The sequence below is a fragment of the Cervus canadensis genome, chromosome 7 (assembly GCF_019320065.1).
Source record: "Cervus canadensis isolate Bull #8, Minnesota chromosome 7, ASM1932006v1, whole genome shotgun sequence".
Taxonomy (NCBI): domain Eukaryota; kingdom Metazoa; phylum Chordata; class Mammalia; order Artiodactyla; family Cervidae; genus Cervus; species Cervus canadensis.
This window is the reverse complement of record NC_057392.1, coordinates 56,287,730-56,340,914: the sequence shown is the minus strand read 5'-3', so window position 1 is coordinate 56,340,914 and position 53,185 is coordinate 56,287,730. Positions and strand designations below refer to the sequence as shown.

General features: G+C 41.4%; 2 protein-coding genes, 1 long non-coding RNA gene and 4 other non-coding genes across 11 annotated transcripts; 5 read left to right on the top strand and 2 right to left on the bottom strand.

The window, feature by feature from the left end:
• Positions 1-9,225: 9,225 nt before the first annotated feature.
• On the bottom strand, positions 9,226-11,517 carry LOC122444819. The gene is made up of 2 exons (XR_006270357.1): positions 11,486-11,517; positions 9,226-9,430 (listed from the first exon to the last, which is right to left on the bottom strand). It is a non-coding gene; the product is annotated as an uncharacterized LOC122444819 (long non-coding RNA).
• Positions 11,518-19,287: 7,770 nt separating this feature from the next.
• EIF4A2 (eukaryotic translation initiation factor 4A2) lies at positions 19,288-25,722 on the top strand. Of its 5 annotated transcripts, none has more exons than XR_006270356.1 (12): positions 19,288-19,476; positions 20,271-20,319; positions 20,409-20,541; positions 20,835-20,974; positions 21,745-21,913; positions 22,006-22,115; positions 22,338-22,481; positions 22,781-22,918; positions 23,167-23,256; positions 23,601-23,680; positions 24,119-24,225; positions 24,942-25,080. XR_006270356.1 is itself a non-coding variant. In XM_043473466.1 (11 exons), exons 1-11 carry the CDS (start codon positions 19,448-19,450, stop codon positions 25,084-25,086), a joined length of 1,227 nt encoding a protein of 408 aa, XP_043329401.1. In that variant the 5' UTR covers positions 19,288-19,447; the 3' UTR covers positions 25,087-25,722. The 5 variants fall into 5 exon arrangements, 3 of the variants coding, with proteins under 3 accessions (XP_043329401.1, XP_043329404.1, XP_043329403.1); XR_006270355.1 differs by having other exon boundaries at positions 24,119-24,229; positions 24,942-25,079; XM_043473466.1 differs by lacking the exon at positions 24,119-24,225 and having other exon boundaries at positions 24,942-25,722.
• Positions 20,664-20,732, top strand: LOC122445695. The gene has a single exon (XR_006270649.1). It is a non-coding gene; the product is annotated as a small nucleolar RNA SNORD2 (small nucleolar RNA).
• LOC122445692 lies at positions 22,516-22,691 on the top strand. The gene has a single exon (XR_006270646.1). It is a non-coding gene; the product is annotated as a small nucleolar RNA SNORA81 (small nucleolar RNA).
• On the top strand, positions 22,970-23,101 carry LOC122445654. Its single transcript, XR_006270613.1, has one exon. It is a non-coding gene; the product is annotated as a small nucleolar RNA SNORA63 (small nucleolar RNA).
• Positions 23,283-23,421, top strand: LOC122445669. Its single transcript, XR_006270625.1, has one exon. It is a non-coding gene; the product is annotated as a small nucleolar RNA SNORA4 (small nucleolar RNA).
• On the bottom strand, positions 25,717-39,231 carry RFC4 (replication factor C subunit 4). The gene is made up of 11 exons (XM_043473471.1): positions 38,958-39,231; positions 37,686-37,838; positions 35,612-35,690; positions 31,863-31,942; positions 29,885-30,004; positions 27,901-28,044; positions 27,599-27,719; positions 26,991-27,116; positions 26,151-26,231; positions 25,961-26,077; positions 25,717-25,873 (listed from the first exon to the last, which is right to left on the bottom strand). Exons 2-11 carry the CDS (start codon positions 37,814-37,816, stop codon positions 25,778-25,780), a joined length of 1,095 nt encoding a protein of 364 aa, XP_043329406.1. The 5' UTR covers positions 37,817-37,838; positions 38,958-39,231; the 3' UTR covers positions 25,717-25,777.
• Positions 39,232-53,185: the final 13,954 nt, after the last annotated feature.

Below are 53,185 nucleotides of genomic sequence, written 5' to 3'. Positions count from 1 at the left end.
CATAGGCATACAATTGGATTGAGTTTTTATTTGAGTGACTGGTATCATTAGAAACTGGTCTCAAAAAGCTTAGACAGTACTGTAATTTATTGTGGAGTTCCTCCACTACTTTTATGTATAACCTGATAACTTATGATAGCTCTCTGATAAAAATTTAAAATCAGCATTGGACTTTAATGCCCACTTAATATATTTGTCTAAAATTGTAAATTGTCTTTGGAAACTTAAACTAATAGTTTATTGAAATACTTAAGAATCAATATCTCCCTGGGAACATTAAAAAATATGAAAATTCAGAGAACCAAGAACTGTGAAGAATCTAAGATTTTACTCTAATTTCAGCCAACAAGCTAGTCTTCCCCAGTTTCATGGATGTTGGGAGGAAATATAAGATGCCTGGGTCAGAGTCAGTATTCTTCCCAGCAACCCAGCACTTCATCAGTCCCCTATGTGCCAGTGTCCACAGAGTGACACTAAGAGGGTCAGGATGTACCTGCATTGCCCATATAGTGGCCTGCATTGACAAGAGAGGAAACCTGAGTTTAAAGAACACAAATATTTCACAATGAGCAGTAAGACCATCTAACCTTTATACCGGAGGGGGACATTATCATGATGGGCAATAAATAAAACACACCCTTTGCTCTGGAGGGAGAAACAATTTCTATTTCCTCGTTGTTCACTGTACAGACATCTTTGAAAGATAGTCCAGAACAAAGGAAGTCATTGCTTCTGCTCTTAGGATGTGGAGAATCCTGAGAAACCCATGGAGAATGGTCTCCCAACACAGAGATAAATAAACAATGAAATGCATAGTTCCTACATAATACCTATGCATGGTTTTATACATGTATTCTCATTTATGCATGAACACTTTTTTCTTCAGAATACTCAAGATAAAAAAGCATGTGCATGCTTGTTACTCAGTCATGTCCAACTCTCTGAAACTCCATGGACTGTAGCCCATCAGGCCCCTCTGTCCCTGGGATTTCCCAGGCAAGAATACTGGAGTGGATTGCCATTTCTTTCTCCAGGTGATCTTTCCAACCCAGGGATCGAACCTGCATCTCCTCTCCTGCATTGCAGGCAGATTCTTTACCTGATGAGCCATTATATACATAAACATCAAATGATGATATGCTTGATAAAGTTGTTTTAAGACTTGGAGTTTTAAAGCTTAAAGTATTGTTGTTTTAAACTTCGATGACTGTATCGTTGTGTGAGCGCATATGTGCATATCCAAGTTATATTGAGGTTAATAATTTTAAAATATATATATAACAGAGGAGACTTGTTTAGGAAAGGAAAATTGGTGTCTGGGTATATCATTTATTGTCAACATGAAGCAGGTGGAAGTTCTTTTCCTAAATTAAATTCTGACATGGGAGCAAAAATTGTCACACCTCTGTGTGTGCCCTCTCTCCTTTCCCAAGTGTGTCAATATTTATACTGATCCTTGGGGTGCTTTTGAGTACTTCATGATTGTACCCAGGTTCCTCACTGCTATAAACAATTGTATTTTCCACTGTTACCTCTCTATGGCTGTTATATCCATTTTTAATTTTCAGTCACTTTTGCCATTATTTTTATCAACTGTCCAGGCTCTTTGGGCCACCTTCTCATATATCATTTCTACAACTTAACCCCACATTCAGAAGATTTGGGCACTCACAGGATATCATTTTCACCCTGACCATCTTTGTTGCTCCCCAGAGTAACCAAGATTGACTCCCTTATCTCGCCCAGGTCAGCACTTGCCAAGAAAGGGAGTCCAGGAGTGAATGGGCCTGATTTATATGCTGTAGTTTTTTTCCAGAATTGCTCCAGAGTCTTGTAAAAGCTGCCCTTTTTTTGGTCAGCACTTCAATGTTGAAAACGATAGTAAGAGGCAGCATTCCTCCCCTCCTTGGGAACTCAGTGAAGAGTTGTTAATATGAGCGTGCTCTCATGATTGTGAGCCTCTCTTTAGGATGCATGGAAACAGCACACACAGAAAGGTGACACAATGATTATTTGAAAAAAGACTTCTAAAAAGTAGTTTATTTCCAGGTTTGGAACATTCTGCCTGTTAATAATAGCTAGATACACTTCACTGGATAGATTGTAAAAAAAGTTTTGTTTTAAGCCTCCACATACATATAGTAATGCCTTCACTGATTCTGCCATCTTAGATTAGTCAAGGGTGATGTTAAAATATAAATTTCAAAGAAGAAAAAGGAGAAGAGGAGGAGAAAGAGAAAAGGAGAAGGCAGGAAGGAAGGACCAACCCATCGGTTAAAGATTGTGAAAAACCTGGGTTAAAGTGGCCAGAAATACTACCCATACCCAAGAAGCAAGTAGCAGAGGTTACCTCTGGGGAGAGAATGTGAATTACCATCTACTTTTGTTCTTTTGCATTTTGTACCATGTGTATAACTGCCTATCAAAAAATTCATATAATAATGCTCTTCCAGATTATAAGGTCACATACATGATCCTTGAATTACACTTAATACAGATATAACTGCACATGTGCAAATAATGATGGGGCAAAGCTGTTCACGGCAGCATTGTGTGTAATAGCAAATGATGGGAAGTATCTAAATGTCCACCAAGGGGATCAGTGAGATAAACTGCTTACATTCATATAATGAGATACAATGCAGATCCCAGAAAGGATCAAGAAGGCTGTTATGCACAGATATGGACTCCGTATTTCCAAAGTGTGTTAAAAAAATAAAAGATTCGGAAAAGTAAATGAAGCTATCATTTTCCATAAAATAGACATGCATTTTCTTGCTAATGTACTAACAAATATATCTAAAGGATACAGAAGAAGAATAATATTGGTTGAATCTGGGGAGAAAATTAGCTAGCAGTAAGACAAGAGTGCTGAGCGCCGAAAAATTGATGCTTTTGAACTATGGTGTTGGAGAAGACTCTTGAGAGTCCCTTGGACTGCAAGGAGATCCAACCAGTCCATCCTGAAGGAGATAAGTCCTGGGTGTTCATTGGAAGAACTGATGCTGAAGCTGAAACTCCAATACTTTGGCCACCTCATGCAAAGAGTTGACTCATTGGAAAAGACCTTGATGCCGGGAGGGATTGGGGGCAGGAGGAGAAGGGGACGACAGAGGATGAGATGGTTGGTTGGCATAACCGACTCAATGGGCTTGAGTTTGAGTAAACTCCGGGAGTTTGTGATGGACAGGGAGGCCTGGCGTGCGGCGATTCATGGGGTCGCAAAGAGTCGGACACGACTGAGCGACTGAACTGAACTGAAGACAAGAGTAAGAGGATGGCTCGTCACTGTATACACTTTCATACCTTATAAACTTTAAATCTTGTAAATATGTTACCTATTCAAAATTATAAAAATAAAAACTTATAGAAGAGGGTAAGAGTGAAATGTTACCAATTTCAAAAAACCTCTTCCATAGACATTTTATATACCTCCACCAAATTTCAATTGCTATCCAAATAAAATCCATTTAGACTATCTCTGAAATTATCCCAAGACTGAGAAATAGAACATGGCAACTGAACTATTCTGCAGAGACAAAGGAGGAAACCCAAGTAATTTCCCACAGATGAAAACTCTTTTTGATGTATAAGTATACATATACCAGAGTGCTCTTCCTATGCATTTCTTTAAACTTTTAAAATTGTGACATAATTTTAGGCTTACAGAAGAATTATAAAATAACACAGATAGTTCTTGACACCACTGTTCACCCAGCTTCCCCTAATGTTAACATCTTGCATAATCATATCACAATTATCACAGATAAGAAATTAGCATTAGTACAGTACTACACCAGAGACTTCATTCTGACTTCTGTGAGCATTCAAACTATGTTTCAAAACTTACTTGATTCAAAAATCAAGCCATTAAGAACATAAACATTTCTTTCTGTTACACAGCAAAATAAATTGTGGTTTTTGTCTTTAGATTTTAACTTTCATCACAAATATTTTTGCAAATGTTCAGAATAACTAGATAGTATTCTGAAGATTTTTAAATTTAAAGTTAAAGATTTTTAAATATTTGTTTTTGTGTACTACAAGGTGGCCCTAGTGGTAAAGAACCACCTGCCAACGAAGGAGACATAGGAGATGTGGGTTCAGTCCCTAGGTGGGAAGATTCCCTGAGAAAGGGTATGGCAACCCACTCCAGTATTCTTGCCTGGAGAATCCTAAGGACAGAGGAGCCTGGTGGGCTACAGTCTATGGGGTGTCACAGTGTCGGACATGACTGAAGCGGCTGAGCACGCATGCATGTGTACAATAAGACAAACTGAATTCATATTGAAAAAAGTGGCATCTGCAGAATTGTGGATTTGGCTTAAGAGACTTAAATTATGGCCTGAAAGGGTTGCTCATGTTTTATTAATTGATCGTAAGGTTTTACCAGTCAAAAAGTTTGTGAATTATCCACTTAATTGAAGAGGTTTTCATTCCATTCTTGAGTCTATCATGAAAACGGTGGTTCTCAAAGTGCGGTTCTCAGACCATCAGCATTAACTGGGAGCTTGTGAGAACATGCAAATTTCCAGCAATCTGTGTTTTACCAAGCCCTGGGTAATTCTGAAGGTTAAACTTTAAAAATCTCTGATTAAAAGTGTTTTAATGACTAAAAGGAGGGAGGAGAAGGGAGGAACTAATAGAGAACAGAAAATTCTCAGTGGAACATTCAACTGGCCTGCTTGTTAACGGGAAGGTTTGGTTCAAACTTGTCTCCAAGTACTTCTTTTAAATATATTCTTACCTTTGCTATGCATCAGCATTTCACCTTTGATTTGAGTAAGTTGGTTCCAAAGACTATAAAACGAGTAACGCAGAACCTCTAGATTGATAATATTTTCTGCCAGAAATATATTTGATCACTTTCTCACTAGGAAATAACTACAGGTGATCCTCATTTTGCACAGTTCTGATATCCACAGATTTCAGTCACAGTGGTCTAAATTAAGACCTGCCCCCCAACAGCACCACGAAAACTTCAGTTACCAAAGGACATTATCTGCAATGACATAGTACAAACTTCACCGACCTCAAAGCACTAGGGAAATAAAAGATGTGCATCAAGATCTGTAGCCAATCACATCCATTCTTTCAAAGTCTGTAGAAGACTAGTCACCATGAATCTGTTAATTCAGTATGCAGTTGCTGTTTTGTCTTCCAGTGATAAAATCCACCTGACTTATTACAAAAGTGAATGGCGGAAAGAGAGAATTGTTTAAGAAAGATGAAAGTGCAGCCAAAAAAATGAAAGGTGAAATTGGAAATGATTAAGGTGTTTATACCACTGCATCTAGACATGCAGCCAGGGTAATTTTGTGAAGGTGAACTTAATGACATAAATGAGGAAAGTGGTTGTTACACCAAGGATAAAGACGTGCCAGTGAAAGTGATATCTGCAAAAATCTTTACACTGAAAAACCCTCAAAGAGATTTTGCAACATTGAAATCACTAAAGATAAAATCTTATGAGCAAAAATAAGTTGTCAGATTGTACTCCCCTGAGAGCAGAGGACAAGTGGATTGGTGAACCTTTAGGCAGTTAGAAGCTGAAAAATTATGTAGTAAGTTGGAAATATTTTAGCTCAGAGATTATTTTATCTTGTACAAGTTACTTTTGTGGATGGACAATCTAGTCACAATCAAGCCAAGAAGAGGACTATATCCCAGGACACAAGTTTGCAGAAGCTCCAAGAACTGTTCCACTGGCCTAGAGTTAGAGATGTATTTTTATACAATCTTGAGACAAAGAATTTATGGAACCATTGACAGTTCAGCATTGTACATTAAGTTCATCAGAGATGTTTAGTTATACGTATACAGAGTGAGCCTTTGATCAATGTGACCCCCTTTGGGGATTAAAAAGAATATTAATCTTAAAATTACAATGCTGGTGTCTAAAGAAAGAGTCCATTTTTCTCAAAGGTTGATGACATTGTCCTGCTTTGAGGAGGTCTGGTTAATGTATCATGCAGGTGATGCACATTGGGAAATGCCCATCACAAATCAGGCCTTTTTTTTTTTTTTAAATGTTTTAATTCGATTGTCTTGCCATAGAAAAATTTATGATTTTTCCTCATAACATTCATCATCTAAAGTTTGCTTGCTTGATGCTTGTCATTTTAGTAAGTTACTGGACTGGTGATAAATAAATTAATTGTCTTTTTGTTTTCTAAAAGATATAAATACTTGTGAATTTGCTAAGTTAGAAAGGAATTTTGGCTCTTCTCCCACATTTGTGGTAAAGAAGGAAGGGGAGGAGCAAAAGGAGAGGACAAAGAAGCGGAGAGATGGGGAAGCTGGAGAAGAAGACAGGTGCTCTGTTTACCCACGCGCCCATAGTTCTCTACACTGACCACCCAATTTCAAGTACACCTTCAGGAGGGCCCTAAATCCAGAGACCTACTATTCTACCTTTTTTGAAGAGTAAACTTCTAGACTAGCCAGAGTAAAGGAGAAAAAGTTGCCTAACTACATGGAGTAGGGAAGGACTTATTTTTCTTTTTTTCTCATTTAACTTCACATTTATTCTCATTATCTTGAGCTGGGAAAGGAAAAAGTCATTGAGTGTATAGAACTGAAGTATTTTGTCATCTTTCAGATAGAACTGGGATCCAGTTTCTAATGTCCTTTTAAGTTCAGGATTTGAATCAGAGTCATAGGAGGTTGATTGTAGCTGGAGGCTGGGGGGATGTAAAAAAAAAAAAGCAGGGGACAGGAATGTACTTGACCTTGGAGGACTCCTGGTCCAGTGCTCCCATCCGGGTACCTGAGGATCCTCCATGTAGACCATATATGGGGGGTGGGCGGAGAGGGCACAGCAGCTCCCCAAAGGGAGTATGCTTGGCACAGACCTGGGACTGGTATTCAGGAGGTGAGAGGCTGGTCACATGTACACAGGGAGGACCCGAGGAGATACTGTCCAACCATCTGTATCCCAGGATCCTGCGAAGGGACCTCTTCATCAAGACAGGACTGGCTGGGGCTTGCTCCTTGACCTCATGGATACTGGAGCGTAAATCCTGTAAACTTACGAGCTTCTGGAGACACTGTTGCCACTCTTCTTTATGCCCCTGGGCTTGAGACCCTGAGAGATTGCTTTTGGTCACACCTGAGTCTTCCTCAGACCACTTTACTTTCTGGGAATTCCCATTTTTCTAGGAAACTTCAATTTAACAATCACTCTAAGGTTTAATTAACTGGTCTGCTGGCTTTTCTGATCCCTGGGTTTACTTTTCCTCCTTTACTTCTTGTGGGGTTGCCAGTGATTTCAGCCTAAAGTGTCACTTTCTCTGTTTTTATTCCTGAGTTTTCTCTGTAGCCACAGAGTTCTAATCCAGGGTCAGCAAAGAAAGAGCTGGTGTCAGGGGTCTTTTGAGCATGAGCCACTGCCTGTACTGCTTTCTTGGCCCTTGCAGTAAACCTTTCGCTGCTCCAAACCCTGAGTTTTCAGTTTGTTTGACCTCACACAGTGAGGCCAAACATGAACCTCCAGGTTCATGCACACAAACCTGGGTTTGGCCACATTGGCACTTATTCTGAGCTCCTGGAATTCTGCAGAGCCTGGAGGTGACTGAGGGTAGAAATGTGCTTGCTTCTCTCTGCTCTGGCACTTTCTAACTGTTTTTCAACAGACTTTCAACCAGTGTTCATGTTTTAATCTCACATCCCCGCAAGAATACGGCCCTACCAATTTCTTAGTCTTTTGATTGCTCTGCAATATAAATGAAGTTGCTTATCAACTTCAGAGTGGGGAACCACTCTGAATTTAGGACTAAGCTTTCTCCCATCTGCTAATTTGCTCATGATTTTCCCATTTGTTTTCCAATTTAAGTTTAGTGGGCTGTTGTCTCTTTTCCCATTTTCTTGAGTGTTTAAGTCTTTTCAACAAGATCTTTACCATTATTTTAATAAGCTTTCAAGAGATGGCAGAGGTTAACTATCAGCATTCTAACTTTAACCAAAAATCAAGACTTAAATAATATAGGGACAAAGGTCCCCATTTGAAGGAGGAGGGTGGGGTGGAGGAAATGTGGGGCCAACTGATACCCTTAGGAGTCTAACAATCTACCTAGATCCACAAACTATTTAGCAGTTGCCTGAACTGAAACCTCAGTTCCCACTAGTTAGCCTAAGGGATCGCCCAGGGGGACTTATCACTATTCCCTCAAGGAATGCATTCAAATGCAAGCATTTTGAAGTAAATTAGTTAATCTCTATAATCTCTGTACCTTTCAATTCCTCCACATTTTTTTTTGCCTGTAGGAATCAGGGTCAAAGAAGGAAGGCAACTCAAATTGGTGACTGCAGCCATGAAATTAAAAGATGCTTTCTCCTTGGAAGAAAAGTTATGACCAACCGAGATAGCATATTAAAAAGAGGAGATATTACTTTACCGACAAAAGTCTGTTTAGTCAAAGCTATGTTTTTTCCAGTACTCATGTATGGATGTGAGAGTTGGACCATAAAGAAAGCTGAGCATTGAAGAATTGATGTTTTTTAACTGTGGTGTTGGAGAAGACTCTTGAGAGTTCCTTGACTGCAAGGAGATCAAACCAGTCAATCCTGAAGGAAATCAGTCCTGAATATTCATTGGAAAGAGTCGGACAGGACTGAGCGACTGAACTGAACTGATTCATTAAAAGGACTGATGCTGAAGCTCTAATATTTTGGCCACCTGATGTGAAGAACTTATTCATTGGAAAAGACCTTGATTTAGGAAAGATTGAAGGCAGGAGGAGAAGGGGATGACAGAGGATAAGATGATTGGTTGGCATTACCAACTCAATGAACACGAGTTTGAGCAAGATCCAGGAGATGGTGAAGGACAGAAGCCTGGTGTGCTGCAGTCCATGGGGCTGCAAAGAGTTGGACATGACTGAGCAACTGAAGGACAGCAAGGAAAATGTAGTAATTACTCCTCAATCTCTACTTTGTTGAGAGTCTATCCCTCAGTGATTCCTACTGTCTACAAGTATCCCTCTATCTTATCAAATACCTTTGGGCAGATTAATCTAAACTTATATAAGAACGCACTCCCTGACTACTTTTTAACTTCAGCATCTCCTTTTTTAGTTCATTTGATAGATTTTCCTTTCAGTGAGTCTAACAGGTTGAACAGCTAATCCTGAATCAGAGCAAGAAAAACAGGAAGCATTCCACCGAAGGCCCCAGAGTTTCTGCTTTTCCCCTTCTTGGGCCGGACAGGAAGTTAAGTCCAAGCAGTTTTTTGTTGTTGTTTTTAATTTCTTTATTTTGGGCTGCGCTGGATCTTCGTTGCTGTGCGAGGGCTTTTCTCTCGTGGCGAATGGGGTTTACTCGCTAGCCATGGTGCACTGGCTTCTCATTGCCGTGGCAATTGTAGTGGAGCGCGGGCTCTAGGCAAGCAGGCTTCAGTAGTTGGGGCCCATGGGCTTAGTTGCTCCACAGCCTGTGGGATATTCCCAGACCAGGGATTAACTCATGTTCCTTGCATTTGTAGGTGGATTATTAACCACTGGACCACCAGGGAAGTCCCTAGAGCAGTTGTGAGGTGTATTTAGAGTTAAATCTATTAGAACCATTTTTTCCCCCCAAACTTGTACAGTGAACAGAAAGACAGCTAAACACAGGGTCTGGGTTTTTTCAACAACTGAACTGAAGAGACATCAGGTTATAGAGAAAGATAGGTCATATTAAATGAAGGCTATTAAAGTTCAACGACAATTTAAGTGAACAAATTCTATTTTCTATTGCAAACATATTCTGTAGATTAAAGAAACACTGCAAAGTGTTCACTTTGCAAAAGAAGGGTGTTTAAACGTGAATGATCAGCTCAGGAAAAACAAGTAGCAGTGGACATATCAGGACAATTTTGGGTATTTCTTATTGAATGTAACAAGAGACAGAGCCTTATAAATTACAATTAAGTAAGGCTTTTCCTCTGATGCTCTGGTCTGCTTATTCATGATATCACCAGATTGTACACACTTCTAGTTCTTGCCTTCTTAATGAAGAGGATGATGGTCAGCCTAATACTCTGAAAATTTCAAGTATTTAACATAATAGGTTTATTTACTGCACCCCCTCTTCCAAAGCTTATTCAATGACACTACAGCCTATATAATTTCTTTTCTTTGGATCAACTGTAAGTATAAAAATTTACTTTTCCAAAGGATTTTGAAGGAAAAGAAAAACAGAAGCTTCTAGCAAGCAAAGGCGGAGAAAGCAATGGCACCCCACTCCAGTACTCTTGCCTGCAGAATCCCACGGATGGTGGAGCCTGGTAGGCTGCTGTCTTTGGGGTCACACAGAGTTGGACACAACTAAAGTGACTTAGCAGCAGTAGTAGCAGCAGCAAGCAAAGGGCACAATGCCTTGACCACCTTCTCTTTTCAGACTCAAAGGCCTTCCCAAACAGTTAGTGTAACTAGGTCAGGGAACACCAGCTAGTTATGCATCACCTCAGCCTCTCTATGGGAGTCAGGAAGATGGGAGAGTGGTCCCCCCACTTTTTAAGTCTTATTAATATAATTTTAAAAAGCTTTCATCAGAAACAACTGATGATTAATATTTATCTGGCTAGTCACCGATTTTAGCTGGCCTTTCACTCAGAATTCAAAACTGGAAACCAAGATCTAATTTCCCTCTGCCATGGTCTGGCTAATGACTATAGATTTCATAGGTCTACAATCCATCTGAAACAGTGTATCCCAAACAGAAAAGTTCAGATGAACTATATTGATTCACAGTATTTATTTTTATATTTTAGGTAATTATTTTATTTAATATTCATTCATTTGGCCACATCAGGTCTTAGCTGCAGCATGTGGGATCTAGTTCCCTGACCAGGGATTGAACCTGGGGACCCCCTGCATTGGGAGTACAAAGTCTTAACCACTGGATCACCAGGCAAGTCCCCACAGGTAATTATTTTAATCAGTATTAGAAAATACAACAAATTAAACCTGTGATTTAACTCAAGAAAAGTAAATGTAAATTGACTTATAAAAAAATTAGGTAAATAATTCAGATGGTACTCAAGTATGGTAAAAATCATGAAGCCTGAACAGTTGAAGAATGGCTGGATTTATTCCAAGGAAATGAAGTCTTTAAACTGCCACTTCACTTCTATGTCTACTGCACCCCAGCTCCAGATGCACAGATCGGACCTAAGGAGCACCAGTATCCAGCCCGTGCTCTAGGCCCACTCTTAAATGTGGGCAAATTCACCATACAAAATTCACAAACAGCATCGGCAGAAGTAACAGCGCCAAAGCCGTGGTGATATTGGATGGAGCAGTGAACAGGAGGAAACCGCTGAGCTTTGATCTTTAATGTAGTAGGGTTAGGAGAAATTTTATTTTTAAAATGTCCTTTATTGTTTTAAAATTATTGTTGGTGCAACAAAAAAGTAAGATAAAAAATTGCAAGTAGAACTCAGTGTGTTTTACAGTCCAGATAGTTTAAAACAGCTTATTAAAAGCACTCTTATGTAATGACTTACCTGGTGGTCTGGTGGCTAAGACTCCATGCTTTCAATGCAGGGGGCCTGGGTTAGATCCCTGGTCAGGGAACTAGATCCCACAGGTGCAACTAAAGATCCTACGTATTGCAGCTTGCAGCAACTAAGACCTGGTGCAAAGAAATAAAAACAAATATTTTTTTTAAAAGCACCTTTATGTAAATCATCATCATTTTAGTAAATAAAGGCAGGCCTACAAATCCAGAGGACAGAAATGGTCATATAAGCTAAAGGGGACAGACATCAGGATGTATCCTTTTTGAATATGAATAGCAGGAGTAGTTTTAATCTTTAAAAGAAATTTTAAAGAGTAATTTAAACAGCATATCAACATTACAAATCACTACAGGAAATCGATAATATTCCTTGATCTTTGTAATTCTACTATTTATTCTTATTCACTCATTCATTCAAAAATACTTAAGTGCTTACTATATGTGTAAGAAATTACCGCCAGCAGCGAAAAACAAACAAACACTTTGTGTCATTGGTCATTGGTTTGTTTAACCTAAGAATAAAAGAAGCAAAAAAAAAAAAATCATTTTGCCACTTTTGGACTAAAATGCACAACTTCTTAGAAACTTTTCAACTTTATTCTAATAATGTCTTTACTGTCTCCTCTTGGTTCTTTATACACTATTCAAAAAAGCTGATTGGTCATTGTGGCAGGCAGAATAATGTTTCCCAAATATGTCTACATCCTAATCCCCCAAACCTGTGACTATGTTATCCTGCATAGCAAAAGGGACTGTTCAGGTGTGATTAAGTTAAAGGTCCCAGGTGGAGGGATTATTCTGGATTATCCAGGTGGACCCACTGGAACCACAAGTCCTTATATGAGGAAAGGAAGAAGGTCAGAGTTAGAGCAGATGTGACAATAATGGAAGCAAAGGGATGTGGCCAGGAGCCAAGGAATATGGGCAGCCTCTAGAAGGTGGGAAAGGAAAAAACAGATTTTTCCCTAAGACCTCCAGAAGGACCAGAGACAGCTCTGCTGACAATTTGATTTTAAGACTGCCAGGGAATTCTCACTGAGTTTATTTTTGAAGAGTCACCATAAGCAACAATGTACAAGGGTTTCAGTTTCTCCCAACCCTTGCCAGCACTTATTATTTTCTGTGCTGTTGCTGGTTTTCTAAATCATGGCTATTCTAATGGCTGTGAAGTGCCATCTCCTTGTGCTTTTGATTGCATTTCTCTAGTGACCAGCGATAATGAGCATTTTTTTCACATGGTTATTAGATCTTATTTAAATCTTTTGTTTTAGCTGGCTTTCTCTGACACTCTCTGGCACTACCTCTCTATTGCCAGGAGATGAAAGTCCGGTTCCCTACTAGCCTCAGGGGACAGCTGAGGGAGGTGCCCCTTGTTACTCCTGGGCGGGGCTGGGAATTCCAGCTCCCAGGTGCTCTCCACCAGCACAGTGACAAGTGACCTTGTTGCCACTGTGAGATGGCGAGCATGCTGATATTCTGAATTGCCACCACCTCAGTAAGGAGGAAACAGTGCCTTGGTTACTGCCTGCTGGGTATGGAAGTGCAGGCTTCCCTGAGGTCTCTGTGACACCACAGTAGTGGTGGTGGGAATACCAAGGTGCCCCATGATTCTTGTGGGGGTGGAATCATAGGCTTCCCCCTTGGCCTTTGCTGGTGTGGTTGTGAGTAGGACCACAGTTTAGTTTCTTCTTTGGTGTTTGGCTGGAATAGATTATTGTCTGAAGCTTTTCCGTCTCCCCAGAATGCCCCTTTTCTTCAGCTTCTGGATAGAAGGAGCAGACTTTTGCTGGACCTTGTTTTTGATCTGTTGCCTGTTAGCTTTTCTGGGTTGCTGACTTCTTCATTTCCAACTGGGGATACATGACACAAGAGGAAAACCCAGGGAACTTACCACCAAGTCCATCTCCAAGTTCCTAGTTTCTCTACCTCTCAGTGTTCTTGGGTTTGCTGTATATGTAACATGCAGGGGTTTGACTTGTATTAAGTGTAAGAAATAAGGAAAGCGTGTCTATTCTCTCTTCCCAGAAGAGACTAACTAATGTACATGGCATATAACTTATTAACCAATCTTATTTTGGCAGGCATTTAAGTTGTCTCAAAATAATGAGGAAAGGAATGTGCACTGAGGGGAGTGGGGGTGGGGAAGGAGATGACAGGTGGGCAAGAGGGACAGAGTTTTGGGTTCTTGTGCTATTACATGCCCAGTCTAAAACTCTTAACTGGAATTGTTGGGTCAAAGGACGTGTGCAATCTAATTCTTCATACTGCTAAAATAGCCTCAAAAATATTACACTAAACTCCCAACAACATAAGAGTATGTTTTCTCACCAAGTATTACAAAGTTTTGTAATCTTTAATCAACTGACTGAAAATTGTTCTCAAGTTGTTTGTATGTGCTCTTTCACTTTCTCAATTGGATCCAAAGCAAGAATTGTGCCCCCCTTTAATTTTCTTGGTGTCTGCAAGGACCCAGCACTATGTCATATACCATACTAGTTGTTTATTTGTTGTTAATGCTTTCAGCCGGGAGAAATATCAATAACCTCAGATATGCAGATGACACCACCCTTATGGCAGAAAGTGAAGAAGAAGTAAAGAGCCTCTTGATGAAAGTGAAAGAGGAGAGTGAAAAACTTGGTTTAAACTTAACATTCAGAAAACTAAGATCAGGGCATCCAGCCCCATCACTTCGTGGCAAATAGACTGGAAACAATGGAAACAGTGACAGACTTTATTTTCTTGGATTCCAAAATCAAGATGGTTATGGCAGCCATGAAATCAAAAGATGCTTGCTCCTTGGAAGAAAAGCTATGACCAACCTAGACAGCTTATGAAAGAGCAGAGACATTACTTTGCCAACAAAGGTCTGTCAAGTCAAAGCTATGGTTTTTCCAGTAGTCATATATGAATATGAGAGTTGGACCATAAAGAAAGCTGAGTGTCAAAGAATTGATGCTTTTGAAATGTGGTGTTGGAGAAGACTCTTGAGAGTCCCTTGGACTGCAAGGAGATTCAACCAGTCCATCCTAAAGGAGATCAGTCCTGAATATTCACTGGAAGGACTGATGCTGAAGCTGAAACTCCAATACTTTGGCCACCTGATGCGAAGAACTGACTCATTTGAAAAGACCCTGATGCTGGGAAAGATTGAAGGCAGGAAGAGAAGGGGGTGACAGAAGATGAGATGGTTGGAAGGCATCACTGACTCGATGGACATGGGTTTGAGTAAACTCCGGGAGTTGGTGATGGACAGGGAAGCCTGGCATGCTACAGACTATGGGGTCGCAGAGTCGGACACGACTGAGTGACTGAACTGAACTGAATTGAATGCTTTTAGCAGTTTAAATAAAGGATTTGAGCTGATAATACAGAACTCTGACCAAGTTTTATTTCTTCAAATAAAACATAAATTTTCAAGTTTTTTTTTTTTTTTTTTCCAAAGGCATCATCATTTATTCCATTCTTAGACACTGCCATGGTCTCTCACACCTTATAAAAGGTATGGTCCTAGACCAGAGACTTCAGTATCACTGCAAAGAATATATATATATATATACACATATATATACATATTTCTTTTAAAATAATGTTTTTAAAAGCAGGTTCCTGTCAAAGTGCTGTCTGTCATTGTTTAGTTGCTAAGTCGTGTCTGACTCTTGCAACGCCATGGACTGAGCCTGCCCGGCTCCTTTGTCCATGGGGTTTTTCCCGGGAAAGAATACTGGAGTAGGCTGCCATTTCCTCCCCCTCAGGGATCAAAACCACATCTCCTGCTTGGCAGGCAGATTCTTTACCACTGAGTCGCCTGGGAAACTGTTTTGTTTTTAGACTAACTTGAATCAAAATCGCACAGGGGTAATGGCTGATTCTAACACCTCCTAACCTGAAGGATTGGGGAAGATGCTTTGCCACCTACATGTAATATTCTTGCCAAAAATATTGAAGACAAATCTTTAATAAGGAAATGATCACAGAAATTAAAAGTGAGGGACATTCTAAAACTAAGAAACAAAACAAACTGGTCTGGAATCTTCAAAAATGTCAGTGTTATGACAGACATGAAAAACAGCCAAACCAGATTTATGAGGTCATAAGACACACAAGCACACACTACACACACACACAATGTATACACATGTATATGTAATAGAATTTCTGATGAGAAAATCCTAGATATTTGTTTTTAAGGTCACAAAGTAAATTACTGGGACATTTGAGAAATGTTGAATATAGATAGTTTTATAGTTATTATCACATCAACAGTAAATTTGGGAGTATAATGATACTTTTGTGCTTTTATGAAAAGAGTATCATTGTTTTTAGGATGCAGTGCTGAAGCATTAGGACTGAACAGTCTATGTCTGTGACTTTCAGAAGTTAAGAAAACGTCATGGATAAATATGAGAGAAAACAGATGTAGTGAACTGTTAACTGGTGTGACAAACATTTGGCATTTGTTGCATTCTCTTGTAACTTTTCTTTAGGTTTAGAATTTTCCAAAATAAAAAGCTGGCCCCACCTCAGATCAGATCTACTGGATCTGGGTTGGGAGGGTGGAGTCCATGTAATCTGCATTTCAGATAGCTCTTCCTATTGATTTTTACCCATACCATGGTTTAAGATGTATTGATTTGAAGTACAATAAATGTATCTTTATTTCAGTTTTTATAAGGGTAGAGCTAGAAAAACCTCCATATCTTGATTACACAATAGAATTTAATAACCTGGATTAGTGAGTATAAACTTGTCCTTGTTCAACACCCCATTCCATGGTCCTCCTCAATTTTTTCCATTTTTCAACTCTATTAATATCTTTACCTATCTTCACATAGATGGTTTTAAAAGTCATTGTGGAGGGTAATTCCCTGGTGGTCCTGTGGTTCAGTTCAGTTCAGTCACTCAATCGTGTCCGACTCTTTGCCACTCCATGAATCGCAGCACACCAGGCCTCCCTGTCCTTCATCAACTCCCGGTCCTGTGGTTAGGACTTAGTAATTTCAGTGCCAAAGGCCCAGGTTCAATCTATGATCAGGGAATTAAGATCCCACAAGCCGAGCAGCAAAGGAAAAAAAAGTTATTGTGAAGAATGCGGCAGTGAGTGCCACTGTCCAAACTGCTTCAGTGGACACTGTCGCCATTCAAGCAGAATCTAGCCTCTTAATTTCCTCCAGTAACCAAATAATAAAGACGCACTGTTCCTGTCCAGCTCAAGGCAATTCTTTCTAAACACTTAAATTATAGATAGATGTATTATCTTGTGTGTTTACTAAATAATACACAACATTAATAAGTAATAAATGAATTAAAGATCCAAAGTGAAAGTTATCCTGTTATGCCTGATTCTTTGTGACCCCTTGGATAGCCTGCCAGGCTCCTCTGTCCATGGACTTCTCCAGGCAAGAATAACGGAGTGGGTAGCCATTCCCTTCTCCAAGGGATCCTACTGACCCAGGGATCAAACCCGACTCCCCTGAGTTGTAGGCAGATGCTTTACCACTTGAGCCAGACAAGCCCAAAAGATCCAAACACACCTTAACAAACTTTTGTGTATCAATAGCTTACCAAGACATTCCTTTAAATGCATAGCTGTTACTTAAAAATCAACTGAGGCCTTTAATGTTAGATTGGCAAGAAGGCACACAATGTAGTTGTCGTTGAATCATGAGAATACTTGGTCCTTTCTACAGGGTGACATCACCCAACATAAAGCATACTCTTTAAATGTTTTGTTACTGTTTTTTCATGTCATACTGACACATCCATACTAATTCCATGATTCCTCTGCTGATCATTGACTTAAAATTGCTAGATGGATTTACAATTGTGGCTCACAAAGGGATAGAAGCCCAGTTTTAGTATATTTGCAGTATAAATAGCCTCCTACGTTCCAGCTTAGCAAAGAAGCAATTTGTAGTTAACTTAAAGACGGCCATCTAACTTTAGATCTCAGGTAAGTAAAAAAGTTTAACAGTATGCTCTGTGTTGATATGCAAAACTTTGTTCAAGTGTCTGTTTTGTTTGGGTCTTTATCTCATTTTTTACTTATTAATGTTATTGAGTAAGCACTTGAAAATGTAGTAAACACAGCATTTATTTGAAATACATTTTAGACTTGCAGGGTATGTGGGTCTGGATTTTTGCTGAATTTTAGATTAAGGAGCTTTCTTACCTTGAAACCCGTTGAGCAACTGTGACCTAAAACTAGAGTTTTAGTCCTTGATTATTTCCTGTTAAGATACTCTGGAAATCCTCCACAGCATGTAACAGTAGTGCTAAACCTAAGGAAATCACTCAACAATTCGGTGTTAATTGTTGATTGATTTCCCCCACGGTTGACTGATTCACCGTAAAGACTCAAGTGAGACTTAACTGTTGGCCATATTTCTAATTAAGTATTTTCTTCCGTTTCCTGGATCCCAGGAGACTTTTAGTAGGTTTTGGATGAGCCAACAAGGACCTCTGACCTCCATTCTCAGAAAATGCCTGGCATTATTTCAAATCTGGATTTGAACATTATAAAGGGATGGATTGGGAGCGAAATCCCTGGACGGAGGGCCAAGTACACTTTGTCATCTGGGTATAAGTTTTTGTCACAATTTCCAGCATGATAATTTTCTAAAACATAATTGTTTTAAGAAAAAAATGGCATTTAGAACCAACTAAGTTGAATATAATACACAAATATAGAAAGTTGAATCATTTTTTCTAGTTATCATACTTTAGGCTGTCCTTCTGAATTAATGAGAAAATATTTTCTTGCGTATTCCTGCTATCTTGCGGTATGAGTGGGACTGTATTTTAAAGTTAGATGACTTAATATACTATTCTCTTTGTTTTATTAACGAGTCTGGGTTAGGGCTACAGTTGGAAAACCTCTGGAGCTTTACGAATCATGGAGCTTATTTAAGCAGCAAGGATTATACTGCTCTCAGTTTCAATAAATCAACGTTCATTATATACAAGCAGTTACAATTCAAAAAACCTTTAGGGGGGAAAAAAAAGACCAGAACCAAAAGCTATGTAATTCCAAAGCCGCATGGAGCTGTACCTGCCACGGAAGTATCCATTTAAATTCTTGCGTTTCAAGGAATATTACCCCAATATTTGCAAAAGTTTACAATGATTTTATCTGCCATTTCTCACGCCTGTTAAAATATTATAAGCATTGTATTAAAGAGAGAATGAGAAAAGACCAGAGGCAACATGACAAGAATGGAGGTGGCTACCCCAGAGATATGTGCAGAGAACACTATTTCTTTTCGCCCTGCACGATACACGGTAAACGGGACCTTCCAGGACATGTTAGGTAGCCGACATTTTCCAAAGCAGGATTTCACATAGTCAAGGTCTGCAGGCTGTTAAAATGCTCCGGCGAAAGGCCAGGAGGCTCTTCATCTTCAAGTTAGGTAGCGGTGGGAACAGGCGGAACAACCCAAGTCCCCTCCAGTGCAGCGTATAGACTTGCCTGCCTCTCCGGCACGGAGCGCCGCTGGATTGGCGAGCTTGGCCCCACTAACCGGCGGGGAAGCCGGGGGAGCCCAGAGCCCCGGGCACCCCAGATTTCCGCCTCTCGGTCCTGTCCAGCGCCCCAGCTGCCTCTGCTTCGGGGATGCGGAAACCCCGTAGGAACAGGGCGGGCCGGGAGCGCGGTCGGCCTACCGCTTGCTGCAATATTCTTCCGCTGCAGAGCAAAGAGTTCCAACCTTCCCCAGGGTCCTGGGATTCTCAGCAGCCCTGTAATATCGGCAAATAACCTAATTTTGGCTTTAACACCGATTTGCTTAGGATATTTTCTGAGATAAGCACTTTAGGGTCACAATTTTCTGGCCAGCCGAAGCGCGAAGGAAAAATTCCTCCGCAGAAAACGGGTTCCGGCCGCGAGCCTATAAAAAACGGGTGGCGCGGCCGGGCTGCCTTTTCAGTCCGGCACTGAGTGGTTTTTCGGATCATGTCTGGTGGCTCCGCGGATTATAACAGGTATGGCGCTTCATCGGTGGTGTTCTGTGCTATAGGTCCTAAGACGCCGGTGGAGATTGTAATAGGTGGTGAGGAGGCAGGGAATCCTGGGTTTTAGGCATTGCCTTGGGGTACAGTACCCCACTGTCCTTCGAGAAGCTTCCATGGTGGGTAGGGCCTAGGTTGTGGGGGAAGAGTATGAAAACGGGGTGGTAAAAGAGTGTGTTTTCCCCAAATACGCCTTGAAATCGCGGCAGTTTCCCCTGTCTCTGCGGAGCCCGGCGTTTAGTGGAAGCCGTGGCGCAATCCGCAGTCGGTACAGTGTAATTGGGGCCCGAAGCTTTATTCGCGGACAACCGCGCGGTTTGGGGGCGCTAGACGATAGGTTCGGGTAAGGGCAGGACGGCGGCGGCTAGAGGCCGGGCCGGGCCGGCCACACGTTCCCGGCGAACCGTTGGCAAGGCCTTGCCGGGCCTTGGCCCGCGTCAATCACCCCGGCTTGCGCAGTGTTAGGGGCGGAGCTCGGCGCGTGGAGCTCTCGCGAGATGGTCCGTGGCCGAGAGGGGAGCGCTCGGGCCTGGGGGGAAGGGCCTGCGTCCGTAGGGTTTCCGGGCGTCCCTGGTTCCTAACCTTTGAGTGGCGCGCAGTATGTCGTGTGCTCTGCGGCACCATCCTCCTCTAATCGTTTAGAAAGTTTACACGTGCCTGGGAGGGTGACCGGGTGAGACCGGTTATGAAAGGGCTTTTATCCCCCTGAATGTGCAGTTTTGGGGTTGTGAGGAAGGGATGTTCTCTAACTACAGTATTTTTGTCAGCAGAGAACATGGCGGCCCAGAGGGAATGGACCCCGATGGTGTCATCGAGGTAAGAAATAGATGCGGAATTTGGAACGTTGGAAAGGTGGGTTGGTTCATCCCATTTATTCCTTTTTTTTTTTTTTCTTTAACTTTCAGAGCAACTGGAATGAGATTGTTGATAACTTTGATGATATGAACTTAAAGGAGTCTCTTCTTCGGGGCATCTATGCTTATGGTTTTGAGAAGCCATCAGCTATTCAGCAGAGAGCTATTATTCCATGTATTAAAGGTAAAAGAACTTGCTGACCCTTCTTAAAAATGAGTTAACTGTTAAACATAGATCTGGATCTTTTTCCCCTCTAATATGGGAAAATTACCTTTTGGGGAACTAGCGCTTATTTGTATTCCTTAAAGTGAAATGATGGCAATCATCTTTCGGGACTGACCTGAAATGAAGAGAATACTCATTGCTGATCACTTTTATTGTTTGGGCATAATTCATGTTCCAAATGGAATACATGGTGTGAACTAGAAGTAACGGTTTGATGTGGGATCGGTAAATATGTATCCTACTTTTTTTAGGGTATGATGTGATTGCTCAAGCTCAGTCAGGTACTGGCAAGACAGCCACATTTGCTATTTCCATCCTGCAACAGTTGGAGATTGAGTTCAAGGAGACCCAAGCACTAGTATTGGCCCCCACCAGAGAACTGGCTCAACAGGTATTGATAGTGTAGTTGAAAAAAACTGCTTGCGTGTTGCATAGGTTTCAGGTTTCACAACTGTGAAGAATTTAAAGCTTAGTATAAATTTGTCCTATAGAGCCCTCCTTTTAACTGTCCATGCATGCAGGGAGTTTTGTTGAAAGCTAGACAGGAACTGGGTGTGCAGGTATGGTTTGCAGGGTTGTGTAACAGACTGAGAAACTGGAGGTTTCTGTTCAGGGTGGACTAGACACGTTTTCATTTTTAAGTTTGAATGCAGTTGTGCAACATGAAAACTGCAGTGACGTTCTCCTTTGACAGTCTCAGTAGTTTGTGATAACATCTTTTGCATGCTGCAGTTTTCAAAGCTCACTGCTCTATTGGCTTTGAAGTAAAGCCTTGCTAACCTGTAGGCTTTATTAAGGCCAAGATTGTTAAGTCACAGTACCCTTCGGGGATAAATATTAACTTCCAGCTAAAACTGCTACTTTTTTTAATCACTACTTACACTTTCCTACACAGTGAGGGATAGTGGAGGAAGTATTTTTTGTTACTTACCTAGGTGGTACCTGGGGCATTAGGATTCAAAGTTTGATGAGGCACAAGATGTTTTCACAAAAGTTTATTTTGAGGTAGTTAGATTGGTCTGCATTTTAAGCTTGGAAGTAGTTAAGTGCTGTGCATGCATTAAAGCTATTTGCAGACCAGATACTTGGCATTACGCTTTCGAAGTTATAGTCACAAGCCTGTAATTCTGCAGGATAATAATTAAAGCTTTTGGCTTTCAGATCCAAAAGGTAATTCTGGCACTTGGAGATTATATGGGAGCAACTTGTCATGCCTGCATTGGTGGAACAAATGTTCGAAATGAAATGCAAAAACTGCAGGCTGAAGCACCACATATTGTTGTTGGGACACCAGGGAGAGTGTTTGATATGTTAAACAGAAGATATCTCTGTAAGTATTGCTGATGAGTAGTTTTTACTATAATAAATAAATAGTATGCCTGAGAATTTAGATATGATGGTATGACTTTTATTTTTTAACAGCTCCAAAATGGATCAAAATGTTCGTTTTGGATGAAGCAGATGAAATGCTGAGCCGAGGGTTTAAGGATCAAATCTATGAGATTTTCCAAAAATTAAATACTAGTATTCAGGTGAGCTTTATTTTAGTCCCCTAAAATTGCTGGACATCAGATTTAACACAGGCACTATTACAGTTGAAGTGTTTTGTGTCATTCCCCCTACTTAACAGCAACTGATGGATAACTATTTCTATCTGGTATAATTCCATGTTCAGAGGTGCTTGATTTCAAAATGTTTTCTCTTGAGTATTGTGAAAGTTGTGCTAACTACGTGTGACAACGTATCTTTTTAAGGTGGTGTTGCTTTCTGCCACAATGCCAACGGATGTGTTGGAAGTGACCAAAAAATTCATGAGAGATCCAATTCGAATTTTGGTGAAAAAGGAAGAATTGACCCTTGAAGGAATCAAACAGTTTTATATTAATGTTGAAAGAGAGGTAATTTTTCTAATTGTTAAAAAGTTAGGTTTTTACCTTCTTGTATAAGCACTGTGCTAAAATTACAGAAACCAAGATAACCTTGGTTTTTGTAATAATGCTAGCAGAGTATACACAAGAAGAAGAGAAACTGCACTAGATTGTAAAGACTGGGGTGGACCTCTTTCTTAATGTCCAGTGTCCTTTGTCTTAAGATTTGGTGCAATATGTCTTTAGACCAATCTAATAAATGAGTTTTTAAAGAATGGAAGTTTGAAACAGTTGTTTGTGACTGTTACTTTCTCTTTGAATTACTGTAGGAATGGAAGTTGGATACACTTTGTGACTTGTACGAGACACTGACAATTACACAGGCTGTTATTTTTCTCAATACAAGGCGCAAGGTGGACTGGCTCACAGAGAAAATGCATGCCAGGGACTTCACAGTTTCTGCCCTGGTAAGAGGTATTCTAACCTAGTAATGGTAATTGAAACCTCTGCTTTCACTCAAGCAGGATTTAGACTACAATATAGCTGCTAAGTGCTGTGTTGTCGTTCCCCCTGCTAAAAATAAAGTTGTTTCTTTACTATACCTGTCTGCTATGCTCCAGTAGCAGCCAGGAACGCTTGGTCTCATACATGCTGATAAAGTTAAGTTACTGATTTGATTGGTGATTCTTGAATTAATAGGTTTGTTACTTTGCAGCATGGTGACATGGACCAGAAAGAAAGAGATGTTATTATGAGGGAATTTCGATCAGGGTCAAGCCGTGTTTTGATCACTACTGACTTGTTGGTAAGTATTCTAATGCTCTTTTTAATCCACCAAAAGTTTGTTATTGGGGGAAGGTTTCTTAATGGCCTTTACCACCTTCGGGCTATTTGGGAGAACAAAGGAGGCCATGCTCCACAGTGAGCTATACCACTTAGTATAGTTCATTACTATTTTGTGGCCTACATCACACGGACTGTAGCCTACCAGGCTCCTCTGCCCAGGGATTTCCCCAACAAGAATATAGGAGTGGGTTGCCATTTTCTTCTCCAGGGGACCTCAGGAATTGAACCCATGTCTTTTTTTTTTTCCACTGGGGAAGCCCCTATATTACATAGAATTTGAACATCATTATCACTGTATTTCAGGCTCGTGGAATTGATGTGCAACAAGTGTCATTGGTTATAAACTATGATCTACCTACCAATCGTGAGAACTATATTCACAGGTGAGTAGATGGCATCTTGACTTAGTGATGTATTGGTGTAACTCATTGCTTTTCTACTGACTAAATTGTCTGAAAGGTAACTTCAAATCAGGGAATTAAGTATTAAGACATAGTAACTTGGTAGGATATAACTAAAACTGTACTTGGGAAGATTGTGCACAGTGGGAAAACAGTTGTGAATGTTGCCCAAATTGTGGACTCTACATAGAGATCAGGTTGTTTTAGATCTGTTGGTCTTAGCTTATTTTTGAGCTTTATTTTTAGTGATGCTCTTGTGTCCATGTGCTTTCTTGGTGATTCCTCTATAGTTGGGATTTTCTTGGTGTTGTCTGGTAGCAATTTGAGCAGTCCCTGGTTTAGTTATAGTGGCTTTATCCCTAAGTAAATTGAATTGTACTTTGTTATATGATGTAAAAAAAGACTTTTTAAAAAATACAGGAGTCGATAGCAGCAGTTGATGACGAGATGGCACTCAGAAACGGCGTTGACGTAATTTAGGACGTGGAATCATAAGCGAAACAGCACACTGTTTGAATAAAGAGCGAGTCGGTATTTATACTTGTTTTTTTTTTTTTGTCATGATTATTTGATATTTTAACATGCTCCAGCTAAGGCATTTTGTGTATTAGCCTATTAGGTGGTTTGTATTGTCTGGTTTCTATTAGGAAGGTTAGAGAGATGTTTTGGAGGTAAACACGTTTGAGTAATTTGAGTTACAACGTGTGAAACTGAGCAAAAAAGCAGTGATAAGTTTGGGTTACCATACCAAATACTTGTTTTCCCACTGGAAAAAGTTGTTAAGTTTTAGACAGTAGTTAACCTTGCAGCATTTGTATTTGCAGTTTACAGTTCCAGAAGTGCGTCGAAATGGATTACATAACTTCTTTGTTTTATCCCTGGTGTTTGACATCTGTCCCAGGCCGACATCTGCTCTTGGCTGGCCCACTTTGGTATGGGCTTTAAATTCACTACCCCAAACACAATACTGTCATCTGCTTTAAAAAAAAAAAAGTAATGCTCAAAACACCTGATAAAATCTCATTTTGCAGCCAGACAAGCCTTGAATCCTTTTGGCACTAACTGCAGAGGAAGATTTTTTTCTCTAGATATTGAGCAGCTAGTGCTCCAATTAGAAGCACGAACTATAACCTTGATAAGTAAACAGCAGCTGATGGTTAACAAGTGGATCATCATGTTCAGTAGTTCATGCAGCATGTGAGAAGTAATATATTCTAATGGCTGATTTCTTTTCCTCACACAGAATTGGCAGAGGGGGTCGATTTGGGAGGAAAGGTGTGGCTATAAACTTTGTTACTGAAGAAGACAAGAGGATTCTTCGTGACATTGAGACTTTCTACAATACTACAGTGGAGGAAATGCCAATGAATGTGGCCGACCTTATTTAATTCCTGGGATGAGATAGTTTTGAATGCAGTGCTCGCTGTTGCTGAATAGGCGATCACAACGTGCATTGTGCTTCTTTCTTTGGGAATATTTGAATCTTGTCTCAATGCTCATAACGGATCAGAAATACAGATTTTGATAGCAAAGCGACATTAGTCGTGAGCTCTTGTGAGGAAAGTCATTGGCTTTATCCTCTTTAGAGTTAGACTGTTGGGGTGGGTATAAAAGATGGGGTCTGTAAAATCTTTCTTTCTTAGAAATTTATTTCCTAGTTCTGTAGAAATGGTTGTATTAGATGTTCTCTATCATTTAATAATATACTTGTGGACTAAAAGATATAAGTGCTGTATAAAATCAGCCAATTATGTTAAACTAGCATATCTGCCTTTATTGTGTTTGTCATTAGCCTGAATAGAAAGGCCTTTAAAATTGATTTTTTTTTTAGCTTTTGAATGCATTTTGTTTGGTATTATATTTATTCAATAAAGTATTTAATTAGTGCTAAGTGTGAACTGGACCCTGTTGCTAAGCCCCAGCAAGCAATCATCCTAGGTAGGGTTAAACCCCCAGTAAAATTGCCATATTGCACATGTCTTAATGAAGTTTGAATGTTAAATAAATTGTATATTCACTTTAAAGGTGCTTTGGTTATTTTATTATAAATTGCTTATGAAATACATACTGAATATAGTTTTAGCAATTCTGAGTTAACTGCTGCATCACAGTAGCACAGAGGCTGATCAGTTGCAGATGTTCATCAGCGCCGTCTGCTAAGCATTTATCAACTTCCTACAAGAAAATGAAATATAGTAAGTAAAACTGCCCTTTTGTGGGTGTGGTGTGTATGTTGTGCTGAAATGTAGAATGCCTACTTACAGCAAGTTTTTCTGTAATAATAGACTTCTGTTTATCAGAAAGGTTATCATTTTCTACCACCACATCATGGAGTTGATTTACAAGTTGAGTTGCTGCATGACCCTCATCTATTAAGTCCTATAACCAAAATGTATATATTTTAGCATTATTATCCCTTCACCCTCCCCCAAGGCTAGTAGAGTCACTTTACCTTTACCACAGCTTCTAGTTTGTCGAAAGAGCCACTCTGACAGGCAGCAAATACTCCATCAATTGTCTTAGCTGGTACTACCTAAAAGAATTAGTTTCTGGGTGAAGACAGTCACTGGGTGACTTCTCTACCAGTCTCGTACCCACTCCCTGTTAAATGCTTTCAGGCAGCACATGTTTTGCAGTTACAGGAAGGCAAAAAACTTTTAGGCTCCAGATAGGTAGGTCCAGCCTTGATTTGCATGCCCATCTTTAAAAGATCAGGCACTGCCATGTAACCAAAAGAAGGCATTTACAAAATCCTTTCTCCTAGATGTCAATACAGAGGCCAGTTGGTCAGTTTCATTACAGTAAACAGCTAAGTTTGGAAAGGACCATCTGAAGACAAGGGTGTGGCACAAGAATTCCTTTAGTCACTTATCCCTTGGATAGGACCCACCCTTTGAAATTTAACAGCCACATCCCTGCCTGCATTCTGATATTTCCCAGCTACTATAAGCTACAGACAAAACATGATAGTATTTGGAGGTGACACCACTGGGAGGTGATTAGGTCATGAGTGTAGCCCTTGCAAATTGAATTTATGCCCTTAACCAAATACTCCCTTTTAGCACAGAAGGATGCAGGGAGGTATGAACCAGTCTGAATTAGGAAGTATGTCCTCTACATGACACTGGATCTGTGGGCACTTGATCTTTAAAATTGAGAATGCTGTTTATAAACCACTCAGTCTATGGCATTTGTTGAAGCAGCTTGAATAGACAGAACATAATCACTATCTGCTGAAGTAAATTTAAGTCACAAAAAAGTCAAAGAATTTTCGGATACCCAGTGCTCTTACCCCAGCAATATCTGTGATCACTTTTTCTGTGACTTCCTTTCCACCTGTTAGTCGAGTAGCACTTTGAAGAAATGTAATGGCTTTTCTTAAGTCTCCTTCTGACACTTTAACAAGATAAGCTATTCCCTAAAGAGAAAAAAGTTGTTCTTAACCTGTCACGGCCAATTAAGGATGAATTTAATAAAGAATGTCAATTCTATAGTGGCAGGATTCATGGAGACAGCTTTGATTACATAAATTATGGTTAAATTCTGTTGCAATGAATAGGGGTGTATATACTCTCATTACCAGAATTGCATCATACCTAATTAATTCTTGCACAGAAGTATTAGTAATGACTATGCAGAGATTTGCTGTTGAAGAATTTGTAGTCTATGTATGAAATTTGCCTCAGCTTTGAGTCTGAAATATTGACAGATAATAAATTTCTAATAGCAACAGAAAGGCTAAACCTATAATTCCTAGACATTCCAGTTGTTCATTTAACTTTGTCTGAGCAACTGGCATCAGAAATTGAAGCAATACAAAATTGACTCTCAGGGCTTCTTCATAGGCATTCATCAAAGGAATTACTAATTTACACTAGCTGTAACAGTAATAGTAATTACCTCTTTGCTAATTTTGACATGTTCTTTATCAGCAATGTCTAGTAACCGCTGCTGCTGAATTTTATCTGACAGAGGTTTGAAGCGGAATTTAGAACATCTAGAGGTCAGAGGTTCAATTATTCTGTAAAATATTGGAAAAAAACAAGTCATTGTCTACAAAAACTCCCCCAAAGAACTTTATTAAGAAAAATCAAGATTTGATGAAGGGGAAACTAAGGGTAACCTTGAAACATTTTTTTCCTCTGTTTGGGGCTATCAAAGTAAGGTTCCCTGGTATCTATCTTTAGGGCGATAACACTTACCGGCTGACATAGTTACAGATGAGACAGAATCGGGTGGTTTTAGACTCTTTCTCCATGGTACGTCTTAAAGCTGCCTGGGCAGCTGAGGTCATAGAATCTGCTTCATCCAGAATCACAATTTTAAAAGGAGGACATGGCTTTCCACTGATTCAGAGAAATACACAGGAGTTAATTCATACATCATTATCACAATCTACTTTAGAACATTCTAGTCACTCCAAAAGGAAACCCTGTGCCCATTAGGAGTCATTTCGCTTCTCTCCCAACTTTCCCAGCCATAGGCAATCAGGAATCTCTACCTTCTGTTTCCACAGGTTTGCCTATTCTGGACACAACATAAATGGAATCATATATTGTCAACATAATATGCTGTCTTTTGTGACTGGTTTCTTTTGCTTAATGTAATGTTTTTAAGGTTCAACCATGTTGTATCTCATTATTTCAATTCCTTTTATTGCCAAATACTACGGCAAATGGATGAACATACTATCTTTTCATTTGTCCATTCTTTAGTTGATGGATATTGGGTTTTTTCCATGTTCTGACTATTATGAATGCTGCAGCTATAAACATTTGTGTACATGTGTATATATTTTCATATCCTGTCAGTATATATTGTAGGGCTGGAATTGCTGGGTCATATTTAACTTTTAGAGGAACTGCCAACTGTTTTCAAAGTGGCTGTGCCATTTTACATTACAACCAGCAATGTATAAGAGTTCTGATTTCTCCACATCCTTGGTAATACCAGTTGTTTTCTGTCTTTTTGATTACAGCCATTCTGCTGCTGCTGCTGTTAAGTCGCTTCAGTCATGCCCAACTCTGTGCGACCCCATAGACGGCAGCCCACCAGGCTCCCCCATCCCTGGGATTCTCCAGGCAAGAACACTGGAGTGGGTTGCCATTTCCTTCTCCAGTGCGTGAAAGTGAAAAGTGAAAGTGAAGTCGCTCAGTCGTGTCCGACTCTTAGCGACCGCATGGACTGCAGCCTACCAGGCTCCTCCGTCCATGGGATTTTCCCAGCAAGAGTACTGGAGTGGGTTGCCATTGCCTTCTCCATATAGCCATTCTAAATGGGTGTAAATGGTATTTCAACATGGTTTTTATTTGCATTTCTCTGGCTCATGATGTTGATGAGCATGTTTTGATATGCTTATTGACCACTTGTTTATCATCCTTGGGCTTCCTTGGTGGCTCAGTGGTAAAGAACCCGTTGGCTAATGCAGAAGACTCGGGTTCAATCCCTGGGTTGGGAAGATCCCCTGGAGGAGGAAATGGCAATCCACTCCAATATTCTTACCTGGGAAACCTCACAGATAGAGGAGTCTGGTGGGCTACAGTCCATGGGGTTTCAAAAGAGTTGGACATGACTTAGCAACTCAACAACAACAACATATTCCTTGGAGTAAGTAATGTCTATTCACATCCTTTGCCCATTTTTAAATTGGGTTGTCTTTTTATTACTGAGTTGTAAGAATTCTTTATTCTTGATCTAAGTCCCTTATCAAGTATATGATATATATATATATATTGTCAATCCAAGGCAGATATCAAAAACTGTCATTCACTTTCTACAAATTCCTAAGTGTGCTCTCATATAAAATTAAATATATGCCAGGTACCAAAAATTTAACCTTGGAACTTTGCCACCTAAGGAGTATACGCAGTTGACTAAACATCCCTATTGAATTATTATTTTTTAATTTTTTAATTTTTTTGAATTATTATTAAAAATCAGGATTTTTATTTTGAGTGTACCACCAAACCATATTTGACTAATGAATACTCCTTAGACAAAATATCAACTAAAAACCCCTGATAGCTAAATAACTTAAAATTAGTTACTAATGGAAAGGTCATTTCTAATTTTAAATAATTTAGATAAAAATATGATGTAATATGAAAAAAGTTGAAATTCTGGCAGAAATGTATTTTAAACAAATACAAAGACATGGTATAGAAAAGGGAAGGCGAGCTTACTTACTCTGAACGGCTTCCTGACACAGTTAATTGGGCAAAATTCTTAACTTTCTCTCTAACTACTTGTATTCCACGTTCATCAGATGCATTTAACTCAAGAACTCTTAATCGAAAAAGTTCAGGCCTATGTCAAAAAAAAAAAATGAGAAACATCATAGAGCACATAAGTAAACCAGGTTTAAACCATATTTTAACATCTGCACATTTTTCAATAGTTTAAAATACACGTAGTTAACAATATGGATATAAGGCACACAGTCCTGTATTTTCTTTTGCAAGGTCATATAGTTAACATTCTGGCTTTTATCTGATACATCAAAAAAAAAAAAAAAAAAAAATAGGTGATGATACCACATAATGTGCTAAATTTTAAATCAATTTTCCACTTTGTACTGTTCATAAACATCTTGCCATGTCTTGATAAACACTGTAAAAACCATTTTAATAGCTATGAGTTTCTAACCTAAGACTGGTAACATCCTTCTATTGTTAAACATTTAGTTTTAAATATGTTACAATTTAAAATGATGGTGCAATGTAGCATATTTTGAATTCTTTCCAAAAAGTATCATGCTATAAGGAAAACTACTGGATCAAAATATGAAGTTTATTTATTTTTTAGTTCTTTTAAAAAAATTATTAAAAGTAGCTCTTCGTAGGAAAATCTGAGAATTTAAAAGAAAATAAAAACACCTGGCATACCCTGCTAAACCACTGTTTTGAATACTTCATTTTTCTATGTGTATGTGTATGTATGTGTATATACACACACACACATATATAGAACAGGAGTAGGGATTTAGTCTTTATTTTTCCTAAACAGCATGATATCCTCTGCATTTTTCTATGGGCATCAACATCTAGAAAGCTGTGAACATGTATTTTCTATTTTAAAACCACATATTCCATTATATGTGGGATTTACAATTAAGTCCTTTCTACAAGTTATATAATTTGGACTAACTTACTCTAGAACAACTAATAGTAAACTACACTTAACAGCTTCTTTATGACTGCATTGCTAAGGACTGTTCAGACTGGATCTGAGTTGTCGAATTAATCGAAAAAGCTCCTTTAAAATTTTCTTAAGAAAACAAATGTTGCTGTCAAAATACTAGGTTCAGAGCAGCTTCCCCTTTTGTCTTCCTTGACACCTCAACAGAACTAATTATCCTTCCGTATTTGGTGGTTTCAGAGGCATCTAATTATTTTCATGTGTAGGATTTCAAATGTACCCTTAGGCCATATGCCTGATAGTAAAATCCTGGATAAATTAAAAACAGCTGATGTTATGTTGGTGCATGTTGCATGGATACCAGACAGAGGGTGAAATATATCTTTTAACTTTAGATAAAGGGCTCCAGGCCCCCCTACTACAAGAATTGGCTAAGCCAAACACTGTCAATCTAGGAAGAGGACTCTAAGAAGGTGGCTCATAGAGATTTTCTGCTGTACCTGGAATCATACTGCATCAACTATGATACTCTGCTTACACTCAGGATACTTGAGGGCATGGAGCTGGCCCAGCCACTCTGGAGGCAGGCCCTGGGAAGTCCAGAGCAAGAAAGAACTCAAGAAGGGGTGGTCAACATCAGTAGCATCAAAACAGCAAATTCTATGACACAGACGTGAACATGACCATTAAGAGTGATGAAACTATCAGCATGACTGCAGATAGGGTCCTCTAGTCTCCAAAATGACAATGAGTTTTAAAGTGATGAAAAAAATCACAAGACTCCTTGTAGTACATTCAAACGCTTGAACAAGTTTCAGAATAAAGGTTACAAAAGGTACAGGCAAACTAATTTATTGGAGGGGAAGAACTGAAAACAGTCCACTGGTTTATTAAGAAAAAAAATCAGAACAAAAATCAACCCAACAACAAACTCACAGAAAAACCAAATGCAAAGTTTTAGAGAAAGAAAAGCAGTACCAGAGATACTTAGTGTCAAGTCTTAAAAAAGAGAGAGATTTCAACTTACCCAAAGAGTTCCCTAGCTGCTGCCAAAATAGTTGATGTTTTTCCAGTTCCAGGTGGCCCGTAAAACAAGAGATTAGGGAGCTGCAGAAGTTAAATTTTATTTTTTTAAAAATTATATTCTGATACAGGTTAAAAATGACTGAAAATGTCTACAGAAGAATGCAATGACTTCCTTCATAGGGCATATATGTCTGAATACAAAGATTTCTTAATATAACTGGTATTACAGTAATAATAGTACTAAATCCTGCTTTTTCACAAACACTATTCATTTTTCCCCAAGATGTCTTTCTAGTATCTTAAACTGAATCAATACTTACGATTGTTCTATATCTAATCTAATACATAGGTGGGATTTTCAAAGCAGGAATTAAAAACCTCTTATTTCTGAATGGAATCCTGGGCTTCTGTCAGTTTTTTATCTCACATCTGAACTCATGACTGGGCAAGATTTTATATTTTATAAAGATGTCAGTTGCTTCAAAAGGGACACTGACCAAATTGGATTTGGCCAATATCAAGGAAAAAGGAATGAAAATGGCATACTGGGGCTTTTCATGAGCTAAAGTTCCAAGAATAGAAACATTAAAAAAAAAAGCATCTACTGTCACAGGATAGTCCACATCATGATTATGCACCCTGCCTGTAGGGATGCCTGCGTATATTTCATCAGTAGAAGATAGGATAAGATTAAATAACTAGCTCTTTTAAACCTTAAATCTAGCTGGCTTGGCTCCTATCAAACAGGCAACTCATCTGTGGTACAGATTAACAAATGTACTAAATTCTAATGAGCACTGTTATGAAACTGTATACTTTAAAAAATTTTTTGATTTTATATTGGAATATAACTGGTAGTTTCAGGTGTGTAGCAGAGTGATTCAGTTATATATAGGCATGTATCTTTTTTTCCAAACTCTTGCCCCATTTAGGTTATTACAGAGTAGTAAGCAGAGTGCCCTGTGCTATACAGTAGGCCCTTGTTGGCTCTCTATTTTAGAGATAGCAGTGTGTACATGTCAACCTCAAACTCCCAATCTACCCACTAACCCTTCCCCTCTCTAGTAAGGATATATTTGTTTACTCAGTCTGTGACTTTGTTTCTGTTTTGTAAATAAGTTCATTTGTATCTTTTTTTAAAAAATTTCTGTACATAAGCTGTATCATATGATATCTGTCTTTGTGAAACTACATTCTTCAGTATGTCCTTTCATGTATGGAAATCACCGCACATAGGAAACTAAGCAGTAAGCTTTATTTGCTTCCACTCTTGCCCCGTCCTCCCTCCTCCCATCCATTCATTCGTCACTCGAATCAGATGCCACTCTACTTGCTACTTAAAGCTATTCACCACATTCATACTCTACTGAGAAAAACAGAACACATCCCCAAATCAACTTGCTTACTGTAACCTACAAAGATGTCCATCATTTTCTCACCACCTCTCTCTCCTTCCAGATGCCAACTCACTATGGCCTCCAATAGCTAAGCACTTTCTGGCCTGCACATATACTTCCCCATGAGCTGAAGTCTGACTCCGTTCTTCTGTTTATCAACTCCTGCTGTACCACAAGTCAGAAGCCTTCCCTGACCACCCAGTCTAAAGAGGGTCTCTTCTGTTATTCTCTCAGTGGTCTCTGCTGCACGTGATGTAATCTGCAATTATTTACTGTTATTTATTTAGCTGTTGGGTTTAACTTAAAACGCCTGTTCACCTCACTATATGGGAAGCGTGACTAGAATCTTATTTGTTCTACTCACATGTATGTTCTCAGCATCTCCTGCAGAATGTGCCACGTAAATAAACCAATACATAGATATATTTAAAAAGTATTACCGTTACACTGGTAACATACTGTTTAAGATACAAACTATGAGATTCACTATTTAAAAACAAAACCTCCCAGCCATCTTCAAGACTTCACTTTTACTTTGATCCAACTACCTCAGTAGTTGTAATGATTCATCCAGTCAACTACTACATAGAATACTTTAAATTCTTTAAAATACAGTAAAATTATTAAGCCTCACATTATGTAATACTCTGATAATATATACATATAGAGCACTCAAGGACTGTACATGCAATATCAGTTCTAAAAAATCAGAAAAAAATTATAATTCTACTTTAATATCCTTTAGTGTAAACAAAGGAATGAATTGTTTTGCTTTACTCTTTCTTTAAAAAAATTTTTTTTGTATTGGAATATAGCTGATTAACAATGTTGTGACAGTTTCAGGTGGACAAGTAATGGACTCAATCATACACAATTATCCATTCTCTCCCAAACTCCCCTCCCATCCAGGCTGCCATATAACATTAAGCAGAATTCCCTGTGCTATACAGGTTATCCATTTTAATTTCCTTTACTCTTTAAAATTAAAAAAATTACTTTAAGTTTCAAAAAACTTAAATCTGAAAAGAAACACAAATTATTAAACAAGCAGTTAAAGAAGAAAGTTCTTAATTCAGCCTTGTAAATTAGATGCTATAAAATCAAGAACTGGATCATAATTCCACTTCATTTTTTTAAGGAGTTGATGAATCATAGCAATTAAAAAAACATCATGTCCTGCAATCTGTGTCAATATTAGCATGCAATTTAAATCATATGCCATTATAAAATTAAAAGCTAAAGGTATGTGGATCAAATTAAGACAAATACTAGTGAAGAAGATTCAACAGTTTTATAAATATAACGTCTTTCAAAATATATACTGTTGCAGTGTAATTCTAGGAAGAGAATAATGGCATCAAAACCCAAAGAATCTCTAATTCAAAACAACCAGGTTGAGAGGAAGGAAGAAAATTTTCAGAATAAAGCAAAAACCACATCCCACTATCACCTGCAACTGTTTCCCGTCCTCCACTAAGCTCTTGCAACACTTTGCCTTATACAATTTTAAACTACTAATTCTTCACATGGGTTTATCTTGTCTCTGAATTAATTGAAAATGCAACACACTCAAGGACACTTTATCCTATATATCACAGCAGGTGACATGACGCTGTAAATAGAACACTTTTTTTTTTGGTATTGTATTAAGAGTTCAAATCCTAAAATTAGGTGAGCAATCATACTTTCAAAGAATCTTTGACTCTTTCTCATAGGATCTATTGTTGTTCAGTGGCTAAATCGTTTTTGATTCTTTGCAACCCTATGGACTGTAGCACACCAAACTTCCCTGTCCTATACTGTCTCCTGGAGTTTGCTCAAACTCATGTCCATTGAGTCAATGATGCCATCCAACCATCTCATCCTCCGTCGCCCCCTTCTCCTCCTGCCCTCAATCTTTCCCAGCATCAGCATCTTTTCCAATGAGGCTCTTCACATCAGATGGCCAAAATATTGGAGCGTCAGTTTCAGCATCAGTCCTTCCAATGAATATTCAGGGTTGATTTCCTTTAGGATGGTAGCTATCATTATCTATAATTCTCTCATTTATTGTGCTTACATGTTTATTCTCTCTCCCCACCAAAATGAAAGCTCATGAGCAAACAGACCCAGTCTATCTTGCTTAATGAACTCCACTTGTGTACCATATAACAAGGCCACCATAGGATAGAAGAGATGCTCAACAAATATTTGTTGAACTACTCCTGCACTGTACAAATAGTAATAAAGGGCCTACCATGTATATACAGAATAGTATTTAAAAGGGACTGGAGGCTATAAAGGAAGGAAGAGGGTGAATGAATTCTTAAATCTCCCAATGACTTTAGGACTCCAGACAGCATATGCTACTCACATCAGCTCCTTCTAAAGACTTTTTAAGGACTGCAACCACTTCTTCCTGGAAAGCAACTTCATCCACACATTTTGGGCGACTGGGGAGGGAAAAAAACTTATTTAGTATATTACAGTAGCCACAGAAGTCTTTCCTTTTGTTAAAATACCAATGATAATTCTCTCATATCAGTAATGAAATGAGAAACTTTCATAACTGGATATGGAAACCCCATCTGTATTCACTTCAGGCAAATAAATACTGAGGAATGAAATGAAGTGACGTTTCACTCTTCGAGATGCATTGTTTACATCTGTTGTGCTTACAAAAATTATGCAATGGGATTTTATAACATCACAAATGTCAACTGGTTCAAAATGTAAAGTGAACACTTGCCTAGGAAGTAACATGTTTTGACAACATGCACCTAAGCTGAAAAGAGAGACCTATTTAGCAACCTCAAAAGAGGTAACAATTATGTATTCACTTGACACTAACAAAATAACAAGCTTAATCAATATGAAGTATAACTTTTGTCTTACATAACTAATGCTGTTAAGCTAAGTTATCCAACACTAAGGTTAGGCTTTGTGCTTAGTTAACTAATCAAAAGCTCTTTTCTATTTATACTTTTCTAAGTAAACAGACCAACACCAGACAGATATTTTATGTCAGATGTTATCTTAGAAAACCAGTATGTATTATAAACCAGGGTTTCAAAGAAATAAATAAGTAAATAAACTAGGGTTTCATAGTCAAATACCTACAGAGTCCAGGCAGATAACAAGAGTGAAAAATGCAAGTTTAAGACAAGAGACACTAGTAGGGACTTCAGTGAAGTGAGGAACATATGACCTTTCCAGAATGAGTAGTATTCCATTTAAGTGTTTTCAGGTGAGAACCTGAATGTAGTGCTGCCTAATCTCCTGAGCAGCTGAAAATCTAGATTTTAACCTTTGTGTAATTTATTTAATAAAAAGATTCTAGACTTTTATGTGAAATTTCCCATTTTTAAAAGCATTACTTTTCAGTCATATTTCCAGTGTTTCTCAATCTTATATATAATGTTACAGGAATAATATAATCTAATAAATATTTTATGTCTTGCAAAAAAAAAAAAAAAGCATTACTGATGCCAAACAAAACTTATGAAGGCCTAAGTTGGCTTATAAGTAATCTGCAATTCTTTGGTAATAACTGAGGGTATACTAGGGGTTACAACTACTTGTTATAATATCACTTAACTGACTGAAATTTAACAGCCTCATCAGTGTTGTTTCTGCCAAAAATATATAAACAAAAACTCAACAATTTCCAGTTATCAGTAATGAAAAGAGGAACAGATTACGCGGATTTAAGCAAAACTCCTAAGAGCTTGTGGTCAGTTTATAGAAACTTTGTTTTCTTCACTGCTGTATCCCGGCCCCCTAAACCACAGACCTCAGTTACAGAGAAGGCTGTAGTTCATGCAGAAAATAAGTGAATTAAGCTAGAGTATTCTAAGGTATGTTTCAGTTCCAAGGTTCTATGCCTTCTACAATTGGGTGATTTTCTTTTAAAGATGATTTTTTTGAAAAATATTATTTGTTTATTTGGCTGTGCCAGGTCTTAGCCGCAGCATACAGGATCTTTGATTTTTGCTTTGGCATGTGAACTCTTAGTTGTGGCACGTAGGGTCTAGTTCCCCCACCAGGTATAGAACCTGGGCCCTCTGCTCTGGGAGCACAGAGTCTGAGCCACTGGACCACTAGGGAAGTCCTAACTGGCAACACTTAAAAGGAAGGCAAGGACTTCCCTGGTGGCTCAGATGGTAAAGCCGTCTGCCTACAATGTGGGAGACCTGGTTCGATCCCTGGGTCTGGAAGATCCCCTAGAGAAGGAAATGGCAACCCACTCCAGTATTCTTGCCTGGAAAATCCCACGGACGGAGGAGCCTGGTAGGCTGCAGTCCATGGGGTCACAAAGAATTGGACACGACTGAGCGACTTCACTTCACAAGCAAGGCAAATCATCCTCCTCTTAAGTTAAAAAGAAAAAGTGATCAAAACTGGTCTGAGAGGTAATTTATTATTTCAACAAAAACGCGTGTTCTTACTATTTTTCCACCCACGGAACAGGTTTGGCTTTCTTGTTCTCTCCACTACTTCTGGCAGTGGCAGTTACTCCTCGATCCTTAGTCGATGGTGGTTTAGTGCTGATAGATGCGCCTTTTAGAAATGCCTGCATGGTTACTTCACCCTGACCAGGTCTAAGACAGAAAGGGAAAAGCTCTTTTGACACCATTATAAGGAAGTATAGCCTGAAAGCACACTTAACCCCATATAGACATTCAATAAATACTACATGAAGGACATCACCCCGTGACCCAGCATCCCCTAAATGCATTCTACTGAGGACTAGTGGGACATAAACTAGTGGGCCAAAGTGCTAAAGGAACTTAAAAATCTACTTATAGTGAGGGAGTTATAGAAAAAAGGACTTCTAACTTTTTGATAAGTACGATGGCATTAATGGCCAAACTGTACAGGGGTCTCAAAAGTCATCAGCCTAGCTCTAGCTCAGACCCTAGAATGGACTCAAAAATTAGGAGGAGTACCAGGACCAAAAATGAAAACCCTCTGCTTCTCATGGGCCTAGAGCTCCACTCAAGAGCCTATTTTACTGGCAGAGCCTGTGCTTGCCTTCAGAAGCTTTTGTGGGGAGGGCACTGGGGGAGAGGAGACACTGATGTTAAAATGTAAATAGCTGTTTTTCTGATTGCATGCTTATTTGAAAAAATCAAAACAAAGCAGAAAAGCATGAGGAGTTTAAAAAATTCAAAATCTCACCCATAAAATAAGTATTAACATTCAGGTAAACATTCACCCAAGCAGCACAAGGCTGTTTTTAGGGATAGTTTGCCTGAAAATCCCCAGCATTAGTAGCAATTTTATTTATTTTTTTGGAAGTGCAATTTTTTCTTCACTGTTGTGTTTCCAGGGCGTGGCACAGGATAGATGCTTTATAAGATTCGGTGACTGAATTACCATTTATCAGACCCAGTTTCCCCTTCTGTAAAAGAATCTAAAAGCCCATTTCTTAAGATAACTAAGTCAAAAGAACTGTTTAAACACATAGCTCTGTGCTTAGCATAGGGGTGTATAACCAATGAATAAAATAAACTGTTAATATCTGTAAACTAAGGTTTTTAACGTTGTTGGATTAGTCCATCCCTGCAACAGGCTGTAATATCGCCCAAAGCAGGGCTCTGAAGGATGATAAGGCTGAGCTACCCGTACACCAAGGGGTGCAAGACATCACAGAGGCATCGAGGGCGCAAAAGTGGAGAAAGGCGAAGGTAATCCTCGCAATTTCTCCCGCTGGTCACCTGTTCTCCCCGGTTCCCTGCGCGTGTTCGCCGGCAGTGCCTGGGCCTTTCAGTAGCTCGTATGGAGAGCGAGGACGCCGCCGGCTCGTTCCTGAGATTTCCGGGACAGGGAAAGGGCGAGGTGGTCACGAAGTCTTAGCTCCGTCCCCCAAGCTGAGACTCTCAGGCCCGGGAAGCCCCGAGCGGCAGAGCGGGGACACTTAACAGCTGCCTCCTTCAGCAAGCATCCCGAGTTCCCGCCACCGAAAGGCGGCGAAGGGCAGGGCGGGAATACGCCGCTCGCGCGTCACTTCCGGTCCGCCGCGCGCGCCCAGCCTTAAAGGAGCTGTGTCCTCCTAGTCCGTAGTGTTCAAACTGATGAGACACGCGAGTTTTCGGGTACGCTGTGGGTGGGATGGGAATGAATGCGGTGGTGTAAGTAAAGCTCCACTCTGCTCTCGCTCACCCCTCCGACTCGAGGCTGCAGGCAAGGGAACTTGAGAACGGCCTTCTGGAGGAGACGCTGGGGCCGCTAACCCGCGTGCTCAGCGGCTGGGGACAGGGAGGGCTCTGAGAGCCGACCCACCAGTGTGGTTGGGGAGGTGAGTACGGGGCCTTGAATCCCGCAGGTCCACTCTTTTTGTGGGGACGAGCCTGCGGAACCTGTACCGCACTGTTAATTCTTTGGCAGTCATGGGGCGTGTCACTGACATTTCTGCGGCGACACAATTCGGCCTGCAACCTGTTTTACCCTAAAGAAGGACGAGAATAGGGGAGGCTAAAGTCTCTCCTTCGCCAGAAGAGGGCGCCTTGGAGATCTCTGTCCTCTCCCTTCGGCTTGGTCGTCGCGAGGCTCACTGTGGGCAGAGACGGAAGAAGATGCTTTTCCTTGCCATTTTGGGTGCATGTGGCTTATTATCTCTATTACTCTCTGCCCATTGGTGAGAGGGAGGACATTGCCGTGCAGCTATGGTCAGCTAATCCTGGAGCCCTGCCTAGAAATCTGGTGGTGCGCCACCAGGGTGCAGGCAATGTGTCCTCTAGGCAAGTGTTTTAGGCCACCCTTTTTATCTTTGCCCATTGCTTGTCTGAGCTTTGAATTTTTTCTTAATGTTACTGAAATTTGACCCGTTTGAAATACTACTTTAGTTTCAGGCCTTTTTCTAATTACTGTAACCCGCAGGATTGATCTGGGTCTTCTCCAGATGGATATTTTCTTTGGCGTGAACTCATCACGCGTTTTAAACTTTACGTGTTTATTCATTTGTCTTTCAACAATTGCTTATGGAGTGTCCATAGGCTGCGAGGTCAACAAATGCTTATGGAGTGTCCTTAGGCCGCAAGGTGCTGGGGATGCGGCAGAGGACAAGCTGGGTCCTGCCCTCAGGTAGCCTTACAGGTAGCCTAGGAGGAAGTTGGCGCCTCTGAGTACATACATCCCAGGCCTAACCTAATTAAGGGGTTAACCATATTAAGGCTGCTTTGTGCTACTTTGTAACTCTCACAGGCAGGGCCTGATATAGTCTCTGGACAGTATAAAAAGCACACAGGTAACCTATCTGGTCACTGGTTTACATTGTCAAAACCATCAAAATGTACACTTAATGTTTATACATTTTTACTTTATGTACATTATACCTAAATAAAGTTGATAAAGATCTGATGTTGACTCCCAGTTACCTCACCACCAACTAGTCAGAAGAATGTCCACAAGTCAATCGTGACCTACTCTTTGAACACTGGAAGACTCCTCACTAACCCCCTTCATGGCAGGACACATAGTCTTGATTAGTCCACTGTGGCCCCCTTTGCCTTTCTGCACTGGTGCACAGAGGCTGGATTTTGGCAACATGAGTAGTGATTTCCTCAGTCCTTGCCCAAAGCCATTTATTCATGAAACTATAAGGAAAAGGACATGAAAACCTTTCAAGGACTGTTGGATACAAGGTGTGAGTTGAGGTACTCAATCTAGGGACCCAAAGCATCCTCATGTAACTCTTTTGTTGAAATGGATGGGTAGGGGTCAGGTAATAAATGGAGTTTGGACCCAGGTCTGGCTCCTGGTAGGTCACTGGCTCCACAGACTCACCTGCTGGTCCTTTCCCTGGTTCTCAGAGGACTGACTGGAGCAGCTATACTTAGGTACTGGTGATAACCACACCGGTTCCTTGTCCTGTGTGGTAAGGGTTGGTAGAGAAAACCAAGTAGATGACTGAAACCACCTTACACTCCCCAGTGAAGATTTTAAATCAAAAACAATACTATACGAGGTGTATGGCAAGTAATAGTGCTCCTCCAAACTGAAATAAGCAGGAATAGTAGTCTTTATCACATGCCTTTTCCATCCATCAGTGTGCTCCCTATAAAAACTAGATTTGTTTTGGAGGATAGCAGTGGGTTACCATAAGCTCAACCAAGCAGTAGTCTCCCAATTACAGATGTGAGCTGGACATGGTATCTTTGCTAGATCAGATTAACATGGCCTTAGATATACAGTTTACCATCAATCTGATGAAGTGAAGTGAAATCACTCAGTCATGTCCAACTCTTTGCGACCCCATGGACTGTAGCCTACCAGGCTCCTCAGTCCATGGGATTTTCCAGGCAAGAGTACTGGAGTGGGTTACCATTTCCTTCTCCCGAGGATCTTCCCCACCCAGGGATTGAACCCAGATCTCCCTCAGTGTAGGCAGACGCTTTACCGTCTGAGCCACCAGGGAAGTCTTATCTAATAAGTGTATTCATTTCCATCCTTATCAGAGGACCGAAGCAGCTCACATCAACTAGGACAGGACACAGCATACACTCACAATGTTACCCTGAAGCTCTGCTAATCTGCCCTTTGCCATTGTTGTGTCCCACTTTCTGCGACCCCATGGCCCTTTGCCATGATATCATCTTTTATTGGTTTATTTTTGGCTCTGCTGGGTCTGTGTTGCTGCATGGGCTTTTCTCTAGTTGTGGAGAGCGGAGGCTACTCTAGTTGCAGTTGCAGCCTTCTCATTGAAGTGACTTCTCTTGTCTGGACCACAGGCTCTAGGGCATTTGGGCTTTAGTAGTTGTGTTTCCTGGGCTCTAGAGCACAGGGTCAATAGTCTGTGGTGCATGGGTTCAGTTACTCCTCAGCATGTGGGATCTTCATGGACCAGGGACCGAACCTGTGACTCCTGCACTGACAGGTGCATGCTTTACCACTGAGCCTCCAGTTAAGCTCCCATAATATAGTTTTAAGGACATTAGCCATCTGGACATTTTGCAGAAGGTCACACTGCTTATTATGTTGAATGATCAAATGAGTAAGAAGTGGCAAATACTTTGGAAGACTAAGATACATGCATTCCAGAGGGCAGAATAAAAGCTAGATGAAAATTCAGGGGGTTATCACATCAGTGAGGTTTTTAGAAATCCAGTGGCTTGGGGCATGCCCTCCCATCTCCACTGCATTAGAACAAATTATTATCTGCCATCTCCCACAACTAGGAAGAAAGCACGATGTGTGCCAGGCCTTTTGAATTCTGGAGGCAGCACGTTCCATATTTAGAAATACTGCTCTCATTTATTTCCTTCATGACAAGGAACACTTACAGCAGGAACGGGTTGTGTAGCAGATCGAGGCTGAGGTACAGGCATCCCTTACTCGTGGGCAGTGCAGCCAGTGGGCTCCACATGGACACTATGGGACTAGAGTTGTCTGTGGTGAGAAAAGATGCCACGTGGAGGAGAGCAGGCTTGTAGCACAAGGCCCCAGGGCTTGCCCATAGATGCAAATCTATGCCATCTGCATCAGAGAAGCATTCAGAAAAGAGACCATCCTGTGCTAATGGGCCCGGGCAGAGATTACACACCTAACCTGGGACATGAAGTGACCAAGTATCCAGATTTGCCACCAGGAGCTGGGTTCTGTCACATTCACCAAGCCTTAAGGCTGGGAGGGGTCAGCAGCATTCCATCATAAGGTGGAGGTGGTAGGCCTGGGAACAGCCATGAATCAGAGAATATAAGCAAGCTGCATGAGCAGCTGGCCCAGGCTCCTGTGTCAACTACACTTTGTACCAGCGCCTCTGTCTCAGCTCATATGAGTGTGGATTAGCTTTCTATTGCTGCCTAACAGTATTATATAAACTTAGCGGTCTACATTAGTATATACTAATTATTTAATAGTTTCTGTGGGTCAGAGCTTGTGCATGACTTAGCTGGACCCTCTTCTTCAGGTTCTCACAAAACTGTGATCGAGACATCGACGGGCTGTTATATCATCTGAGGATCAACTAAGGGGTGATTCAGTCCCAGCTGCATGTACTTATTGGCAGAATCCAATTCCTGGCCCACTGCCACATTGAGGGGCTTGGTTTCTGGCTGGCTGTTGGAGAGACGCCCCCTTTAGGTCCTTGTCACCTGTTCTTTCCATGTGGCAGCTCATAACATAGTCACTTGCTCCTTCAAAGCAAATGAGTCATGAGGAATGCCTTGCAAGATGGGCTTAACCATCTTTTTTTTTTTTTTTAAAGATTTATTTATTTATGGCTCCATTGGGTGTTCATTGCTGCGTGTGGGATTTCTCTCATTGTAGTGAGCAGGGGCTGCTCTCTTGCCGTGGTGCATGGGCTTCAAATTGCAGTGGTTTCTTTTGTTGTGGAACATGGGCTTTAGGCACGTGGGCTTCAGTAGGGGTGGTGCACCGACTCTCTTGTTGCTTGGCATGTGGGATCTTCCCAGATCAAGGACCAAACCTGAGTCCCCTGCATTGGCAGGCAGATTTATGACTAGTGAACCACCAGGGAAGCCTGGGCCTTACCATCTTATGTCATGTATTATGTACGGAGTCTCATGGACATCGCATTGCCTTTGCTTTATCCCACTGATGAGAAGCAAGTTGTAGATCTTTCCCACACTGAAGAGGAGATTACCTGAGAGCGTGAACACCAGGATGCAGGGGTCATGGGGGCCACTCTACAATCTGCCTGCCTCAGACTGCATGGAGGATTCCAGTGACAAGCTGAAAGAGGAGGATAAAAGCTAAGCTTGGCGCATGGTCTCCTGGTATGTGAGACAAAAATGGACCACAGCTGCTCTGCAGCCTCACTCGGGGTGGCTCCTAGAGACTGCAGGAAGGAATATCCTCCTCTAATGACAGCAACAGGCAGTGCATATGGTCATCCACTTTGTGAAGAAAGGGAAGAGGCCTGGGCAAGGATGCCCAGAGACTCATGGGTAGTGGTCATACTTGGCTGGTTGGCCAAAGACTTGAAAGGAGAAAGACGGGGCAATTGGGGATGAAGGTGTCTGGGGTAGGGGTGTGTGGCACGTGGACCAAAGCAGTGGGCATGGAGTGTGAACATCTTTGTAACATCTGTCAACACCCAGTAGCGAGCATCTCCCCTGGGAGAGGTTCAGTTCAGTTCAGTCACTCAGTTGTATCCGACTCTTTGTGACCCCATGGACTACAGCATGCCAGGCTTCCCTGTCCATCACCAACTCCCAGAGCTTGCTCAAACTCACACCCATCCAGTCAGTGATGCCGTCCAGCCATCTCATCCTCTGTCATCCCCTTCTCCTGCCTTCAATCTTTCCCAGCATCAGGGTCTTTTCCAATGAGTCAGTTCTTCACATCAAGTGGCCAAAGTATTGGAGTTTCAGCTTCAGCATCAGTCCTTCCAATGAATATTCAGAACTGATTTCCTTTAGGATGGACTGGTTTGACCTCCTTGCAGCCTGTGGGAAAGGTACTATCAACCAAACAGAATAACTCTTCCAGGTGTCCTCAGCCAGCCCCTGCCCTTGGCCATCCTAGTGCTGGCACAGTAATTTCATGAACAGAGGCCATGGTGCCAGAGATGTAGGCTATGCTTGAGTCCAATAGCATGGGCCATTCTAGCTTCTGTACTGTTCAAAGTCCAACCTGCTGTTTACAGAAACCAGTGAGCACTCCTCTCCCCTCAAGCACCATCTCTCAAGGAGACCTACCACCCTTTTTCTCATAAAGACAGAAAATATCACAGAAACAAATTCCTACTCTCTAGATTGTCCTGAATATCTTTTATCCCCAGAGTAATGTTTCTCAGGACCTTCAGAATCACTTGGGCTTGTCACTAGTGAAGATTTCCACCCAACCAACCTACTGAATCTCTAGATGCGGTGTCTGGGAATCTGCATTTGTGGAATATGGAGGGCTTAGTCAGTGGCCTTTGACTACAATTCAGTATCCTAACTAAACTTTTCCCAGAAAACAATACAGTTGTTAAGAGATGGGGAAAGAAAATATAAACTTAGGAGTATCAAATTGAAAAATCACTTCACCATCTTAGTAGGACAAACCCATTTTTCAGTTGCCAATTCAGAAACACAGGGTCCCTGTGAGCCTGGAACTGTGCTCCAGGTTGTGATGGGAATGAAAAATGTAAAGTTCAGATAAGAAGGAAGAAGTCTACACACATAAAACCTCAGAATTGGAAGACAGCCCCAGAGGTGTGGTCCTGGCCCCTTCCCTCTTCAGACAGGCAAACAGAGGGTCAGTTTCACACATGTTTCCAACAGCAGAACCAGGTCCCCTGAGCCTGGCTTACCAAGAAGTTCTGATGAAATGTCACTGCAAGTGATGCCAACAGCAAGGGTTCTAGGAATTCAGAGAGGCCTCCACGCCCTGTGGCTGAGTGAGCAGGAGCAGGGCCTTGGGCTGGTCCCTGAGAGATGCGACTCCAGGCAGAACGCAGATTCCGGGGCCTCGGGCATCAGGGGCGGGGGATTCCAAAGGTGGTCAGATCAGCAACATCAGGACCTCAGCCCTGTCCAGCACTTTACACAGCGCTCCATCTGTGGTGTTATCACCCCAGTTCATTCCTCTGCTACCCTGCCCGCCTCCGTTTAACCACAGGGGACTGCTGGGCATGATAACTCATGCTCTGGGTGAGGCATCCGGGACCCCAGCGACAACGCAACAAGAAGGGCACTGGGAGCCACTGAGGAATGGGAGACAGGGCCTCTGGAGAGAGCCAGGCAGGAGGGGCCCTGTACCCAGAGGGAGTCATAGTCAGAGAGGCTTTGGTCTGGAAAGAGAAGAGCGGGACCCGATGTGTGGGACACAGCAGGTCAATGAGGGCAGCAGGCACCGTGGTTTGGGACAACTTCTACACATACTTCCCTTGTGGCCTGACCCCCTGTGACCAGGAGGCCTGGGGACACCAGAATTTCAGGCTCACTGGGGAGGGGCTCTGGCTGCAGGCGGCTTTGCAGGGCAGCGTGGTGCCTGGTATAAGGTCTCTCCCCATCCTGGCAGGGACCCGAGCCTAAGGCAGGAAATCCAAGCCGCAGGCCCACTGTAGCACCTGGACAACTTCTGCCTGTCACATGGGTAACGAAGGTGGACCCAGGCACCTTTAAAAATTACTGAACTGCCTCCAAGGGAGCATGTTCAGTGATGACCTGGAGCCTGGCTTGAGAAGTTCTTGGGTAGAGTGGAAGGAAATGAGGTTGAGAGAGAGGGAGGTAAGCCTCCAGCAGCAGGCTGAGGAGTTCAACTTTAATACAGGTGAAGACTGGGTGGGGAGCGGGGTCGGTGGAGGGGCGGGGCGGGGCGGGTGCGGGAGGGGGCTGCGGAGAACTGGGACAGCACAGCTGGAGCCACACCTGAACATGGAATGTGATCACCGACCCAGGGTATGTAAGTCTGCCCCACCAGCATACACAGTTTGGGATCATCGATATTCTCTTCTGGTGCACGTAGGTAAGAATAGAGAATGGTGGGCCCACTGGTATTGCTTAGTTCAGTATTAACAGAGCTAACTGTCACAACTTAGATGGGCCTAGAATCAAGACCTGCAAGGAACACAGCAGGTGGGCTGAGAAGTGGGAGAGGGTGCCAGGACCAAGTGATCTAGGACTGCAAAATGTTTTCTGATGTATGAGAGCAAGAAAAGCTTAAATACATACTTTCATATACATTTAAGTACATGGGTATAATGTTTTATGTGTGTGGTGGCCTTATCCCTTTAATATTTGCTTACCCAACTGTGTGGGTGTAAAACAAAACAGGCTTCAATCTGAGTGCTGATTTTTTTTTCCTTTTAGTTGGAAGTCAGTTTCTACATGAAACATGCAAAAAAATCTCTGGCTTGAGTAAATTTTATTTTTATCTTTAAAAGAAGTATCATATTTTGAAAGTTCGTGTTGATTGATTATCTTAGCTCACTGGAAGGTACTTTTGATTTTTATGAGAACAGTACCAATCCCCTCTCAGTGGTTATTAGTAACTCTGATTTCTCTTGGTTCTAGACTGTTTGAAAAGGAAATACACACTTCAGAGATTTACTGGTCTAAATGTAGGTCTAATTTCGGATTCACACAGCAAAACTCTGCAAAAGGTCCTGATCCAGCCTAGTAACCTATGCTAGTCCCGAGAGCCCTCCTTTCCTGAAATCTAAGCCCAGCTCTGCTCCTTTGAACAAGTTACCTAATCTCAATGTGTCTTAAATTCTTAATCTTTGAAAAAATTTTTAAAATTAATTTATTTTTTAATTGAGGGATAATTACTTTACAGAATTGTGTTGGTTTCTGCCAAACATCAACATGAATCAGCCAGAGGTATACACATGTCCCTCCCTCTTGAACTTCCCTCCCATCTAGGTTGTTACAGAGCCCAGTTTGAGTTCCCAACTTTACAAAGGGAGGTTACACCTTGTAGTCTCCCTGTGGGGATTCAGTGAGATGGAGCTCCTAGCACAGCACGTGGCTCAGGGGCTTATGTTCACATTAGCACAGTGGTACTATCCAATACTTCAAAGGCAGGGGAGAAAGTTCTGGGGCTTCTTTAAGGCAGCTCTAGCCACCCCCACCCCCCCAAATCAAAAATAACTTGTTGTTCAGTTGCCCAGCCGGGTCTGACTCTGCAATCCTATGGACTGTAGCCTGCCCGCCTCCTCTGTCCATGGAATTCTCCAGGCAAGAATACTGGGTTGCCACTTCCTTCTCCAATGACTCTGTTGATACACTAGAAATTGTCCTAAATTTTGCATATACAATGCTTACCTCTCTTTTTCATTAGACAAAAGAAAATTCTGGAACCAAAACAAAATACAAAAATACAGTTTAACCATTTAAAATTTGTGCAGGTGGAGAAGGAAATGGCAACCCACTCCAGTATTCTTGCCTGGAAAAGTCCATGGACAGAGGAGCCTGGCAGGCTGCAGTCCATGGGGTTACATGACTCAGCATGTGTGCATGAGGGTGGAGGGAGATGGGTTGGTAGCAATAAAGTGGTAGAACTGAAAAAAAAAATTAAAAAAAAAAAAAAATAAAATCTGTGCAGGAAGAGCTGCTGCCCAACCTGTAGAATCCAGAGTGGTTCCATTCTGCCATCTGGTGGACTGAGGGAAAAGAGACATTTAGAGCAAAATAATTGCGGTTAAAGTTTATCATCTGAAATTTACCGAAAGTTTTTTTTTTTTAAACTATGAAACATTATTAAAGGTTTATAGCCTGCCAGAGGCGTGTTGAAATTTTATAGGTATTTGGCTTATCATTACATTTACCTCATGAATTAAGTTCCATATTTAGTTCCTCTTTTAGAAATTAGGTAAGAGAGGAATAGAGAGGTAAAGGAACTTGCCCCAAATTATACAGCTAAGAAGTAGAAGTAGAATTTAAGAAGTGTCCTCTGAATAGTATAACTTAAACTCTCCTCTGAACTCACTTATTAATAAGTTCAATTAACTTTTAAAATGCACAATAACAATCCAGTGTTCTAAACATTAAGCCCTAAAACTAAATTCCTCAAAATGTTTATATTTACAAGCTATGAGTTCTGAAGATTGTCTGTGGAAGAAGAGAATGCTCTCAAGTTCTTACTGTGAGTTTTTCTGGCCCACCTTTCCCATCTATATGACCCATTTCAGCAGAGCACTCTGCATTTATTCTATCACACAGACTGGGAGTAGCCCAGGGCCTCTGAGGGTTATGTCTTCCCCCAATACTGAGTGAAAACAGTGGGGTAATAAAATAATTCCATTCATGTAAAAAAAGTACACTAACATAAAATGTTGGTGTAACCAAGATAGGTATTTGTTAGGGCCTGTGTGTTTGAATTAGTTTTTTTGCTGGTGTATGAGTGCACACATTTTCTGTTTTTATTTCTAAAGTCATTTCCTTGGGTGTTCATGAGGATTTCCATTTTGACTGGGATGAAGACGCTGGCAGCCCCCCAAAGTTAGTGCTAGCAGCTTACCCGAGGTGACCAATGGTGTTCTGAGACTGTTTTTCACTCTGGTTACTAATATTAGCAGGTGCTATTTGTTGAGCTTCTTTGATGAGTCAGGGACTGTTCTTGATGGATATACATAATGCTAATCTTTCCACTAAACCTCTAAAGTAGATACTGCTATCTTCACTTTGGATGAAAACTGATGCTTGTCACCACCCACCCCCCACCTCCATGAGCAAATCCTGATGGTGCCCAGGGCTTGACTACAGTGAATAATCACTGATTGGCTGGTTGGCCCTTTCAAGTCAGTTTACTTCCCCTGGAAAATGAGAAGCTCTGACTAAGAGATCTCCTCTAAGATTTTGCCTGATTGTAAGAATTCCTCTGCAAGGAGCTGTGGGGGGTCTCAGAAGTGAAAAGATTTTGTCCCTGCCACCAAGTAGTGCAGGGCCCCATGAAGCGCTGAGGCCACACACAGAGTAGGATGTAGTGTAAGAGCAGATGGTTTTGAAAGGACATCACGGCAGGCATCTGTGTGACCTTCCACCACCTCCCACCGAACCCCTTTCTCTACTCTATCCTTGTCTTCTTTCTCTGTTCTTTCTTTCATGTGTCCTTACCATGTCTTTTCTAACTCCTTTTTCTTTTCTTCCTCCCTCTGCCTTGCCCTAGAAAGGTGTTTTTCTAACGGTGGGTTTTAACCCATTAGTAGGTCACAAAATCAACTCAGTAGGTCTGAACCAGCATTAATAAAAATGAATTAACACAATACAAGCTATTAAAGGGTATTAATCACAGTGAAGGTAATATGTGAAACATGTCAGTGTGTCTGTCTGCATGTGTGTGTACACTGTGTCAAGATGCAAACTTTACGTATTTTATGACATTAGGAAAACCCTGCTCTAGACTAAAACAGGAGCTCCTACCCTCACCTGTGGTTCCAGGAGCCGGGGAGCCCGTGTCCCCAACAGGGAGGTGGCATCTGGGTCTTGACACTGCTTGGAGGATTGGTCATCAGCTCCAGCAAATCTTACCTGGAGGCAAGGGATGGCCCAGATGACCCTATAATAATGCAGTCAGTGCTGGGCCAAGTATGCGAGGGCCCCTGGGCTTAGCTGAAACCCCCGCCCCTCACCCATCCTGCAGGGCTGGCAGCAGAGAGGGGATTGGAGCCCCAGCAGGTCATCATGTCACCCCAGGAGCAGCTTACCCCAAGGAACGGCTGGAACTTGTCCTCAGTGCTTTCAGTTCCCTTATTTCCCGCTATGTTCTATCCCTGGGACACGGGCAGCCAGCTTCCCAGGAGCTGGAATTAAACCAGGCTGTGCCCTTGCATCCCCAGCGGGTACCTCTAGGGTCCCTGACACCTGGCATTGTCTGGGGCACTTAGGCCATGGCCCCTGGAGATGCAGCTCTGCTTCACACAGGGGTGGTCGAGGGCACGGCTGCTCTGCTTCTCCCTAATAACCTTCCAGCAAGACCACCATCCCTCTGTCCTCACTGTTTGCCCCTGGTCTAAGGAACCCAGGCTGGATGATTGCCCTAAAGAAGCATCTCTGGGGGTTCCTGTGAATTCTCCGAAGTTACATCAGGAGGAGGGCAGTGGGAGGCACCTCCCAGGGCCAGGTTCTCCTCTGCTCCCCCCACCGCCTCCCAGGAGCCAGAATTAAACCAGCCTGTGCCCTTCCATCGGGCAGGGTTTCTGGACGCTGCCCCGCTGCTTCCCGTGTTGCTTGCACAGCCCTCACTGCCCTACTCTGGGGAGGACACTGAGCCCCAGGATACAGTTTGGGGGGCCTCTCACTTGCTGGCTGCTTGCTCCCAGAGATACTGTGCCCCACCCCACCCCACCCCAACTGCAGGCTCCTTCCACTCCCTCTCTCTGCCAGTCCTCTGCCCAGAAGAGGGCCTTGCCCCAAAGCCCTCCCCCTGAATTCTCACCTGAACTAAAAACTCTCTCCTGCACTCAGATTCCTGAGGGATCTGGGACTCAGCTGATGCTCAACCTGGGGCTTTCTCTGCAGATGTTCGCCTCCCTTACCTGATCTGGGAGCCTGCGCCATGTATATGATGTTTAGTCGATTCCAGCTGTGTGTTTACAGGCCAACGGAACTAGACCAAGTGATAATTCCTCTCTCATCTCAGTTTCTCAGCTGTAAAATGGGGCTAAGGTCCTTAGAACTGTGTGAGACTTCTCTTTTAACAAATAGCTGACATCCTAGTAGGCACACAGTAGGCTCCTATTTGGTGGGGGTGGCTGTTTTCTGCAGTGTCTTTAACAACAGCCTGTCTTTAACAGGACAGCCACAGTGGTGTGGCTAATTGGTTAATTAGCCAATTCTTTGACAAGAGAGGCAAGGTGTTTTCCTCCTTCTGATTTTCCTACCGGGGGGGCGTGGGGAGAGCAGTGACTTTTGGCAGAGGCCGCCAAGGAGATGGGAAATGGGCAGTCATCAGGGACGAGATGGAGGGAAGGAGGGAGGGAAGGAGGGACAGCAGGAAGATCGTCAAGCGCAAAAAGACAGTTTTTTCCTGAAGACAGGGAGGTAGGGCTATGAGCACCACGTGGACACTTCTTCTCAAAGAATTCTGAGTTGGAAAACGGAATATGGAGATCACAGACCCCCACCAGCCAAGGTGAAGCTGTCTGCTTTTCCAGCAGAGGGTGTGCGGGCGCAGCAAGGGGACCTGAGGCTGAGAACGGACACTCATTCCAGACCCCGAGCCGCCCGCGCCCGCCTGCATTCCGGGGAGCCGCTGCTTTGGGTGCGAAGGCCGGCCCGCACTGGAGCAGAAGCGGCAGAGGGGCCTGCGAGCCCGCGGATCCGCAGTCCCGCGCGCGCGCGACTGGACCGTCTTCCCCGAGCCTGAGGAGCGAGCGGTCCAGTTCGACGCCGGTCCACTCCTCCTGGGAGGCTCAGCCCAGCCTGGGAGGAACCCGAACTGGCACCCGGGGGCAGCAGACCAGCCCGAGGGACAGTTTGTTGTTGTTTTTTTTCCTCATTTCTATTTAGTTCTTTGTTGCAGTTGTTTAGTGGCTCAGTCGTGTCCGATTCTTTTGCGACCCCATGGACTGTAGCCCGCCAGACTCCTCTGTCCATGGGATTTTCCAGGCAAGAACACTGGAGTGGGTTGCCATGCCTTCCTCCAGCAGGGATCAAACCCAGTATCTCCTGCATTGACAGGCCCGTTCTTTACCACCTAGGAAGCCCATTTACTTCTTTAGCTTTCTAGTTATTTGATTTTGTAGTTTTCATCTTATTTTCAAACTTATTTTTTTTCCAAAGGTCATTTTCAGTTACTTATCTTCAATTATTTTTGAATTAGCTTTGATAATTATTTATTAATACTTAAAATTATTTATTTTTAGACAGTGCCTGAGTTATTTTTCGGTTTCTCTTCATTTATTGTAGTTTTGAGTTATTTTTAGTTTTTTAAATCTATTTTTATTTACTTTTGACATATGTAGTGTGGTTTTATGTTTGAATGATTTAGTTTTTATTTTTGAATTATTTATTTTCAAATAAATTTAATTTTATTAGACTTAATTTCAGTTTTTTAAAATTTTCTCAAAAATTTGTCCTACGTTTTCACCTATTTAGTTTTCAGTTATCTTCAGAGCTATTAATTGTCAACTCCTTAACTTTTTAAATTAAAATTCTTTCTGTTCTTTATTTTTACTTAATTGATTTTAAAATTTATTTATTTTTAAAATTATTTAGCTTTAGAGTTACTGTCAGAGTCCAATCTGATAGAGACTCCCTACTGGCTATAACAGAAAAAAATTTGATACATTTAATATAAAGAATTTTAACTCAGCTATTGGAAAATGAAAAAGGGAAAACAAAAAAATACTGGAGTATGGTAGAAAATTTAACTGCAAGAAGCAGCCACTAGCCCAAAGGCTCCGGGAGAACAGGTAAGAGGTTGGGGGCCCCACGTGGCTAGGGGTAGCCCTCTGAGGGGGCATCACTGCCCAGTGGGACAGGTGCCCCAGGGACTCGGAGACAGGCCTGGGAACTGGATTCAGCTGGTGCTGGAGGAAGGGGTGTGATGA

Excerpts from the sequence above, each read along its gene's own strand:
- EIF4A2 (XM_043473466.1), top strand. The coding sequence starts at position 19,448 with ATGTCTGGTGGCTCCGCGGATTATAACAG. Across the intron at positions 22,919-23,166 it reads ACTTCACAGTTTCTGCCCTG|CATGGTGACATGGACCAGAA; the intron begins GTAAGAGGTATT and ends GTTACTTTGCAG. Across the intron at positions 23,681-24,941 it reads CGTGAGAACTATATTCACAG|AATTGGCAGAGGGGGTCGAT; the intron begins GTGAGTAGATGG and ends TTCCTCACACAG.
- RFC4 (XM_043473471.1), bottom strand. The coding sequence starts at position 37,816 with ATGCAGGCATTTCTAAAAGGCGCATCTATCAGCACTAAACCACCATCG. Across the intron at positions 30,005-31,862 it reads GCAGCTAGGGAACTCTTTGG|GCCTGAACTTTTTCGATTAA; the intron begins GTAAGTTGAAAT and ends TTTTTGACATAG. Across the intron at positions 26,232-26,990 it reads TGATCACAGATATTGCTGGG|GTAGTACCAGCTAAGACAAT; the intron begins GTAAGAGCACTG and ends TAATTCTTTTAG.